This window comes from Leptosomus discolor, chromosome 19, assembly GCF_034619465.1.
Source record: "Leptosomus discolor isolate bLepDis1 chromosome 19, bLepDis1.hap2, whole genome shotgun sequence".
Taxonomy (NCBI): Eukaryota; Metazoa; Chordata; class Aves; order Leptosomiformes; family Leptosomidae; genus Leptosomus; species Leptosomus discolor.
In genome coordinates, this window is record NC_141409.1 from 12,587,158 (window position 1) to 12,647,575 (window position 60,418).

The 60,418-nt window shown below is 43.4% G+C and overlaps 1 protein-coding gene across 5 annotated transcripts; it reads right to left on the bottom strand.

Moving 5' to 3' along the window:
* Nucleotides 1–1,914: 1,914 nt before the first annotated feature.
* On the bottom strand, nt 1,915–38,956 carry STRBP (spermatid perinuclear RNA binding protein). Of its 5 annotated transcripts, none has more exons than XM_086475541.1 (17): nt 38,803–38,956; nt 35,250–35,467; nt 30,853–31,018; nt 28,070–28,214; nt 22,444–22,538; nt 21,933–22,028; nt 21,098–21,209; nt 20,441–20,538; nt 19,871–19,982; nt 19,067–19,159; nt 18,026–18,225; nt 15,615–15,773; nt 13,605–13,739; nt 12,548–12,688; nt 10,738–10,861; nt 8,577–8,621; nt 1,915–1,938 (listed from the first exon to the last, which is right to left on the bottom strand). In XM_086475541.1, exons 1-17 carry the CDS (start codon nt 38,803–38,805, stop codon nt 1,934–1,936), a joined length of 1,947 nt encoding a protein of 648 aa, XP_086331667.1. In that variant the 5' UTR covers nt 38,806–38,956; the 3' UTR covers nt 1,915–1,933. The 5 variants fall into 5 exon arrangements, with proteins under 5 accessions (XP_086331667.1, XP_009944212.2, XP_086331666.1 ...); XM_009945910.2 differs by lacking the exon at nt 1,915–1,938 and adding an exon at nt 5,554–5,999 and having other exon boundaries at nt 22,444–22,535; XM_086475540.1 differs by lacking the exon at nt 1,915–1,938 and adding an exon at nt 5,554–5,999.
* Nucleotides 38,957–60,418: the final 21,462 nt, after the last annotated feature.

The window sequence follows — 60,418 nt, forward strand, 5'->3', positions numbered from 1 at the left end:
AGGTTTACATATTTGGCTGTTGGGCATATTCAGAAATACAAAACTCAGTAGCCGCAAAACAGACCTCTAATCTCACAGAAAAGGCACTTCAGACCACGCTCCTGTGAGGAGGCTTTTAAAAGGAAACCTACAAGTAGCACGCAAAAGAAAGTTCTGCCATAGCAAAACAGTGCTTGTTATGACATTGATCAAGCAGATATTACCCAAATTACTTATCAGATAATAGCCAGGTGTTTCAGCTTAGGTTAAAACCTACTGTTAGAATTTAACTGCTCTCTCAGATGCCAGTGTATTAGGCACTTAAGGAGCCTACATCCGTGACACGTCACTGTCAGTGAGACAGGTTCCGAGGCAATCTTGCACCTTAGGATCTTACTGCTGATTCCAAGTGGCTGCAAACCCCAGGATTTAGGAGTCCTAGGTAGTAGTACACTGTATTTTGCACGCCAGGAGCTGGTGCAGCAAAGGCAAGGGGACAAATTTTGGCTATAAGTACTTGCATTATGACCAAAAATGTATTAGAGAAATTTAGTATCCTTTCAGTGAAAAAGAGATGATCCAATAGAGTGAGAATGTAAAAAAAAAAAAAAAAAAAAAGCAGAGAAGTGGAATGCTTAGGATTGTAAGAGTTAAAAGGGTAATGAGAGAAAAATATGGAAATTCACAGTCTGATGGAAACCAATACAAATGGATTAAGCTGCCAAGCACAGGCCACAAACAAAGAGATCAAAGAAGAGTCAGCGAGACATTTTATTAATCAGTCCTTGAACTGGACAGTGCTTGTCAGACTGACATCAGTTAAGCTTAGGGAAGGAATACTCAGGAGAAGTTCATTATAATGCGCCTGAACATTGCCCTGACACATACAAAACAGGGGCTCCGAAGGCAGCAGAGCAGCCTGCTGCTCCGCCAGCCCGGCAGAACCAACGGAACTTTGAGGGAGCTTCAGACCAAGCCCCGAGTTTGCACCTTGACGGTCACAGCAGATTCTGTCCAGACTTGCCCTGAGTTATGGATGACCTACATGCAGTTATTTAGTGAACTGGGTGTTTCAATATTGAAATGAAATAGAGTTTATTTTTGCTGTTGTATTTTGATGCAAAACAACAAGCTTTGGGCCTGATACACTACTATATATCCTGTACCAAGTGTTTTCCTGTTTTAAATCAGTACAAGCTGTGATCAGTCAGGGGATTTTTATGCTTTCATCTCTGAATTGAGACCCTAAAATGCTAATTCAACATCAACTCCCTCCCTTTTGCTTTTTTTTTTTTTACTACTTTTATATAAAAAGAGTTGTTTCCAGCAACTTCAAGTACTGCAGGTACTGCAGTTGTGCAGTACTGTTCTATGCCACTTTGCATAACACGAGGTTATATAAAGACATATTAAAAAAAAAACCCACTCTAGTATTTTAAAACTACACATATCATGTGCACCATATAGGTCATAATCCAAACCCATTTTAATCCAAGTAACATATTTGTTAAAACATTTACTACAGAACTGAAAAGAATTATTTATGGATGGCTGTATCCTAATTTCTAGCTTTAGAAAACCACAGCTAAGCAAATTACTCATGCAGGGTTCAATCACTGCCTGCTGCCTTCCTCCCCTCCCACCAGAGGAAAGCAAACCCGCCGTGAATTCATTTGGCCTGACGTCATTAGATCTCTGCTGATTTTAACTGCAATATCGTCAAAGTGTTTCATTCTTCATTGAGAGTTTTGCTTTAATAGTTTAGGGAAATAATTTCTCTCTGTATCAGTTAGACAATATCACACATCCCACTTCTCACTTTTATTCCACGTACCTATAACCACAGTACGGCTTTCAGTGCAGGCCCCGGCCTTGGCTCTGGTACCTACCCCATGGCTTCCACAGGTGTGCAAGGAATGCAGAGCCTGACACCCAGCAGTATCAATACAGCTTTTTATGCTACACGAGAGAAAAATATTTGAAGGAGAACAGTCTGTTGATAAAACCAAACAATTTCTTAAAAGTGTTAAGTAAGTTTTTCCTTTTTAACCGAAACTGGAATATTTGAAGTGGCCTTGAGAAATACAAAGTTGGCATTCAGACCTTTGTATTACCTGTTTAAACATTGAGTTAAACAAGACATAATAAAAACGCGCCATATACAAGATTGTCACAGGTATATGAGATTTTTAGAAAAAAAGCAATAAAAAATATTCTTTAAGCTAAAAATAAAATCTCTTACCTTTTATATCACGATCTCAGCTTACAGTCACTACATTTCTGCTTATTTTATACAAGTGCATATGGCTATGAAGGTCCGGAGAGAATGAGAATAAAGTGGTATTAACCTGCTGAAAACTGCTCAAAAGTCTTAAGCTGCAACATACAGATGTTCCAATACCATTTAAAAAAACATTCACCTTTCAGTTATTGCTAATTGCTGATTCACAATCTCAAAATATCAACATACTAATGTTTAACAGGAAAAAAAAAACTCTGTAAATTTAGAGCAGCAAAGTTTTTTGAGCTGGATGTTTACCAAATACTACATTTCCTATCGTTTGGTGAGGATTTCAAGAGACACAAAAGCAATCCATTTGGAAGTCAAGTTCAGGCCTGCCCTTTTTGTGCCTCATATTAATGATGTGGGGAAGAGAGAGAGAGAATATATCATTTAGTTAGATTTTGGAAAAAATATATGTTCTATTTTTTTCTTCTGCCTTTTTGCTACATTTCACGTCTGCTGACTTGCACAGTGGTACAAAGCACTGCTGCTTCAGGAGTGACCGATGCAAGTCTTTGTAGCAATTTTTACAGGAAACATGCAAATAATAGTATTAAAATTCTGAATTCCTCAAAGGGTGAAAGTAAACCCGGGATTCTCTGCTTAAAGCAGGCACTGTGCTACGTTTTGTTTCTTGGTTTGGTGTTTGGTTTTCCCCCCCTTTCCCTCCCCCAGCCATTCCCTTCAGTGTAAAGAAATAACCAGAAGTATATACACATCTATTGCTATGTACCCAAAGAAAGGACTGTGGCTTGGAGTAAGTATTGCTTTTCATCAAATGGAACAAAGTTCAAGAAGTGAGAAAAACACTTTAAAAAAAAGGAAAAAAGCTCAGATTCCATGTCTGAAGTTGAGAAACCTCAAAACGAGCCACGTTTGTTCTTGCTTTTAAGACATGTACAAAATGCCATTTGGAGCCACACAACCTGATGGTTCTAGAAGTCAGAGAAGAAATCTTGAGGGCCCAAGTGAATAATAAAAGGTGCGATGCTGAGAGGCTGGCAATAGGGACTGTCAATGAAAAAACCACCTACAGTGGGAAAAGAGCAGAGAAGCAAAAACTTCACGTTAATTTCAGAGAGACTGGCTGAAGCTAAAGCTCCATTTAAATTTCTCTGCTCTTTCAGCTGCAAGTGGAATTTTCATTGTAACGGGCACTTTTAAGTCTTTGAAGGTATTGAAACATCTACCACTTCCAAGGTTACCACTTTCTAAACAAAGAACTGACAGCTCATTCATATTTTCAGTAAAGCAGAGAAATGTAAAATATGCAGCAAGGGGGCAAGTTTACAATGTGGTTAGTAACTCCCAACAAATGACAAAAAAATAAAAAAAATGACTTCTATAAATCATCTGAAATGACTGCCATCATGTTGGAAAAGAGCATAGCGCCCTCCGGGTTCTTGAAATAAGAACAAGTTATTTGGCTTACGAACGTTCGTCGTATAGAATTGGTTCAGAGAATATTTTGTTTGAAATTTTACAAAGCTGGGGATTGGAAAAAAGAAAAAAAAAATAAAAGAAAAGAAACTACGAACAGTTGCCAATCAGGGGAACTCCAAAAGGGGGGGGGGGGGGGGGGGGAAATGTGCGCAGAGGAAAGATTCCTTTAACGAGTATTTGATTAACAAAAACGGGCTCTTATCAGCCATGCTTTTTCTGCTCCGTGATGGCTTCCTTTCATCCATAGGCCAGCAAAGTATATCAGTGATTGACGAGCACCTCTCAATTTGACTCCCTCCCACAGCCCCTGCTCTGTCTTTCAGCCCTCGGGCGTGGATGACAACAGCAGGCTCGCCGCTGCTCCTCAGTCGAGCTACGTTTTTTATTAAAGTACCACCAGCACCAAACGGAAGCGAGAGCTACGGCAGAAAAAAAACCCCTTCAGGTATAAACCCATTCCTAAGCACAGATACTTCGCTTAAGAATAACAGCTGCAGTTCACTCCAGGACAAGCAGCTGCTTGTATGAGCCACCCCTCATTGAGCTTTTCTAGTATTTCTTTCCCTAGAACGGGAGGCGTCGGGGAGGAGGAACTTTGCATTGCTTGAAGCACCGTTCTTACACCCTCTTCGTAGGTACAGCTCCCCCTGCCTCAGCAGCAGGGCCAGTAGCCACAGGCGGGAAAGGCCGTCGTTCAAAGGGCACCAACCAGGCAAACACCTACTGACAGGCAACGGGGGAGGTCTGAGAAGTGCAGCCAACGACGCTGCTTATTTTGCGGGGTGATACCTTAATAAAGACCACTCCAATCCCTCGGTAGAGCCCCCGGCAGTTTTTATGCAGAAGTCTACAAAACGGGGAGGCAGCGTGGAGCGGGGGGCCTGTCCCGGAATTTCGGACAGGTGCGCACGCTCCTCCTCGGCAAGAGGATTCTTTGGGTTTGAGCACCGACTCTGAGGAAAGTACTGGCCTATGGCTGAAGTGTGTCACTTTTCACAGCAGCACTCAACAAGAACTGGGACAATTAAATAGCAAGTTTTCATGGGGACCTTGTTGCTGCTTTAGATTCTTATAAATGTAAGGGGGAAAGAAGAACCTTTTGTTTGAATATAAGATCGACAACTAAAATGCTTTCTGTAGAAATGGTGGATGGAAAAAATCACAGGTGGGCAGACAATCTTAAAAGTGAAGAAGGCCACAAGAACAAGTGCAATTTATGGTTTTTTTTTTTTTTTTTTCTTTTTTTCTTTTTTTTTTTTTTTTGTAAAAACAGAAAAGAAAGGAAAACAAGCAGCTTTTGAGCTCTAAAGAACCTGATTGTAACATTATCGTCGTCCTTTCTCTGGGCAATACGGACTGAACTGTGTATCCCTGTAACTGCGTAACGAGAGCGCTTCTGTGGGAACTGCCTACTTCACAGAATGCAGCCTGATACTGAGAGACAGTCTGAGGTTAATTTCCTTTGTTTCGTTTGTTTTTCAGTATTTTGTGTACAAGTGAAAAGCCTTCTTGGATAATGAAGACTGTGTCTAAAATCACAGTTACAGTATGCTGATCTTAAAGATTATAAGGAAACTCAGGTACTGATGCTTAACTATAAAAAATAAGATAAAACAGTATTTTAACCCATATTTTACTAAGTTTATTACACACCATAATATTTACAAAGTTAAATGTTAACTGTAAAGTTTCTATTGTGTGGGTTCGTTGGTTTTGTTGTTTGTCTTTTTTTTTTTAATTTTTAATTTCTGTTTTTTAAAGAACTACGCCCTGCATTTAATAACCCTACACCAAGTACAGGTCATTAACTGAATCTGTGTGACTGCATTAGGAAACAGGCAGTACTCTTGTGTTACAACAAAACAGTTTATTTGTGATCAGTGTTTTATATTCTATACATCCTTCACAAATTTAATTTTACATAATCGGATACTTCATTTAAAACGTAAGATTTAAGCTTCTAGTTCTTCCCTATAACAGAAGGCTGGTATAAGTTATTTGAAAATGAGGTAACATTTCACAGAACATTTTTTTCAAGTTTTAGAGAACTAATTTTGCATTTTGTTAAAATCAAAAAGTAGGAAAAAGATGTTTCTTTACAAATGACTTTGCTCAAGTATGTGTTCAAATAAAACAGGATAAAAAGGCTTTTTTTCTTCTAACATTCTGTACTGTACTGTGTTGTTCAATCAATAGGAATTAGCTTCTGCCATTTGCTAAAAGAATGAGTAGTGGGGAACAGGATAAGTTGGGAATTTCATAACTGGTAACAGAACCATTCTCTTGGGTAAACCTACAGAGAGAAGAAAGGGAGAGGACTCCAAATAAGTTCAGTGATGCAAGAAAGTCAGATAAGAGCTTACAGTAGTGTTCTCATTAACCTTTTCCAGATCAGTCAGTCAATGGGATGGTAGGGTGCAGAGTCCCATCCACATAACACTTCACCACTTTGCGCTGTTTCAGACAGATGGCTCGCTTAAAGCTTGCTTTTATTTTTGTCCTGGTGTTCGGTAAAATTAAAGTAAGCGATATTCTCAAAAGCACAGGGTGTATTTGGACTTGAAGCTCTACTTCATAATCTTTATGATAATTCATCTCTACTATCTCGTTTGGAGTTAATTTCACAGGCCAGTTACAATTGCATATATGCTAGACAGGCACTGCTGTGCGTAAGAGAACTCACAGGGAAACTGTTCAGCAGTTTTGATAAGCATCCAGGTAGGTCAGCCAAAAATCAAGCACCTACAGCATATTCTGCATCTGCTTCATTATTCTGCATTTCCTCTCCTGTATTGAAGTGGCAAATCTGGAAAGATTAATATCTGCCTGATTTCATGATTATTATAGAGTTCTTGTGGCCTCGCAAACTTCTGCACAATTAAATGTTTGTTTGTTTTTTTAATCTTGCCTATTTAAATTCTAGTATTTAACCTATGTATCCATTTAGAAATCACAAAGCAGCAACAGCAGGTATTCCAGAGCACCAGATGATCAAAGTGAAGTTTCCCAACATGCAACAGCTTACAAAGGCAAAGAGACATGTTTACCTTACAGCCAAAAAGCATTATCCCAATACTCCGCATCACAATCATAAGACATTAAAAACAGAAACTCTTTATGTGAAAAATGGGGGCATTCAATTCCACAATGCTTTGAAGTCAGTGATATGTCACGTATACACAGCTAAGTGAGTAAAATCCAGCTCCCAAAATAGGCATCATGAGAAAAACCATAAAACGGAAGGAATGAATGAAAAGAGCCAGAGAAGCTGCAAGGCAAGTTGGTGACAATCGGGTTCTTTTCTTCGGCAGGGGAAGGATTCCTCTCTGTCACTGGGTGTCACTGCTTGTGAAAATACACACGTGCAGATACCCCTCGTCTTAGTTACAGCCTGACTTGCTTGGGAAGAACCAAAGGGATTTTAAAAAAAAAGAAATCTGTAACATGCAGTAACCCCTAAACTACATTTCCTTTTGTTTTTCCTTGAGAAAACAGGCAGCTGTCCTGGTGCAGTGCCCCACAACAGACAGCACCACACGGCACACGCAGCGGGACAGCCCTGCTGGCAGCTGCCCTCCTGTCAAAGCACTGGGCCAGTCAATAGGGCAGGAGTTCTACAACTAGAGAGGTTTGCTTCGGGTTTGAAGGGAGAATTCCACCCTGAGCGCAGCCCACAGGCCCATTCTCCTTCCCCTTTCCACTGCCCCAGCAGAGACTAGGACCAGCTGGTCTTGGTCAAGCAAAGCAAACATTTTCAATAACGCAGCAGCATTCTTCCACTGTTTATAGCTCGTACCGCCAAAGAACGTTTCAAAATATTTTTAACTTTTATAATGCTATCAGGGGAGTTGGTATTGCCCAAGCAATACAAATTTGAGAGGAGCAAGTACTACAAACGCTACAAAAGCTAGAAAATTAATAGCAAATTGCAGGCTTGGTTCCTCTATGAGAAACTGCAGGCCTCGGAACGTACTCAACTTGCCATTTGAGCAGCAGCCTTCAGGCAGTCCCTGGGACCGGACAGGCCGGTGGGACTGGTTCTGGCGGGCTCGCTCGGTGTGTGCCAGGACATCTCACTGACTCCAAACCGCTTTGCTCCCATTGCCACATAAACCTCATTCAAAGTAACCAAAAGGGCCGGTTAGAGGTGTGCATTGTTAGTCCAGCATAAAAAAAGCCAGTGGGTAGGGAGAAGCTGAGTTAAGACAAACCCTTCCATCATAGCTGTCTGGTTATTAGTTTATTTTGCAATCTTCACGAAACCAGTGCTTTGCCAGCCTAATACCACCACGTTGCTTCATAAAAAGCATTGTGGCAGATCACCACGTCCTAGCTTCCTTGCAGTCTGATTGCTAACGGTGTCGGCTACCCAAAACCCATTCTGCTGGTCCCGAGCAGCAGTGGTTTAGCCTGCGGGGGTGGGGGGGTGTATATGCACATCGACGTCATAGAGTCGACAGCATTAGGGGAGCTTTGTCCACAAGCCACGTACACTTGGGGACAAACGTTTTGCCAATGTTACTGTAACGCCATTTAGACAAACGGGTCAGAGATGCTGAGATAGGCCCTTCGGTAGTCTTTGAATGGAGCACAGACTGGCTGTAAAAAGTAGGAAAACTACTTCAGTTCAGTTTCAGAATGAAAGGGAACAGGCAATTAGAACAAGCAGTCCTTCCACAAATCAGGCAAAGCATAGGCAAAAAAGCTACTCCAACCAAAAAAGAACCACAAGGTTATGGCATAAAAGTGTTGTTGTTGTCATGGTTTAAGAGCTTTAATCTCTTTGAATTTCTCCTTGGACTGCCACATTTGGACTGCCACAACAGTTTCTGTATCATTTCTAATTTGTTAATTACTGGGCTGTACATACCGTAAGCTGGCGCAGCTGTACTGTACCCGTAGGGTGCTCCATAGCCTGCAACATAAACAGGTAAGAGATGGGGTCATTTCCTGCAGTACCTGAAGACAATCAGTGTTTGCCCACCAGCACACAGGGAGGGACCCTTTCTGGTACACGAAGCAGGACAACAGAAAAAACAAACCCAAACTAATACATGTATAGCAGCATTGCTGAAAACACCAAAACCCTTCTACGTGGTGGCTTGAAGAAGCAGCCACCCAATGACTGGCTTCAGCCTCAGCATCGGAGGCGAATTCCATGTTTCACGGCCTCAGCACTTTCTTCCAGCTCAAGCCCTCAAGTCTGTAACTGTCAGAGCATGGAGTTGGCATGATCCAGACATCCCGTATTTGCTTATGTTCTTCCTAAAATACCAACACAGTCTAATGCAGAGCACAGGCACGTTCCTCAGCTGGTGTTCTGAAGGGGGGAACGCTGCATGCCCGTGGCAGATCACTATCAGTAAAGTTCCTGTGAATTCTGCTTCCTCTGCCATTTCCAACAGACAAAAGGGAGTTTCACAAAGGGCATCTGAACACCCAGAGGCAAGCAGAGAACAGTAACTTTTTTCCCCAAAGAGCTAAGTATGACTGTGGGGTGACACAAAAAGCACCAGTGGCAACACCCGTCTTAGTTACCACATCTCGGTAGTTTATGAAGGCTTTACAGCTTTTTTTCCTGGTGGGATCACTTGTGTCCATCACAAAAAGCAAGAGATTTCTGAGAAGAATAGGGGATGAGGAGAAACAATCTGTGAAGGCCAAGGCCAATAAAAGCTTAACAACTACAGCGACTGGGGAATTAAACTTATTTCTGGAGTAATTCCACACTGGCAATAAGCATGCCCCTGGCAGGTTGAAGTCTCATAAATGACTCCTCAGGCAGACAGTCAGTTCCAAAAATAATGTTAACAGCCATTAAAAATGAATTACTGTTTTTTAATACTTATAATTACATGAACATACAGGGACAATGAAGACAACATGCTGTCGGCTGTGCCAGGAAGCAAGTCTACCAAACACCAGGGCTATGCTATTAGCACGTGTGAACCGCTGAAGGGTATAATTTAGAGCTCATGCTGTAACCTGAAAACCTGAGCATGAGGAATATAAGTTTTTATTTTTTGGAAGATACTGAATTTGCTTTGACTAAGGAATCTCCAGCATCGCATTCTTACAAAGTTGTGGTTCTTACTCCAAGTAAAACCAATGGTTATATTCCCTTTGCATGTCACCTGCAAGGCTCAGACATGTACAGTCACAAAGAACAACGCAATTTGAAAAATCAGGGGAATGAGAAAGTGAACATTTCATTAAATTTTTCTTGTGCTTACATTTTAACACCTTACACTCCATGTGCCTGTCATTTTAAAAACAAACCACCACAACAGAAAAGCCTGCGCTATTTTGTACCAGCCAGCGGTAGCCGAGCACTTCAGCTCTTCAAGCTGGAACAGTTTTTCTTCTGATGGTTGCAAATCTGCCCCAAGGAATCAGCCATGAGATATCCTGACCAGTAACTCACCTGCTCTGCACCAAGGATAAATGGGAACCAGAGGGCCCTTGGATTTCCAAAGATGCTTCTGCTAACCAGAACAATGCAGCAGGGATGATGAATTAACGTCAGCCAGAGTACGAACGGAAATCCTTTTCTTTTTGTGTTTGTTCGCCACCACAGAAGTTACTAACGGCTGCTGTGCTCCCCTGTGAAATTCATGTAGAAAGTTTCTGGGAGCACAGTGACTCCCATGCCTGCCAACTTAAATCTCCACAAGGGTTTCTTGGGAAAGCCACTCCTGATGCTAAAGGGCACATGATCTAGGAGGTTCTTAGCTAGGAAGAGAGTTTTGGGAATTGTGCTGTGGCAGTGAACTATGAAGAAACATAATAATAAAGCCAGGAAAGCCACTGTGCCTCTGTGCACGCCGAGCTTCAAGCTGTACACTCACAAAGGACAGGTACTGCCGGTTTTTCAGCTCTTTGATTTATTTAAAGCCCCACGAATTCTCCCTTCTGCTTCATCTCAGATGATTAAAGCTGAAGGAATCACTTGCAGAGGTGACGGACAGACATGGAAAAGAACACCCCAGCAGACAAAATCTGAAGTGTGAGCTGTCAGTGTCGTGCCTTACCTGGTGTTATGTATCCAGTGGCAGCAGCTGCCCCAACAAACGCCCCTCGTGTCAAAGCACCTCGTCCTCTGCCTCGAACAGCCTGGACTGCTGCAGAAACAGCTGTATTGACAACGCCTTTAGTCTGCCCAGAGCGATAAAAAAACAGCAATTCAGAAAGTGACGGTGTCGCTGGAAATACAAGGCCATTGCATTAAATCACCACCTTTGAAAAATCTCTTTAACCGTGGTTGATGCACCAGCCTTGTCAAAGGCGGACACAGACCGGAGGAGTACCGCCCTCGAGAGTCCGACCGACAGGAACCACGCGCGTCCCTTGCCAAGGGCCCGGCTGCAGAGGACAGCAGTGTGACCAGCGGCCGGCGCTTGCACTGCTCTCAGGCCTGGCAGCCGGCGTGCTCAGGCTGGGCGTTACCTACCTCAGGGTTGGGTGCGCCAGCCTGAACGAACGCGGGGGGCTTCTGACCCTTCCTCTGCTCTGCCTCACTGCTGTCCTTCCCACCCACTTACAAGCTCCCTCTCCTCGATCTACAACGTTGTCTTTGCTTCTCTCCTACTCTTCTAAACCCACATAACTTCAGTAGGGCCAGGATTTCACCCTGAAGACAAATAACCACCTCCTGACGACGCTGGACTGCTCTACCCTGGCTTTATTGGAACTCTGCCCGCCTTTTCCCATTGTCACCGACCACAAGCGAAAGAACAGCAAGGGGTTACAGAAGCTGGTGTTGCTCAGGGCATCAGATGCCCCGACTGCCCCTTGAACACAAAATCATGCAAACCCAAGTATTTCAAAGACAAGTTTGGTGGTTATTGCCATCACTGACCTACTGAAAAAAGAACACATGGACAACAACAAAAAAAGAAAAATCAGAATTTAGGAAGTGCCTGAATCAGAGGTCATTTTCACATCTAACTGCATGTGGAACATTATCCTGGGAGGTAGGGTTTTTCTCATTTAGAGTGAAGCTAGACTTCCCGCACAGTAAGGGAAACTGAAATACTCCTAAGCAAAGGTCTTAGTGAAATGGAGAGGACTTACTAGTTACAGAACAAAAAAACAGACCCAAACTTGACTGTTGCCTTTTGTAAGTGTATTTTATGATACATTCTGCTCCAGCATGAAATGACAAGAAAACCCTAATTCTAATGTATTTAAAGCACAAGAGAGACACAAATTGTAATCCTCAGGACTTAGTTCAGACTGTAGTGCTCTGGAGGAAGAACACTGCTGATTAGTTTCTGCTCTGTTCAGCCTTAATTTTAATAGGTTTGTGAGGTCATTGTGGCTGTTAAAACCCAATACACTAGACCAAGATTGTATTAAAGGAGCCTTCCTCACCAAACAAAATGGCTCATCTGAAAAGCTGAAAAGGTGCAAAAAAGGTGCAAAAATCTCACGTTTACACCAGAATCTAGAGTTAAGGCCTTTACCTGCCTATAAATTAATTACCCCCTAAGTCTACACATCTTACACGACGAGGGAGCACACTTATGACTCTGGCCTGAAACACAAGAGGCTTCCGCATCATCCCTGGTTGAACCACTGACCGTATTGTATCTCCTCCCGCTAACCAGCGCCTGCCTCTCTGTGCCTCCTTCTCTATGATATTTCCCACAACATGGTCCCAACTATCAGGTTATATTGTTATACTACAATAATTATTACAGAAGAATAACAATAGAAACCTTACATGTGTGCATAAAACAAGAGACTGAAATCACTTGCTCCCTGTAGAAGTTCCTTTATCATAAAACAACGCAAAGCTGTGATCACAGAGCAGGCCGAAAAGCAAGTGACAGTTCTTACCTGAGGAAGAATCTTCTTTTTCTTGTTGTTTGCTGCATTAGGCCCAGAAAACAGTTTTTCAAGTGCTGCTAACGCAGCACTTGCTTTTGCTACTTTCTTGTTTGGGCCTGCACCTCTGAACTTCTGCCCATCTACTTCTACCTGAAAATTGAGACACGAGTTTATGCCTAGTATCCATCCTTGGGAGTATCATGCTGCACCCACTGCCAGATGTGCCATCCATAAAGAACTTCAGTAGTTAAAAATAAAAATCCTTAGCGCTTTATGTGACAAATTGCTGCTGCTTCTAGATTATGAAGCTGATAAAAGACTACCTGAGTGATCCCGTGAAGCATTAGATCACAGGTATTAGGAATCTGGAAACTACAAGTGTAATTCAAAGAGGACCAGTATCTGTTTGATACTGAATTTAGCGAATAAGCTTGAGCTTCTCAACTCATGAATGATCCTGCTGGGAAACAGGGGCTTTAGTGATCCTTTGAGGCTCCCTTCATCTTTATTAGGGCCTTATATACCAACATCTCTGCCTACACTATACATACATTGTTCAACTGGGATGCTCTCTCACACCACTTCAGAGCCCAGTGCTACTTCAGAGAGAGCACAAGTAGATGAAGAAATCAGGTTAGGTTACCCTCTTGTACAGTCATTCCAAATACCCCTGGTAAGTTGGCAACAGGAAAGTCAAATCAGGTCACTGACATGCAGTTACACCAAGTATGTTTGCAAAATTTGCAAATCGCGTATTTTTGTCAAGCTGTGGATCTTCTAACTTCACTCCTCCTCCTCCTCACATCAAGACATGGTGTAGTTTGGGGCTGTCAGAATCCAGTTTTATATCTCACTGTGTTTTCCTAAAGCACAGAAGATATTCCTTCCCCAAGTCTAATCATGACAGCAGCAATAAGAGATACAAAACCCTGAAAACATCACCACCCTAGATGGGCACTGCAAAAAGCAAAATGCATAAAATCTGAACTGTAGCAGCAAGCAACCCCAAAGACTGCAGCACTGTTCATAAAACCACCTACCAACTCTGTAACTCTGCTTCACTCACCTCCATCACAAAGCGCTTGTCGTGGCTTCCACCCGTCTCGGAGATGAGCTCATACTTCAGACCTCGTCTTTTTTCATTGAGCTCCATCACCGGGTTTTTGCCACTTGCTGTGAGAATGGGACCCTGAGTTCTTACCTAGAGAGACAGGCACGGTGTTGATTTAGACCCTTTACCTCTCCAAAAGGCACATGAACACCTACAGCATTGCGGCTCAGCGCCAGCCGCTGAGAGGACGCAGCGTTATCGCCGGGTCAAGCCTCTGCAATAGCTCGTTCTTCCCACCACACAGGCCTCGGCAGGCTGCCCAGGACAGACCCGGATGAAGGTAACCCTGCCTCGGCCTCAGCGTAGCGTGCTGCGCTCGGACCGCAGGTGGAGTGTCTCTTCTCTGAAGAGCACCGTAGGAGAAGTCACACCCTCTTTATTTCTGTGGGTGAGAACTACTGTCCTCGTGGCCTGGTCTGGTGCCTGCACAAACCGCACACTACACCAGCCGCGCTTGGAATGTCAGCCCTGAGCGCATCCAAACCTGAAGCGGAGGCCACGGTGTCAAGTTCCTTGAAATGGAAGGCTTTATCACTGGAAGGAGAGATTAGCCTCCCCAACCTTGCACTCATCTCTGCTGCTCGATCTAATTACGTCCTGGCACTACTGAGCTCGGACTGAAGAGGACTCATAGCCCGGGTCGCATGTTTCAGCAGAAAGATCTGTAACTGTTTGGGAAGCGCGGAAGGTAAAGCTGCGATCTCAGAGCACCTGCATTAGAGTGCACCCAGCTACAGATACAAACGATTACTCACTAATGAAGATTAAAGGATCAAAACAATATTTTCTTATTTTGGATAAAGATCAGGAGTCCTAGTACCAGGACCTCCCCTTTGAAAGTAAAGTGTCTCAAAAGTGTAAACATGGAAACGCAAAGTCTTGTTTTAACATCTTGACAAGTATTTGAAGAACAGAACAATAAAGTACATTTACAGCACAAACCTCCTGTAAAAAAAAAAAAAAGCATTCTAACAAAAAAGCGAGCAGGGATCTAGAATGGTTTATCAGTACAGCCCCCCGAGAGCTTGTGCAGAGCTGCCAGGCAGACAGACAAATACACAAACTAAAGCTGTTAGTCTATGCACAGGATGCTTCTCTAAAGTCCCCGGTAGTGATTACGAACACTGGCCGAGGAGATCCGGAAGGGTGAAAGGGATGGCATCTACGCACGAGTTTGAAACCTCCTGGTTTCTCAATGGCCAGAAGAAACAAATGGCAGAAATACTTTAAGAAAATACCCAGTTAATGTACTACACAGCGATCACAGCTTGATTCCTGAGGACATTCAGCCAAAGTTACTAAAGTTACTGGAATTTTGTCCTTTGAGGAATACTCTATTTCCCACTACTTCAGTGAGCAAACAAGCACAGCACGGTCCTTACAGCACCTGACTTCAGCTACGAGTGCCAAAGTTAAAGTGTATTCTATTGAAACTGGAGCATTTTCAATGCAGCATTTTCTAGTCCGTTCAGTGTGCACAGAAGGTTTTACATTTCTTAACATCTCCTCATGAATTTTTATATTTTCATTGGTCTTCACATGTATCATTTTAAATTACTATGCAAGTATACCTTTTTGACAAACCCACTATTACAAAACAGAAACGGTGAAACTTGCATTACTGGAGCCCAAAGGCACCAAACAAGACGGAGCTGTCCCAGCCTAAGACCGTTCATCAGCTAACGAGAAGAGACACCCCTGTCCCAAAGAGTTTATGGTCTTACGAGGACAAGATGGCCGCCCCACCTTAACTTAAGGAAAGGAGGAGGCACAAAGATCAATGATTTATCCACAGTGACACAAAGCCTGTGGCAGATCTGAGACTGGAAACTACCTCTCAATTCCTTGTCCACCACCCTAACTAAAACGCCATCCTCTTCTGGGAGGAGGGAAAAAAACGGCTGAAAACTAAAAAACCAAACCCCACACCTCCCCATCACTTGTACGTTTTACCGCAGTACTCGCCTCTAGGGTAGCGGAGGTGTCAGCTGTGGAATTTCCAGTATTATTGCTTGAGATTGAAGATGTTGTTTCATTTTTACCTTCGGTATCTGATTTTTCATCAGAACTCATACACTCCACATCTGCATCAAAACCAGTTGGATAGCCCATCGCTTGTAAAACCTACAGCAAAGCCACAGGAAATGAACTGTAAAACAGGTGCCAGTAGAGAAACAAAGCTGGTCACAACAGAGAAGAATGTCCACCACACACTTAATACAGGCAGATTGCTTAGAAATGCGTTTTCTCCAGTGTTGAAATGGAGAACCACCCCATAGCAATGGGTAAAGTAGCATTTTAGTCTCAAAGACGGCAAGTACTCATGAGCATCATTCATCATCTCAACAATTCCTTGTACAATAATCGATTAAAATTCAGAATTGCATCCACCGCATGACGCCGCTTAACAGCGTGGCAAGAAGATTGTTTTGCAAACCATTTTCTCCCCCTCTCTGCGTGTATGGACAGATCAAGAGATTGACTGTAGGGCAAACAAGACAGTCTTAGGAGAATTACAGCATTGTGCTTCTGCAAGATGGTACTTCTGGAGTTCCCTAGGAAACCACCGGCAACAGCTGGTGGGTACCCGAGCAGGATACAAAACACGTCCCTGAAGCTGGAGAACTGCTACCACCTCCCTTGCTCGCATCTCTCAGGGATGCCAGCGGGTAGATGCTCCCAGAGGAGCTGCACAGGGAGCAGATTCCTGAGCCGAGATGTGAGGTGAGGGAACGCCCAGCTACCAGAGGAACAGGCTGGCTGGCCTCCCTCTTAGTGAGCCGCGCCACGACCTCCACGCTTTCTCCACGCTGCTGACAACCAGCAGCTGTGCAGTGAATGACACTTTACTGATCAAGGCACTACTCATCAGTGCCTTCAAAAATATCCTCCGCTAGCCAGGCCGGCTCCTCCTTTAACCAGCCACCTGACCTGGTTGTACAGAGGTACCACACACAGGCCCAAGAGCATCCGGAAAGAACCTGGAATGCCGCTGAAAATTTAGTCCCAAGAACAGAGTCTGCAAAAACCGCTGTGTTCCAACAGCTGCGTGGGTAACTCCAGGCTCAGCTCCCACACAGTCGTGGTACATTTGGCTGCATTTTAGGGCTTCTAAGCTTCAAAAAGGTCAGATCTAGAAAGTGAAATGGTCACGTTATTCCCCTTTTGTAAGTCTGGGAAAGCAGGGCCCAGATCTGCTAGGAAAGAAGCAAAAAAACCACCAGTCGCTACCGCACCACCCATCTCCTCTTTGCTTGAATCATGGATGGTTTGAAGCGTAGCCCAGGATTTGTAGATGTGTAAATTTAGAGACAACAGAGCTGGGAAGGTACGAGCACAGATCTGGCTGATGCAGAGAGGTTCAAGGGCAGAGGAGTCACAGCTTTTCAGGGCAAGTTTTCTTTTTTTTTTTTTTAAAAAAAAACCAACTGCAGGGAGGGAGGCAAAATAAAAAGAATGAGGCAGAAGGTCTGGGAGGACACACATGCAGAGAGCTACTTTTCCTGGAGGAACAACACATTCCCTCAGATACTTCTCGACACTTTGAACTTGAAAGCACATGGGACAATGGGATTTTCAAAACGGAAATCAAAGGAAAGCAGAAAGTTGCCAGATGAAGCTCCTAAAAAGGAAATTCTTGTTCAAAACAAAACGAAGCACAGAATGACAGATGGGCTCGATCCTATCATCAGTGCAGTTCTGTTGAAAGAGGTTCTCTTTCACATTTGTTGTCTGTAGGAAGCTTGTTTCTTCCCAGAAACCCTGCAGGCTCGGGCTGCTTTAGCAGCCTGAACTGTCCCCGTGCAGTACAAGGGTGTTCATGTTGGGTGCTGAGCCTGTCGCTGCTCCACCGGCCTAAGCTCCGTCACGCAGAGCGCCGAGGAGCAGCAACAGCAGGTGACGAGCACCTGAGTGACACTTGCCTCTTACTGACACACTGACTGGAGACCAATCGCGTACGTACGCTGTTTGTCCCCGGGTGCAAAGGTACCGAAGGCAGGGAACAACTCCACGTTTCCAGGGGCTCACAACCCAGGAATGGACACAGAGAAGGAAGGGGAGAAAGGGGGAGCCACCAGCATGAAGGAGCAGAACAGAACAAACCCGAACCCCTCCAGTCCACAACTCAAGCACCACCTTCGGTCCAATCTCACGTGAGCTGACCCGCAGAGCCCTGGGAAGTTCTCCCTCCCCTCCGCTGGTGAAGACCAGCGACGCTCTTCGACCCGGGCCCAGCTGTGTCTGGAGCACCTGGGCAGCCGCTCAGCTTCATCCAATTTTTTTCCATTTTGAGATTGCCTATTACTCGTTCGAACCACCTTTCATGCTCTGTGTCCCAGGATCTGGGGTCAGCAGATCACCGCAGGCGGCCTTACCTTCACCGCCACGTGGAGCTTGGCTGTTTTCTTAGAAGGTCCCGATGCTTCATACGTCGTACCATCGACATCGACAGACATGGTGAAGACGGGGGCGTGGACCGGACCAGACTGCGACAGCAGCTTATACTGAAGCCCCGGCCTGATTTGGTTCAGCCTCATCAGAGCGTTCATGAGATCTATTGCTTTACTGTCTAGTACTGGGACAAGAGGGTGGAATGGGGGGCGGGGGGAAGGGAAAACGAACAAAACAAGATGAACAGAAAAATGAAACAGTTTGTATTTCACTGCCTTCCGTCCCCACAAAGGAACAAAACAACCCCGCAGCCTCTCTGAGGTCGAGGACAGCCGTAACGCTGTTAAGCCTTTAATAAGCCATTCTACTTGTTAACAACTATAACGACCCAGTTTTTTATACTGTAAACACAGTTGTTTCGCAGCAAGCTGTATGCTTCCTGGCTGCTACAAAAGGAGTAACAAGTTTTATAGGTAGTGAGGAACCAGGTCTGGAACTGGCACAAAGCAGCACAGTGACAACAGCCCCCAGAACGGACCGGCACCCAGCAATGCTGAGAGACTTTAGTCTGCACATACACGCTATGTCAGTGTTCTGCAGATTAAGCATTTTATTTTTCTTGGGGGAGGTCTTGGGACCAACAACTAGCTCAAGAAGGGGAAAGATGCAAAAAGGCAAATTTCACACAGCCAAGTCACTGCAGTATTTGGAAAAAAAAAGAATTACAGTACAGGGACATGATCAATAAAATACCTCAGCTGCTTGGGCACCTTCCATTTTACTGTAACTTGACAGGTAATTCCGCTTAAAAACGTAAATTATTCAGTTAGTTAGACGTGTCAAGGGAAATCCAGATGCACAGTAAGGGATGTGTTTGACTTTCCAAATGCGGGGTGATAGAGACAACATTTTTTGATCCAAAGACTTTTTCACATGCTATTCCCCACCAACACGGAGAAGCTTTTAAACCAGCTCCCACTGTACAACAGATCTTTGACAACAGAATGGAGAAGTGTGGCACTTACTTTTCCTCAGATTACGCTTCATCTTTTTATTTGGATCTTTATCATCCCCAACACTATCTTCAAACGGTCTCTTAAGAGCGGAGGAGCCTGTACCTAGGGTATAAATTTCCTTGTAATATGGATATGCTATTAGAAAAACAAAATTCCACAGCAGGAGTCCGATTAGTCCCGTACTGTTCCTCGCATGTTTATAATGAAAAAGAACTCAACCAGCAGTCAGAGCTTTTCTTCCCGCTACACGTGAGCCAGCATCAGCTTACCGCTGGCTGCACCACGCCACCCAAGAGGTCTGTGCCCAGTATCATGCGTGACACAAGCAGTGTCAGTCTGCAGTGTTCTTTTTACATTTAGGCTAAGGCAAGACCCCCAACACTATTGTTTTTTAAAAAATATACATAGAAATTTATTTTCATTAGATGCATATTGTTTTCTAGGAGGAATTCTTGCGTAATTCTTGCTATGGACACTCGTTATATGCTTTTAGATCAGTCTACAGTCTCTCCTTCCCCAGCACAAGAATCATAAACACTACTTTTACTCTTCAGACCCCAAAGGAACTTGTGCTTAAAGAAAATCACCAGCTACGTTCTAGCTGAACTGCCGCTCCTCTGTTGGTACTTCCAGAGAACAAAACTTCAGATTTTCTCCTAACAATGACTTTTTTTTTTAAAAAAAAACCCATGTTTAACACAACGAAAAGCCTTTACCTTGCATTCACAGCATATAACTCAGGAATTGCACCCATTCTAAAATAACCCCTATTTTACTGCCCAATTAGTGATTTTTGGAGCAAACAATACCTACCTTCTTTGTCAGTTACTGACCAGGAATATTTCTGAAATGACTTATTTGATGGGAGGGGATCCATTTCCAAAACCTTATAGATCTGACCAAAGGCTGATAATCTGAGGGCATGCTATAAGGTGACAGCAGAAACGCAAGTTACATCGCAGCACTGATTTACCTCAGTTGTCTTAAGTTTCTAAATAAGTTTGTAGACACAAAACCACTTCTATGAGAAGACAGCTTCTACAGCTACCTTCTACAATAGCTAGAGAAAATGCTGATGTGTGAGGATTTAGAAGTCACTAGTCTCTGTAATTCAGGGCGCAGGGAGCCTACGGAGGGCTCTGTGCCATAAGCACCTGCGGTGCAAGGGGTGCACAGACGCTGAGTGCCTTTTGTAAGGATTAGATTTCACAGACATTTAACTCTTGCACTCGTGAACCTCCACTTAATCTTTCCAGGGCAGTGCACCGGAAGAACTGTCAGGACCCATTAAAACAAGCTATCCCGGCAGAGAATAAATTGTATTAATGAGCTGAAACCTTCACTCTCACAGTATCGAGCTCCTCAGACGTACGAGTTTGCTACCTGAGCGCTGTGCGTAATGGCTTCTTTTTGCTGCACTGTCATATACGACAAAGCATCTGTTGGCTCCCGTTCACAGGGGTCATGCAGACCAGGGCCTCCTAGGAGGGAAAGAGGCAAAGCAGATTACTGAGAGCAAACGAGAAGCCACAACGAGCCTCAGCCTTCGGCAGAGTGGGAAGCACACCTTCGCCAGCAAGGGACTCCCACGCCGCACAAAGCCAACCCCAACTTGCGGCAACGGCCGCAGACCTTGCAGGGTTAATGCTGCACGCGTGTAACGGCATGAACTAAAAGCAGCAGGCTTAAAAAACCCCAAATAATTTGGATAGATATGTAGATTTCGATGAATCTATAGAACACAGCTGGTCATTAAGTCTATTTATTTGTTTGCAACCCCTTAACGAGATCGGGGTTAAGTTATAAACAAACCTGTGTTCCCCATTAACCTCTACTGCCTTGGAGGTTCTCATTCAAACAGCCACCACCAGGCAACTGCCTTTTTTTTTTCCCCTTTTAATGGCAAATGAGAAGCCATTCATTCAACCCCGCGGCAGGTCAGGAGCTCAAGGCAGGCGTTTGTCACCTCATCATACAGCAACAGCAAAGCGCGAAGGCTGATCAACCTTTTGCGTTCCTGAGGTTAATCCGGCCCCTTACCAGGAAGCAGAATTCCAGATGCCAAACACTCCATCACTCGCCGCAATGCTTCCCCAGCGCCCAAAGGTCTATTACAAGTACCTATAGATTTTTCACATATAAGCTCGAGTGGCTAGAAGACATTAAATTACAATTAGTATGGACACAAGGGCAAACGTAATGCAGTTAAACATGGAGGGGCAGAGGGGAAGAACATTCACACCAATTTACTTCATTTTTAATCTACTGCGGGTCTGGCCGACCGAGACGGCCATCCCGGAGGACAGTCCACGGCACGTGTGTTTGTTCCCTGCTCTGAGTCACCTTTTGAGGAAACCAGCTCTTGGCGCAGGAAGCCTACAAGGAGCCTTCTGCAGCCAAGTCACACGAACGCTCTCCTCCTCTCAAAGGTTACCGGTTCTGTGCGAGAGAAAACTGCCTCCGCTGACCTCCAGAGCGCTCCCTGGACACACAGGGCAGCCGGCCCTCCCCAGACCTGCTAACGTGACACGGTATCTCTGGTAGGAGCAGCCCTGTCGTGGCAGCAGGCTGTTTCTGACAAGCTAAACTGGGACACAAGTGGGATTCTGCTGCAAACCCTCGAGGATGTGCAAGGCCCACAACGTTACGTCTCCTTCCACGGTACCTGTCCATCTCACAGGCTGGACAAATACGCGCGTTCTCTTTCCTTCCGACAAGCACTTGCCTACACGGGTAGGAGTTACTGGGGAGTAAAAGGAAGGGGGTGTAAGGAGGAGCTTCATACAATGCACTGTTTTCTCCAGTCCAGACACTGCTACAAGTCTCAGGAGATAAGAGGCCTGAGCTTGTGGCCTTTGACTCTTTCTGTACTTACCCATCCTTTCAGTGGTGCCCATGTGGGGACTCTGTTGCACAAATCCCGCAGAATACGAAGGACAATTACACATGATTTTAGTCCATTTGCCCTGGCCTAAAACAAACAGAATGATTCCAATACACCTGCAAAAACCTGGCCTTCAATTTTGCTTTTCTTTTTAAATGGACAGAGTCCTGGGATAGATTTTTTAATTATTATTACTTAATGCTTAATCAGCTTCATGCAAAATAAAAACAGTTATATAAAAAGTAAAATACTTCAGTTTAGAGAGACATATAAAAAAGGAAGCAAAACGTCAAGATTGCTCTTGTAGCCTCATGACAACTCTAGACCAGCTGGCTGACTACCTGCCACGTTCGCCCTTGCACAGTACAGCACTGAATTCGGAATTCTAGGCCTTTGCTCTATGAGGGACTAGTCAGCAATTAAAGAGGCATTAAAATTAAAACTGTCTCAAATTAAACCTCGTAAGGCTACAATAACAACAAGGTAAGAACAAATAGCCAACCTGAAACCATTTGGCGTGCCGCAGAGACGCCAAGGCCTCCAGGCATTTCTGCCTGTCCAATAAGTCCGGAGGATCTTTCATCGCAACATTATCTACTGGTAAAAATGGGATAAAAAGAGACAGATACAATTTGACCAAGGGGTTTCTGTCACAATACAAAAAGAGCGGCAGCATCTCAATGAGATAATAAGACTCCCAGAATTTAAGTGCACTGTGTTATTTAATTTAAACAAGCCATTAAAGGTAGTAAATGTGCCCGTGTGCAACAGAAGCAAAGGCATTCACTCCTTGTAAAATAATAGTAATAATAAAGATGGCCACTGCTACAGACAATCTGGGATCTTATTAAAAATGTAGAACACATTTCAGGGCAGAAAATAGCTATATAGCACTTTTCTTTCCTTTTTTTTTTTTTTTTGTTGGTTGTATTTGGCTTTTTTTCCTCTTTCCCTTCTTTGTGACTTTTGTTCCACAAAGGTGGCACAGAACTTCAAAGAGACAAGCTTCTTTTGACAAGAGGAAGATATTCTTGGGAGAGTATAAAAAACATCGTAATAGATAGAAAGTGAAGTTATGTCCGTGCAATTGTTGAGAATTCAAAAGGAAAACATTGAATGTATTTGAAATATTATTGCATGAACAGTACCAGCCAATGCAGTGCAGTCATGGAAATATTCAAGAAATGCCAGTAAGAAATCTCACAGTTTGATTAGTCTTTCATATAACCAGAACATATGAAAGAAGTCGGTAAGTTTGGTAACTTCCAGATTATTAATGTGTTACAGAGGTTGCCCCCTCTTGTAAAAACTTCTCTTCCCAACAGCAACGGAAAACAGAGGAAATTCAGAGAAGGATTTGAGACAAGACACTGGTATCTTCTGTGCAGTTTTACACCTTTTTTCCTCCTCCTCCCCCCCTTTTTTTTTTATCCAGCATGCAACAAACTGCTTTTAGCAGTCACATCCGATTATACATTGAGGGACTTTATGCTTCAGTCCCTCCTTCCCTCATTTTTTTTTTTCTTTTATTTCTTTTTATCATAAGGAGTTACCAGCATCCAGATTCTCTGGAAACTCTGTGCAAAGGACAGATTTTACATATCTATGGAATCAGGTTAAAAAGATTTTAGGTTTTAGCTGACATGAGAAGAATATATTGGAAGGACTAAATGAACCCATGGCTCAACTAAAACCTTGAATATGTTAATTTCCTGTGGATACCCAATTATTCCTTATTTCAAAATAAATAATTTGGAAATACGGTCTTTTCATTATTCGTAGCTGTCAATTCTCCAGGCCGTGAGAGCCCTACGGAGGCCTGGATGAAATACCGAACTGAAGGCTGTGCTCAATAAGCAAAATCCAGCAAGACATTAAAGTATGAGGACAAGTTCGGAGAAAAAAGTACCAGCAGTTTGTAGTACAACGTATTAGTCACATCTCCAAGTACATTTTCGGAGGTCCCTTTGGATAGCACTGGTCGCACGTGCGACTGCATCTTTCACGGTGAAGCTGCTTCACCTCCTGGGCCGTTCAACGGGAAGGTCACTCTGGTAAAAGCACATTATGTTATGATGGATAAAAGTGCCCAAAGCCAAAAAAAAAAACCACCAAGCCCAGTGTAAAACTGAACAGAACCAGGTGTCTTGTCTGACAGTTCCTAGTTGCGGTTCGCGCCCGCTGGCTCTGGGCAGCAGGAGATGAAGTGCTATAAGCTGCTTTTCTAACCCCAGTGAACTTCGCAGCAGATATTTGCATTGTTCATTGCCCTCCTCAACAGCGTTACAGTATTGGGATTAATCACTCCTCTTGCCTGTTTTCCAAATAAAAGCTGCAAAGTCTCAAAGCGTTGGATTTCTGCGAGCACAAAAGGTCACTTGGGAACCCAAGATTTGCTTTTAAATTTCCTTTGCAGTTTGGTTATTTTCAGGAGTAACGTACGTTCAGTGACTGTGTGCCCCGAAACATCTGTGCAGTTCTGCAAGGAACTTTACTGCGGACAATATAAACATCTGCTTAAAGCTCATGTATCATATAAAACAACTACTGTCAATGAGTGATCAGAATCTTATTTTAAAACGTTAGAAATGGCAAAGGTGACTGATTACAAAATCATTAATTTTTAGCAACGAACTGGATCTTTAAATGCGTAGTGTTTTTATGACTTTTTACGTAGTATTGTACAAGGCTTTGCTCAAGTGTGTTGCAGCCATTGACAAAGTAAATTAATTTCTCCTTTAAACTACAAAACATGAAGAGAATACACGTCGTCTGTCATTCAGGTGAATGAAAAACCTTGTAAGATTTAATTTGTTTCAACAAGTTAGAATCATACTTTTCCCCTGCAGGATTAAGGCTATTTCCAAAGGTCTAAATCACAAGTATCTTGGAGAATTTTGCCAATTGCCAGTTCAGCGTCCCGAGCCCCTTTCGCAGATGTTGCAGTCAGCCAACTTTTGGGTGCAAGATTCTATTAAACAGGAAGATGAAGAGAACAGGCAGTGAGGAGGGCGAGCGGCTTGCAGCAGGCTCCCTTTCCACGCCCTCAGGAGAACGGCATGTTTCTTCATGCTCTGCCAGTCAGGAAAGTGAGACCCAATCAAAATTTTCAAATGCGATTGCAAAGCTTTCCTTTTTTTTTTTTCTTTTTTCCTTGTGGTTTTAAGGGCATGATACAAGGAGTTTAACGAACGGTTAATAATAAAGCCCTGACAGTAGCTCACACTACGCAAGACAGAACCAGTCCTTCAGCAGTTCTCTCCCCACGCCGCGTGTCTGCTCTTCAGGCGGCAGCTGCCAACTTCACCCGTGGGTCAGCCAGCCCCACGAGGAGCGCGCTCTTCTCCGCAGAGGCAAGCTCAATCTGGGGCTCGTTGCCCCTTCGAAGGCGCTTGGGCACCTCTGGAGCACCGCGGGCTGCTTGCCGGCCCAGCAGCCGCAGCGACAGGCTGTTTATGCAGGCGGTGCCCGAGGAGCGAGGGGATTTCGGCCCCGCTTTGGTCAATGAACTTGTTCGTTACACAAGCTCGTTGCTACTGTACCATTTGCAAGCTACAAGGTTCTGGTCTGGAAAGCCCAATTTATACTGGATGCTATGACTAAAACGTCAGTTTCTTAAGAAGTTTAAATTTTAAACTGATGCAAAACGCAGTTGTTTTAGGTGCTTGACTTCTCAAGTCGACATGAGAAAGCAGAGCTTTATGGATAGCCATTTGTGAGAAACACTGAGATGCACACACACGGGTCCACTATTTATTTTTGCTAACAAGCAGCAAAAACAAATAGGGCAAACACCACATCTTAAACATGAACACTTTTCCAAAGAGGTGGGGACTGAAGAGAAATCCAGGAATGTTTTTCGATACATTCTGACATCAGGGCATGAAGGCACACACAGCATTCCTACAGAACAAATGGGAGCACTGATAACGAGGTCCGTTGCGCCTAACCTTGCCGGTTTGGTTAGAGGACAGATTAGTGCTAATCACACCGAACGTGGAAACCTTGGTCAGTTTTGCGCAGGCTCTGCTCCCTGCCAGCGGCTCCTGGGCAAACCAGCGGCAGCGCCCGGAACCCAACGGCCTATCTTACATGTGAGATGAAAGGCAAGTTGACAAGCGTTTTGAGCTCCTTCTTTCAAAAGGATATACAGAATAAACTCAAAACAGGTTTTAAAACTGCAGAGAAAGTTATATTTACATTTGGTGCCATCATTCAGGGGTATCGAAGACAGACGGCAGTACGTACTTCGGAGATCAAGGTGTTTTCACCAGTTCGTTTCTCTGAGTGTCTTCCCTCGATATTAGATACTAAACTCTTTTGGTCTGAATCTAAGTGAAAGTGACCTAAATACGGTTGCAAATATTACAAAAAGTATCCCCACCCCCCATTTAATTTACTTAGTGACACCTGCACAACGTTTCACATACCTTTGAAAAGGAATATGGTAAAAGTCTCTGTTCCCTTGTGATGAATCAATGTCAAAGAACCTGGGCTTTAAACAAGATCCATTACCTATTAACTGTCCTTGTCAGCTGTACAGAAACGATAGCGTAACACCACTCTAAGAGAGCTGGTAAAACCATTTTAAGGTTTAAAGAAAAATTAGTACAGAATTTTGAAAAATACTTTTAAGATACTGAAAACAGAATAGATTAACACCTACATTTTAAATATAAAAAAGGCACAAAAATTCAAATCCTCATTCAGTTTGAAATGAATCCAGGAGCCTCTAGAGTTTATCGCTACAACGGCCTCGCTTTTTGCAAGAAAATACTCGGACGGAAGCCTTTGTGCAAACTGCACCCCCTTGTGAGAACCCTACAGGTCCTCTGCGAGCAGAATTTGTTCTGCACTTTGTGCTTGCGCTCACACACGTGGATCAGCTGCAACAACTACCGGGCTGATCTCAGCACCTTATGGGAAGCTGAAGAACAGCCGCAGCAATATGCAATTTATTTTTAATGGCTTTGCAAGAGAGCGTGGTTACTAATTTGAGAACAGACAGACATTGCAATTAGGGGATCTTTGCCATTCATCTGTTTTGTAAGATATTTCTGCATCCAACTGCTGCCAAAGAGCTGCATTTCATTTGAAATGGGATCCTTCCTGCCGTTGCCTCACAGGAACGTGACGAGACACTGACCAACGTTTCTCATTGTATCGGTATTTCATGTGGGAGAAGGGAGGAAGCGAAGGACTTGTGGCAAGTCTAGAAATGGGAAGAGAGCGACAGGGAGTTCCCTAGCCCACACGGGCCCAGCTGCCTCAGTTGTCATGACAGAGAGTGGCCAGTTGGTCAAAGGTCTGACATCATCCAGTGGCAAAGTTTCTAGGGATAGGTTTGGGAAGTGGAAGCAGAAATTACTGTCAAGATTTTAAAAATAAAACAAATATGGCTACATTTGCTCTTCTCTATTTCTCTTGGTTTGTTTCCAACCTCATTGACACCACCGGTCAACACTGCTTTAACAAGGGGCGCGTAATGATCGGAGGTCACGCAGTTAAGGAGAAGGACAGAAAGAAGCTAAGTTACAGTTTTCTAGATCTATTTTGCGCTAAGGACATGAGGTACAATGTTCGATTCAGAAGCAAGAGTGCCACAGTACAGCACTGTAACTTCAGTTGTATCCCAGGCAGGAAATTCTTAAAGCTAGAAACATCTGTGACTAGTAAAACTTGAGGGCCAGGACGACACACTTGCGAGCTTTGCAGGAGAGGTCTTTTGTTTGTTTGTTTTTAAATGTAAAAAGAGAAACAATTTAATGAGTTTTTCAAGGTACTACGAACCAATCCCACTTGACTGACTTAATTTGAAAACAAGACTGTGCAGCGCTGGGGTGCTCCAGAATTAACTAGCAAGTCTGAAAGACAGGAGAACTTGGATCCAATTGTACGTCAGTTAACGCTGTAGGAATACTCTTGCAAATGAAAACCACGCATATTTGCATGAAAATTAAGTGACTGTTGTCTTTTTAAGGCACAAATAATGTCACCTATAGTGGCAATTGCCAATCTAGTTAGTATATGAGGCACAATTAAAAACCAGCTTCCCAATTAACCCTGTGCTGCACAGTCGGGCATTTAGATAGAACAGTCTTAAAAACAAGTTAAAACGCTCCGTGTACCTCCTTCCTTCTTCTCTGCTTCATCTCGAATGAGAGGGGATGTAAGGATCACCTTCAAAGTTAGCTTGGGCTCCTTTGTGTTACGAATAATAATAGCTGCCTCATTTACATGCTCCTCCACGAGATACTTCTCTTCTGTAAGTTTCTGAAAGTCACCAAGAAAGGTTTCAAGAATCTCCCAATCAACTCAAGAACTGCAGAATCTCTGTACGGGCACAGGCCTCAACTCATGAGAAGCCTACGAGACATTGCAGTAACAAATAAGGCCTTGCCTCCCTCGTTAAATCACCCCAGTAACATGCTTAAGAAGAAAGGTCTGCAGTGAGTTTAACGAGAATACCAAGTAGTTCCACTACATTATCACTTTTTCTTTTATTCTTTTCTTTGTCCTTTTTCAAGGCAGAAGCCACTTTCACAGCTGACAATATGCAAAACCCCACCAGGAACATTTGTTCTCCCCGAGAACAAATTCTCTTCCTCTAAAGGCAAGAGCTCCCATACGCAGTAGGGCCGCCAGAACCGTAACCGTCAGCAAAACGGGTGACAGGCTCCAGCGCAGGAGCCACGCCAGCTCGCCTGGTCCATGTACCTGCCATGGAGGATGACCAAATTACCTCGGCCATCTCTCACCAACCCCGAGATACTCGTCAGAGGCCCTTAGCCACAGAGGTTCCACCACCTCTCCAAACAGCCTATTCTGATTCTTAGCTGCACATATAATTCAGACGACCTATTTTGCAACAACGAAGCCCCTTGCTGCAGTTCCAACGACCTCTCGTCCTACCTTTGGTGGTCACGTGAGATACTGAACCACTGTCCTTTTATAAGTAACCATTAATGTCTTAAAACTTACGCCTGCATTTGGTCTTGTCTTTTTCCAAACCAGATAATTTTAATGATGTGGTTTTCTAGGTGCTCATTCTCACTTGTCTGATTTTCTCCAATTTGTCCGTCCATCTCTCTCACTCCCTTTCCACACAGCACTTGAAGCTGGATGCAAGACAACACTGTCACCCACTTCACGCATTAAACCAGCCCCAGGAGATCCCTAACAGTGCCTGGAAAACGTGACGTTCCGCTGTTGACAGCACACCAATAAACTGCATGGTTTTCAAATCGTTTTCAATAAAACTTTTTATTTCTTGCTCAGATTTCCTTTGTAAACTGCCTTATAATTTGTTCCGTTAATGTGCATCAGTGTCACCTCAAAGGACCCGTACCTGCAGGTCTTTCGGCAGTCCTTTGGGACCGCTCTCAACCTCCACAAGTGCAAAGGCATCACAGATGGTTCACAGCCCTAAAGCTTGTGCTTGTGAGCTTGTTTCGGCATGACCACAGGGTCAGAACGTACCTGCAGACATCCTGACTTCTCTCCCTGTTGCAGTCTGCACTCCTCCAGCTCCTTCATGGCTGGGATGAAAGCGTTTAAGCATTTGCTCCCTACCAGCCTTCAGAGCAGCAAAGCAGAACTAACATCTCTGGACCTCGCCTGCTCTTCTGTCCACCGATGGGCCCACACCTTCCTTCTCCCTCCGGTGCCCCAGGCGCCTGCAGAACCTCTCGTTGTCTTTTACGCCCGTGATAGCTGTGGCTTGTTTCATGAGTCAGATTCCTCTTGCCTCATCTTTTCTGTAATCCCTTCCCTCACAACGCTTCCCCGCAGGAGCTTACCTACTTGTCCCCTGAATTTATTGCAGTCTTTACATCTTTTCTTTTCATCCATTCTGCCGTTCTCACTTTTTTTTGAAAGCATATGCTAACTTTTCTTGTGATTCCAACCCTTCTCATCTCATGCCTCACTACAAACAAGGAAAATTTACTCTTTACTACTCGATACCTCCCTATTATTTTCAAACAAGTAAAATTTACTTTTCACTACTCAATGGATCCTTCGCATTTCCAGCTATGGATAGAGCCACATCCGCAGCCACAACATTCCCTCATTAAAACAAGCCCTTTACGTGAACAAACGACCAGTGAGAACAAACAGCTGTCGAGACTGGTAAAACACGCGCTGTCTGTGTGGGAAGAGACACAAGGCAGAAAAGCGGATCAGGAGAAAAGCAGATCAAGTCTGGGCACGGTCTGGAGACAGGCACTTGCAGAGTAACGCTTTAGGGCACAGCTTCTCGGCAACAGTGCGTGTCAGTCTGGAAGAACTCAGTCAAAAAGGTGTCATCCCCGGCTGCTTTAAGGAGACCGGTATTAGCCCCAAGTGCTGCCTACTGGATGCCAACATCAGAATTAAATAGCCATAAATCAAAAGAATTATCAGCTCATGATTAACACAAGCTAAAATGAGTGACCATCTAAAGTGACTTGTTCTCACTTCACACGTACAGAGACGTTTATCTTGAAGCAAAGCAGCTGCGCGGCAGAACTTCAGGTTCAGGCAGGGGCCAGGGGACAACACCGCAGACCGGTTCCCAGGCTCGAGCAGGGAAGATTCCTGGGACTGCCATTTAGCTCACGTCAGGGGTTGGGGCAGGGAGCAAAAGTCAGCTGGGTCAGTTACCAGACAGAAAGGTTAGCTGCCATCACAGGAAAACGGACGTCACAGACAGGGAGTGGGCAACAACAGGAATAAGGTGTTAAATTTTGTGAGTAACTGCCTCATGTCACCACATTAAACGTGTCACAGACCCCAGAGGTTGCCCTAGATTCGACGTATGTCTCTAACCTGTATCACTCGTCTGTCTTCCGGGAACAAATTCTAGCCCTTACCCGAATACACCCTGCAGTGCTATCAGGCACTGTTAGAGGACTACTCTACGTGAACTCACCTGAATTTGAGCTGGGAGGTTGTCTTTAACTATACATAACAAGGTCTTTGTGGGCTTTTCTTTGCACATGAGAACCAGCTCCAGATCCATATCATCTTTTATCAGCAAGCCCTTTGCAACCAAGCCAATTCTCATAACACCACACAACGTCCGACCGCCTTGATCCCTGGAAATGAAACAATTTGGAATAATTAAAATGGTATTTTCACACATTCAAACTAATTGTATTAGCCTATCACAGCGAAGAGATAAACAGATGGGCCCGATGACTGTGCTAGAGTGGCATATCACCGAGCAGAAAATGAAAAGCAGAGACTCCTTTTATGCAAGGAACTCCTGTGAAAACACCAACTGAAGCGCTGATTTGCAGTTCGCACAAAGGCAGGGGTTGCCTAGCTCGAGCCACAACGCGCAAAGCAGCCCAGACACACTATCTGCAGACCTACCAAAAGGGAAGAATAATTAATCTAGAGGAGCGCTCCGACAGAAATCCTGTTTTCAGAGATGATCTGGGTTCTCTTTCAGTGACACTCCAACTTGAAACACAGCCACACACCTTTTCAATGTTTCTTTAAAATTATACAGCTAACTTCTGAAGTTTTAGCCCGTACCACAAACTGACATGTCACGGAAGTTTCTAATTTCTGACAGTCTTTCAGGCACAATTCCTTCAACAAATCTTACCACTGAATCCTACAGGGATGGAGGTCTGACTGCCAGCTCTTACCCTCCAGCTAAAGCTTAGGGGAACAGTTAAGAGTCACAGTAAATAACTTTGAAAGCAACGTAAGAACACTTTAGTTTTGAGCACCGAGGGAAAGACTGCAGCAACCCAGGTTAGCAGGCTGGGATTGCGCACAAACGTCAAGAAAAAGGCAAGTGGTGCATCTTTGACAGTTCGACACCAGCTATTGCCACGTGATGCGTCCAACACCCTGTGGCACCAACTACCAGCCCATCGCTGTTATAAAACCCACAGAGAGGACACCACCAGCAGAGGTGGTAAACCACCTCGGCCAGAGAGGCAGCACCCCCGTTCACATCATTCTCCCTGTCCAGAGGGGTGGGCTGGATATAAACCAAAAAAACCCGAACAAGCCCCAGAGCAGACACAGTGATCGAGGGTTATCACATCGATCCTAAGCTTCACTCAGAAGTATCTTCATCGAATAACTCCGCTGTCTTTACCCGTGTATTTGAAACGGAAAGGCAGGAACTGGTGCCTGAACAACACACAGGAGAAAAGGGGGAATGACACAGAAAACGAAGTGCCCATCCCAGCCTAGTTACCATCCTTGGAACAGCCAGATGCAGAGTAACAAAAACTGTTACGAAACTAAAGGACATCTCGACTTCCACCTCAGAGCTATGCTACTTTAACAGTAGCTGGAGAGAGGTGTGAGAAAACGCTGAACTCCTTTAGATATGGTTTGTAACGAGCATAAAGGTATTTCAAGTTATAAGTTTTACTACGTCAGCCCCTTTTAGCGTGTAAAGTGATTAGTAAAATAATTTGTCCCAAAGAAACGCATAAATACACAAACTGTTTTGCATGTATAAATAATACACGGATCTTACAAAAACTGTCCTCTAAATCTCTAAATTTCTAACAGACCACAAGCATGAAAAATCCTGCGCACACGCGTGTGAAAGCAAGGCTAGCCAACTGTCTCAAAAGCATTGTAGGCTTGGAATTTTTTAAGGAAATATAAATTTTTTAAGAATCCATTCTGTGCCTACTTTACCCACAACAGGAGACACCTAAAAAAGTCACCAGCAATGCCAGGAAGTCAACAACAAAACATGCAGCACACCGCGGGTCACGACTGTTCTGCACCAAAACCCTGAGCTGAAATACCTTCCTCGCAATGACGACCAAACTTAATTGTCCATCTGGGGAGAAGCAGCCTATCAATCCACTATAATTATTCTCTGGCATCAATACAATTATGCTAATCTCAACCCTATTTATACATTATTTTATGCAGAAATATTCATGATTTTAAGTGTTTTGCTATTTCTATTTGAACACGTTTCATACCAAAAACGTCACGTATCGCAGCTCGGCCTTACACAAAAATGCCCGTGATCAGACTTGGGTCCCTTACACACTTCTTAGGGGACACAAAGCCACAGGCACCAAAATGCGGGAGCATTTGTATGTTTACTTTCCCAAGGCTGCCACACTATGGCCTTCGTGCTGCTGAACACGCCCGGTGTGGATCGGTGTATTCCGAGGGGGCGGTGCTGCGTTTAAACTTCACGCGGAGCAGGCGGTATCTTTCAATAGCTCCCAAGCCCACAAGCTCATCCAAGAGATAACCAGAGACAAGGCTAAATGTTACGGAAGAAACCTGCGGAGAAACGCTACTAATATGTGAGGAATTTTCTGTAGAATCCACAACACTGCAGGGAACCAGACCAAGTCGTGAATGCTTTCTGCTCCTCCCACCCATACAAATTTCCTCAGTTATTAACACATTTCTTGTTTATAAACAGAAGAACATCCAGATATGAGGTATGGCAGGGCTTTGTACCTTAATTCCTGAAGGCTACTCTAAAAATTTACCAGAGACTTGGAAATAATTAAGAACCACATTCTTATGATGAAACCAGGAAGCAGTATTTCACTTTTGAATTTACACCATTATGCACTTAGGAACAACTGATAAATACAATTGTAATCACCGTCTCTTTCATATTAAGCCAGTAAACTATATTTTCAGTTTAAAAACTGATACAGTCTTCCTGATTCAGAGTTAGATCTTCCTCCATTACCTGAGTTGAATTGTATCTTACTCCAGGGTCTGGATTTCCATCTATTACTCCCAGAGTAGGCTATACTTCCCCCATTCCAAAATGTAAACAACTTAACATATATGTTGTTTACCAGGACACCAAAAATTAGAAAAGCCCTCACAATAAACCTTCCACTGCCATAAAAGATACCGGAAAACATGACAATTATGTATGAAAAAGAATACCCCTTCTTCATCAGTTTTAAGAGCAGAACTTACTGGGCAAAGCCCATGTAGCAGCAGACTTTCTTATATCCCATGCATCAGCAGAAAGGAAACAGAAAGAGTCCTTTGACTACCTCTCTAGCACAGGTTATGCCACAGATGTCACCAGATTAAGTCCCAAGAAGTTCAGCGCAGAAGTTTCACATCACAGGATGAGCAGAGGACTGGACGTCAGGTTTTTCAAGTCATGATAAATGGGCTGTTGGGCTCCTGGTGCTTCACCTCCTAATCTGTAACCTGGGTGGATACTTACCTGAGTTGGGCAGCACGTGAAAACGGATTCTCCAGAAAGCACTGAAGAGCCAGAAGGGCCCAAGTTTAAAAGTTCTTCAAGAAACTTACCCCAAGAAAAGCAACAACAACAACAAGAGCCAGTTGTTCTACTACACCAGAACAACAAAACCTGGCACCACGTCAGGGAGCAGACTGCTGGGACACAGAGCAAACAGACGTTTCACTTGGCAGAGAACTTACACCATCGTACTGGGTTTTGGCTGGTACAGAGTTAAATTCCTGCCCAGCAGCCAGTGTGGGGCTGTGGTTGGGATTTGTGCTGGACGCAGCGCTGGTAACACAGAGACGGTTCAGCTGTGGCTGAGCAGCGCTCACGCAGCGCCAAGGCCTTTGCTGCTGCCCACCCCACTCCACCAGCGAGTGAGCTGGGGGTGTCCACAGGGGACAGAAGCTGGGAGGGGGGACAGCCGGGACAGCTGACCAGAGGGACCGTTACGCGTGACGGAGCCCTGCATCCCTGGAGACGGCTGCACACCCGCCCGCCGATGGGATGTAGTGGATTAATTCCTCGGTTTCGCTTTGCCTGCGCACACACCTTTTGCTTTACCTATTAAACTTTATCTCAACCAACAAGTTTTCTCACTTTTCCGCCTCTAATTCTCTCCCCCATCCCACCAGGGGGAATAAGCAAGCAGCTGGGTGGGGCTGAGCTGCCCACAGGGGGTAAATCATGACAATAGTGGAAGGTTTAAGGATCCTTAGAAAAGTTAGTTCGCTGGATAAACAATAAAGTTATAAAAATCATTTTTTATGTATTAAACTGAAGGAGCCCCTAAGCTACATGGCTGAGGATTTGCATTTGTGTGTTGCAGGGACGTGTATTTACTTATAATCGCTGAAATGCAACTTCACAACACCACAGTAAAATAATGAAACAGAGCAACTGCTGCCCACGTCAGTCTTATTACTATTCCCTGCACTCACCCTACACGCTGCCACCTCAAAAAGTCCAAATATATCCACTTACTTGTACGAACATCCAAAGGCCACAGAATGAAGTAACACCACGACTCTTATTTAGAGGGAAAGGAACCCATTCAGAGCAGCACAGTGACACATTATGAGGCTCAGTTCACTCACTTGGCATTGCTCTCCGCAGCTTCCTCCTTTGCGTCCACATCACCCTCACATTTTGTAGACTTGTTCTTTTCATCCATCCAGTCAGAGACATGTTTAAGGGCACATTCTACTGTTGATACCATGTTCTGGACAGCTTCGAGTTCCTCTGGAGATGGATAAATGGTTGAATGTTTCACCATGACATGGCGGTCATCATTAGCAAAAGATCGGATAGATCTCTGTTATGAAGTGGGAAACAGGGCAGGGAAAAAAAAAGAACAAAGTTACTGGATTATTGATAGAAGGACAATGCCCTGAATGGGAATCCTCCCTGACAGATGTGGGAAAGTGTTTTATGACAACCATTGCTTATAATCATGCAGGAGTGATTTCTTACCTTTAAATAACTTTTTTTTAAAAAAGAAAGCAACCAAATACCAGTGCAAAAATCAGCAGTAAGCTGGTAAAACATGTAAGACCTCGGGTGGGTTATACGGCAGCTAATATCTGATACCTAAATTCAACTATTCCAGAATCCTTTTATTGGCTCCTAAGAGGAAGGGGGACACTTGGAGTGCAGTTCATGTTTCTGCCTACCAGGCACATCTGGAGCAGGGTTTGTGTCTACTTTAGGACAAGATAAATTGCACTTTAGACGTACATTGTCCCCCCGCACACACACACGTGACTACAGAAGTCTGGACTATTATATCAGATTAGCTGCTACAGACAGCTGGAAGTTAAGGAAGCTGAATTCCATCTTTTGTTTGGTACGTCCAGCGTAAGTGGAAGTTGTGACGCTGTGTGTGCCAGTCACAAACCAGAAAAAGGGAGAACTTTGGTCTAGGACTAGACAAAACTCCGTACACCCGCATGCAGCTGTGGTGCCCCCAAAATAGGGTCAAGTCCTGCAGTACGCGTTACTCTGTTTGCAATGGCTAGAAATGGACTTTCTACATCTTGTCCTTTCACGACTCCCCCCCCCCCCCCCCCAAGTCTTTTTCTCATTTTCATTGTTTTTCTCACTTCTCCCTGCCCTCCCCCCCTAAGCTGCTCTTTGAGAAGCAGGCATGGTCTGGCTGGCTAAGTGTGAGGTCAGAGTGCTGAAGCAGGGGACCAAAAAAACCCTGAGTTTCATTCCCAGTTTCATTCAGTGGCTCTGACTTCCCTCATCCTTTGACTTGCTTGTTTATTTAGATTAAGCTTTCAAAGTCAGTGAGAAATCACTTAGGCCCTGACCTTGCCTGAAGGACCTACATCTCATGGAGATACGAGCTGCGAGCGAAAGAGGGGCTTCCCTGCCCTGGAATACTTGCAGGAATTGGGGAGTTCCTGAATTGCAGCGACCTTTGTTGGCCTGTGTCACCCTTCAGCAGCTGGATAGCTCAGAGCAAAGCCAGGGTCCTTACCCCAAAAGGTAACCTCATTTCAAGGTAGGGAAATTCAGAACACCAGTATCCCAGGTGAGAGCAGACTGGGTAAAGCGCGTGGGAAGGAGGGCAGACAAGGAGAACATGGAGAATTCCCATTTTGTAAAAGGCACCGATATTCTCCGAATACTTCGCACGCTCTGGAAGCGCCAAGCGCAGCCATCTCTCCTCCACCTGCGCTAGAGACAAGGGCCACACACCATAGCACAGGGCAATAAAGAGGCGTTCCCTTGCGGGTTTGGTACTGCTGCACACGAAGTCACAGGTAACACAAACTGCTGCAAGAGGCTCAGCGAACTGCAGAACTGCCATTTACAAAGGCATGAATGAAGATGAGGCTAGAGACAAACTGGTAAGGAAAGACTGAAATTATTTCTTTAAAATAAAAAAAAAATAAAGACTAGGAAGCGATTAGAGAGCTAATTAGAAGAGTCTGCAGTGAAGCTCAGAGTCCTGAGTGATATTGTTGAGGAAGGTAAACTTAAGCAGTTGAGTAACCTGTGCTAGGAAGGTTATGGTTTGCCACACGCTATCCAGGTGAGACTTTTTTGATCTAAACAGTGTCCCAGACCAGCTGCGATGACAGCACAGTCCTCTGGCAAGAGCAGCGCTAAATCTCGTTCTCTACAGACACGTCAGTCACTGCTGAAAGCCTCCCAGAACTTGGACTCGTCGACCAAAAACCTCTGTTCTCCTACACACTAAATACCTTAATTAGGTTTCGTTTTCATCCCTGCTTCACGGGTTTGTGACAGTACGCACTCAGCGACAAAAAGGGCCTTTGAAGGACCTCAAGGGCCTCTGGGCTGAATCCTTGTTAAGGAACTGGTCACGATTTCCCGGCCGGTGGCAGTCACTAGGTCCCTTCTGTTGAAGGTCGACATGACATCATTCCTTTCCTAACTTCTGCGCTCCTACCCATGTGGACAATTCAGGTAGTAAAAAAACCTCATGAGTCGGGGTCTGGTATTATCCCCAGTGCTTTCACAGCTTGGGAAACGCCTCCAGGAGGTCCCTCTTGTGGCTTATCCACAGATACAGAAAGAAGCTGCAGTTCAACAGTGAAAACTGGATTTATTAACTCACCCTCACCATCTCCTACCTCTTGAAATATCAGTTAGGAAAAACAGTAAAACAGGAACAAATTAGTAACTCCTAAATTAGAAGACATTTGTTTTCTTTTCTAACGAAGAGGGACTGACGAGATCAATTCTTCATTACAATTTAGGCCAAAAATAAAAGCAAGATGGGACACTATTCAAAATACAACATATTGACAGCTCTACTTTGTCAAGTGTTCTTTCTGCCTTTGTACTCTGTAAGAGGTAAAAGTCTCGTCTTAGGCCTTTTTTTTTTTAATATATAAACACATAGTCTATCAGCAGCAATCAACTACACAAATGTTAGAGAACTGTATTTAAAATTTATTGCATTTATTCTCATTTCCATTATCTCAATAATAACCTTAGAGGACTTAAAAACACATAAATATGCTTAAACTGCTCTCCACAGCTATTTTTCAGGAACTGGGTAGGTTTATGGCCTTTTCATGAACACATCTTCAGAATCTTACCATCACAATGCTTCACACTGGTGCAGCTTTACGAACTCAACATCTCAGGCATTCCCAATTTGCAACCAGTATCAGGCAGACCAGAAATGACTCCTCACTTCAACACTATGCACCAAGTATATTTGACGACACACACTCCATCTAGGCTGCTCACAAAGTGTGCATAAATCCACATCCAAGCACACAGGCACAAACATGAATCATCAACACTTGCTTTTGTGAGGAAGAGGTGGAAAGGGAATATCTGCATTTGGTTACACAAGCTGCAAGTTCAAGGTCACTCATGCTGTTTGCTACAGCTTGCTAATGCCGGTTTTATTAGAAAACCTTATGAGCATCCCCTTCGTTCATATTTAATAATTCATGTAATGCAGGCTCACAAGACAACTCTCTGGTTTTAGGAGGCTGACAATGTATCAAACCTCATTTGCTTTGCTCAGAGCACGCAGCACCATCTCTAATTGAGCGCAAGGTCAGAAAATCCCCTTCCTCTGGTTTTATCGGGCCCCATGCAAGACTGTCAGCGGAGAATGTGTTTAATGCAGGCCTGCGAAAGATGACAAACACCTACCATGGTTTGTTAGTGTTTCAGCTCTCTCTCCCTCCCTTTCTCCTTTTCCCTCCTCCTTGGTGTCTTTGCTAAGCACGGTTTTGCCTGACAGAACCTCTTCATAAGCCTCTCAGTCCCTTGACAGCTCCAGAGTTCATACAGCCAAGACGCTCTGGGAGTCACTTTCTGTAATTCACCTGCAAAAAGAGAGAAACAACTTGAAACCAGAAGAAACGGCATATTCATTCCAATAAGTGTTCAATGCAGCACATTAAATCAAGCCACTGATTGAAACGAGCCGGCTTCAAGACGGGGAGGCAGTCACTGATCCACTTATTCCTGAACAAGCAGATGTCACTGTGGAAAGCAACTTCTTGTAATGTGCCCACACGTATGTAACTACTTTCCCATGCCAGTTAGAGCTTATCTCAGGGTGGTCTGGCAGCCACCTGGCACTCTAAGTTTCTGACACGAGGAAGACAGGAAATCCAACATCTCAAATGCGCTCTGTATGAAACCAGCTCAGGAAGTCTCTATTTTTATGTTGCGCACACACCACGAGTCAAAACACACTACATTTAGTTATCAAAACGTAATTATCAGTTGAAATCCCCAGCGCAGCCCTTGATCCTGAGCGTGTCAGATGCTGTACAACAACCAAGGCTTCAGGTGGCAGAAAGCCTAAGTTGTTATCTGAAGAGACAAGCGCACTCTAACAAACCGAAGACATCAGACTTGTGAGAACGTTCCGCTGAAACCATCCACACCGCCTTTTCTGCCCTTGCACTGCTTTTCACAGCGCACAACATGTAAAAGATCCTGCAAGAGCAGCCCTCGTACTAAACTCGGAACAAACACCAGCCCTGGCAGCATAAAGAACTGCAGATAAACACTCTGTAAGACAAGAGGGGAGCAGAATAACCGAGCAGGTAATGTGAGAAAGAGGAAAGCATAAGCTCATTGCATAGCAAGACATTCTAGTCCTTGCAGAAAATTCCTGTTTTCCTTTCACTGCACATATTGTTGCATCAGCTTCTCAGCAACGTTTTGAAGCAATGTGAAACCCAGTCAGTAAATTTCTGCAGACTGACACACACACTCAAATGTTTTCCTTTTCTCCTGTATGTCGATCCTCCTTCTCTAGCAATATGTTACATATTGTCTGTCAGAGAATCCTGACATTGTTAGAGATTAAAAGCATGTTTGGCAACAGAGGGGTAGGCGAGATGACTTGAAAGCCGAGTAAGATGCTTAAACCTCAGGGGTGTGACAGGGAATAATTAAAATGTTGCATCCCATAGGGATTTGAACATGCCAGGGGAAAGGCAGTAACAAACCCTGCTTCATCATTTTCCTACTGACAAGGAATGAAGCAGGTTTACAGACCAATAGCTTTGGCAGCAAGTCCCTAATAGTTGTTTGTTTGTATCTCACACTACTGAATTTAGGATGTAGAACTGGGTAAAACAAAAAGCAGCCAGACAGGAAGACTGTGCAGGGACCTGTCTGCTCCAGCAGCTAAAGATTACCAACGCAGAAATCCCAGGAGAGATCGATGCAGTCATACCAGAAATACCTGGGAAAAGCAAGCTAACGAAAGCCCCGGAAGACCTCACTTATCACAAAGGCTATACCCCACCAAGGTATATTAACACTCTACCAAATTGCTTCCCAGAAGCAATCAAGGAAGGGGATGTTCTTTCACAGAACCGGATTCTTCTCCTAAGAGATCCTGAAAGCCAAGCAGGGGCAGCTGGGAAGAAAAATAAGCAAAGATTACTGCTTTGGTACCATTTATTCTACAAGCTAGTCATAAGCCATTCCACACTTAATAGCCTTTCACCATCTCCAGAAGCAAACAGACTCTTTACGAGTTCTTTTTGTTTTGCTTTTCTATAATAATAATAATAGTCTTTTGAGTCAGCAGATGGCAAGCTAGAAAGACTTCGACGAGACGTATTTCTGTATCATCTATCTATTTCAAATTAGTTCTCTCTTCAAATGAAATTCCAGCTATCTTCACATACTCTTCTTCCCTGCGACTCCTACATTTCACATTTCCAGTTTGCCATCTTCTCTGGTAACCGTAGCTTGCCAATTCCAGGCAGAGAAGGGCACTGGAACGTGTTGCTGACTTCAGCATATGCCCAGTACCACATCTCTAGACTCAAGCAACCCTCCAGCCTGGCCTCCCTCCGAAGGCTGCTGCAAGCTGTTGCTTATCGGCTTGTGCAGTGCACGGAAAGCAGATGGACACAGAGAGCTGGCTGAGCAAATTCTGGTGCTTCAGTAAACTGCTGAGCAGACTGTTGTCTAGAGGGCAAGTCTGCAAACTACCTCACAAGCTCTGGCAACAGACACACCTCTGCGGGCAATTCTGGATGTGCCGAGCGCTTTTCGGTGTTCTCTGAAAATCTGAAACAGGCCGAAAAGAAATGTGTCACAGCTATGACGGGGGTTAATCTTCCACTGGACAGATGAAGTAGAAACACCAAGACCTCTCAATACTCCGCCTTAGGCGGGCAGTAACCATCTTGTTTTCAAGACAAGTTCAAGTCTCAGAGACAAATAAAAGTTGATGGATGAAGGTATTTACGAGTTTGATCCTACCTGCCCTTTTTCTCAGCAGTGAACAGCTGAGGTCAGGGCTATACAGCTGAATTAGGACAGGATCTTTATTATAAAACTCATAAAGCTGGAAAAAGTAATCCTGAAAGTTGCACTGAAGCTGATATATGATGTCTTTCAAGTCATTAGCATCCTCAGAATATTTCACAGAAATGTGCACAGGGGTGAAAACCTAATATAGTTCAGACTTCGAGAGAAAATTTTCAACAAAAGCACTAAACAGAAGGGAGTTTACTATAAAAGTACAGACACAATATACAGAACAAAGTACATTTGACAGCATGCAGAATTAAATTAAGGAAAACTAAAATCAAATCTGCTCCAACCATATGGACTAGAGGCAGTAGAACATAGCTCAGCACCAAACACATCAGAAAGCATTATGTGAAGTGAGCAGCAATTCCATAAATCCAACAGTCTCATTTTACTACCAGGCTATAGCAGGGTATCTGTCCCTGCATCCTCAGGGAAGTAACAGCTGATGCCCAGACTAAGAAGCACAATATTAAAACGTGTGGTTGTCTTACCCAGGGGGCCACCACCCACACTTGGAAGACAATTTCTAGGAAGAGCTCCCAGCTCTACCAAGACCTTGGTGACCTGAAGAAAGTCACTTTACCTCTGCATCACGTGGCCCTAAAGTGTAAAACAAGAGTAAATACTTGCTGTCTCCAAACCAGGTCACAGAGGAGCTGAGTAGAGTCTGCAGCGTGGTTTAAAGTCACTGGGGATTTGACACGTTAGAAATGTTATTAAAACACCACGACAGTCTAACAATGTTTCCATTAAACATCCCATCCTTCACAGAAGTTTATGCTTTGGCACAAGACAAACAACGAAAAGAATTTCAGAGGAGGCCTTTGTAGTCGCCTGTATTGCTGCATCTGGCAGTTGCGTTCCCCAGGGACAGGCATTTAAACAGCCAGAAGTTACAAATATGCTCAGCTTCCTCTGAGAACAGAGAAGTGAAAAAGCTGGAGAAACAGGTACTTGCACCCCACAGGGACTGAAATGCACCACCAGAATCGGGGAGCTATAAGCTTCCCGAGAGGAGACACGAACAACGTTCGGCATCCCGAAACCCCTCGCAGCTCGGGGCAGTGCCTGGCACAGAAGTGCTCCTGCTGCAGTAGAGAAGAGGAACCAGGGTCATGGGACTCCGGTCCTCCAAACCCTCACTTCTGTGAGCTGCTGTTCAGGCACCTGGCCAGGCCAAGTAGAATACCATGGAAATTGGTTTTAAATGCGACATCAAGGCGGCACTTGCCAACAATGTTCAGCTGAAGCATTAAAAACACCCTCCGCCCTCCTAATCTACCCTGATACCCGTATCTGCCCATAACAACTACCGTTTACAGCGTGCACCACCCTAAGATCACTCAGGTTTACGTTAACAGAGCAGCAAAGGACAACTGGGGTTGCTAATAACAAACCAGCAAGTATCTAACGCAGCCCAAGGTGTATCAGACAGTAAAGAACTGCAATTTATATCCTTTTTTGTTCCCTTTAAAAGTCAGAATAAGAGGCTTGCGACTTTAAATTGGAAGTTTATTTTAACTTCTGCTTTGCATTCAGGAGACAGGTAATTTTTCGTCACGCCACACAAAGCACTGCTGAAAATATGTTGTGTTTTTCTGCAGTATAATTTTACCGCTGGCCTTCTGCCAGGAGCCTTTCTGGCAGCATCTCCCACAGTTGGAAACTGTGTATCTGGGTCAGAAAAGACAAGCCGCTTTTCAGAACAGCTCAATACATTTGGCAGAAATGCTGATATTGTAATTGAACTCTTTCAGCAACTCTTTTTATGATGTACCCAGACACCAAACAAAACACGATCTGCAATGTTGATTAATGTCAAAATAACTGACAGAAAAATATCAAAATAGTTTTCCCTCATGTTAAAAGTACCAACAAACAGAAGGGAAGAGATAAGAAATACAATTCGTGAGGACTGAGCGAGGGCAGAGGAATCTGCAAAGTATGACTGACCTTCTACTTGTGCAGGTCTACTAGTACCTTAAACCAGAACTCCCCGTACAGAACTGGCTGCTTCTTTCTTCACCACCATATGAAGATAAATCCTTGCCACTGACAACCCTACCAGCGTTCTGTAAAGAAGTGCGATTATAACACTGGGATACACATTTAACACAACTCAGACTGCTTCCAACAACATGCTCAGCGTTCAATTTCACGTGGAGACTGTATATTCATAGGAGTTTTATTATTTTCCAAGTAACACGATTCCTGGCAAAGCTGCACCTGGGTCAGCCTTTAGAAGACTGGAATTTTCCAGCCAAACGAATAATTACAAAGCAATACGACAGTCAAAAGCTGGAAAGGTACTTCCTCTGGCAAATTCTTACACTTCACACAACAAATACTGGAGTCCAGCATAACTCCTGCCTGTTCAGTTCTCCCAGCATCTCAAGAAAAGGCTCCTGTGTTCAGAAATCTCTTAGGAGCAGCCTCTGTCGGGGAGCCCCAACGCCCAGGGCTGAAGACAGGGTAGGCACCGACTCAGTGCACGCATCTGGAACGACGGCACCTGCGATCACCAGAACAGAGGCAGCAAAGTTGTCCTCCAGGGTCTGGAGCTCTGACAGCGCTCACAGTGCTCACAGTGCAAGGACAGCAGCTGCCCGCTTGTCAGCGTGGAGGAAGCTGCTGACAGAGCTCCCAGAGAGAATTCAGCTGCGCCAAGGACCGGCCTGGACAGAGGACTTGGGGACCCTTGGCTCAAAGATGCAACGAGGTACGTGCAACTGAAAATGGGTGAACACGTGGGTTCTCCTCCAGACTGTAGAGCAAGGAATGAAAAAACAGCCAAAAAAAAAGAAAATCACGCTGGTAAAGTAATTAGAGGTTGAAGAAATAAAGCCAAACAATCAGTTAATTGAGATTAATGCATTAAGGTAAAAGGAAACAGGGATGTGCAGAGCATGGCTCATATTTTTAGCTCCTGGAAAGGGTGTGAAGAAAAGATGGTCTAAGGTAAAATCATCACTAGCTTAACAGGAAGGTTAAAAAATGGAACACAAGGCACAGTGTGAGCATATATACAATCATTTGAAGAAGAAAATGCTGTATTTTATATAAAACCACACCATCCAATCTCAGAAAGAAACAGAGATTAGTAGAAATAACTGCAGATACCAAATTCTAATGTATAACGAAGAAAAATAGTTTTGGAAGGAACATAAATCCTTCTTCTTTAGGATTTAAGCTACTATTCACTACTGAGGACAGGAAGATACACCACCATCTCACTAAATGGTCTTCAGAGCAGCATACCAGTTGCAGCCTTCAAGGTATTCTTTACATACACGTGTCTCCAGATTTTTCTGTGGCCTCATGTTCCCTGGCACCTGCACAATACCCAGCACACCAGTCACAGCAAGTGCTACAAAGGTCTCTAATGAAATAGTTTTGAAAGCGCCTTCATCTCTTGGTAGGGGTGTCAAGATGCAAGACTGAAGAGAGCCAAACCAAGTGAAAAAAAAAAAAAATTAAAAACTGGCTGTTGGCACTTAAATAACAAATTGACACTTGAACATAAATAATTAATAGCAAAGTATTCATTTGAGACAAGGCAGAAACCACCACTGGATTCTCAATGTCTGTGAAATGTTAAACTCATTTCTGACTTCTAACATCCTAACATCGGCATTCCTGCTCTTCTGGCTAAACCGGACAACGGAGACGTGATGCTACTTTGCGGCACACACCCGTTCGTGAAGCAGTCATAATTCAGCATCCACACTCAAAATCATCTGAAATGCGTAACACAGACTACATTCACTTACAGTTGAAGAATTAACTAAATTAATAAAAAAAGACTACATTACACTGAAATGACACTCACAATCTGCCTGCAATGTTATTTTTCAAGACAGAGCTGGTTTAAGCAAAATTCTGGATCTATGCCTGAAGTTACACCACATTCTCCAAAGGAAAAAAAAATCACAGCTCTACCTCCTCAACCACACAGTGCAGTTTAGTGCCATGCTGGGCTTCTCACCACCCAAGCTCTATCCTGCACTTGCATCCCAGCACTAAAGCTTTCTAGACCTTCAAACTCCCAGATGCTTCCTGTGTCCGTAGCATTTGCATCCACTTCCTCACCTGCAAGGCCTTCCTTGCTCCAGAACCATAGTGGGAAGCAGCCACAATGTTTGAGATGAAGAACAGGGACATTCCCTCCCTAGCACCCTTCAGCTTAACTGAAATAGCTGCAGTGCCCCAGTTTCTTTCCTGCTATGATTCATATCCCATAGACTGCAAGTTGACCCAAGCTGCAGCCTACCAGCTAACTACATTTGACACACACAACCAGGATGGGGAAAAGACCAGCAAGATGTCAGATGTCACTCTTCCACCAGGAAGAATGGGTCTTCTACAGAACTGGGAGGCCAAAGGCAGACACATGGAAAATGCTGGAAAACGTGGCATTCCCTCCCTATGTTGGTAATAAATAAAATAAAAGTTTTTTCAAAAGACAGAGAGAGAGAGAGTGGAGAACAAACTGTCCTACAGTAAAACTAGATCTGCTTGTATTGGTGGTTTGCACTTTTCATTGGTTCCATGAAAACCCATCTGATCTACTAGCTGTTCCCTGTTCTGCATCTCCAGCTAACGCATATCTTGGTAACTAGTTAAGACAAAAGAGAAAAGCAACATGGACCCTAAACCTCTGTGTCGTAAATAAAACAAATTCAGTAATTCTTTCTAACAAGTAATACAATGTAAATACTATATTTGAGATTCACGTTTTTCTAATATTTACATAAAGATTCAATTTCAAAGTATTAAGAAGTTCTTAAGAATAAATGCTAGCCTTCTGACTAAAATTTCAGCAATCCTTAACGGCAAAATTTAAGCAGCAGTTCCTCCCCCAGAATTTCTTCCCTGATGTCAGTATGTGAAGAAGCTGGCATTTTCAATATTGCAAATCCACCCTGGCTACTGTGCACATTTGCCTTTCAGCCAGTTTAAACATTCATGACTCTCCACTTAAATGCATTTTCTAGTATGTTGGTCTTGCTGCTTCAGTGACTTTTTTTTTGTTAAATTAAAGAGAGAATATTTCAAAGGATTTGGAAGAGAAGACCACTAGACTCTGCAAGTATTGTGCAAAGAGCTCTTGTGCTCTCAGCCAATACACATCCTCCATCAGACTTTTACCACGGTTTAGTTCCACTATGACAACAGAACAAGTTCAGGTTAATTTTTTACTTCCTGTCTAATTGACTATTTTGTCAAAGAACATCTTGTCAAAGGTTCTAGGTTACTAAAAGCTTCTTTAAGGGCTTTTTCCGTGCCATCTCTCATCCATTCGACCCTGTTGTTTTCAGTTTGTTTCCTCATTCTCCTGTGGTTTAGATCTTTAAGCTTCAGACTTCCCTGGAAATAATGTCACGACACGCAATGCCACAGAGGTGTCTGAAACAAAATCTTCAACTACGATCTTGGGCCATTTTGGAAACAAAAGCCTCTTCTTTTGAAACGCTCTTCCTTCACAACGCTGCAGGTGTGACCCCTAAAGTCTCACCAGCCCAGAGGAGCAGAATCCGGACCGTTGGCTGCTGCATCTCCCAGGTCTTCAGTCCGACCTGCAAGGGCTCACTGCAGCCCTCAGCAGGCACAGCACCCCCCGCTACAGCAAAACCGACCCTGCGCTCAATTAATGAATTTCTTCCACATGACTGACTTGAACAGAGCAAGAAGAACGACAGAAATACTACCTGCCAGGCAGAAGCTACCAAATTTGATTCAGAATATAGTGCAAGAACCCCTACAACAGAAAGCAATGGCGATCTCTCTCTAGGGAAGAGCACTCTGGCTGCCACCAACTTTCAGCCTCAGAACACAATTATTTACTTCAGATGCACGACAACCCTACCAAAAGACTCGAATCAGTTTATTTAGGCATGAAAGCCAGCAACAGCATCCACAATGGAAGTAAAACACACCACCACACCAATGCATTTGACAGTTCTTTGTCTACCATCCATCCAAGATTAGTGACTTAAGTCCATTATTTAGGTCTTGAACATGATTTTGTAGTAGGAGGTCCTAGTCTGGCTAAGAGGAAGAAAAAAGACACAATCATATTTAGAGATTTACAAAACTAATAAAAAAAAAAATCCTATTTCCCCAGAAAACCATAAGAGTCTAAAAATATTTTAAATTGGCTTAATCCAGCATCTTCTTGCCTCAGCAGATCTACGTTGCATGCATGTGCTGTCAGATCTGCCAACTGCAGTTGCAAAACTCATCTATTATTCTTCTCTCCTGTTAGCACAGCACAGTACAGCTACATAAAGGGAAAAAAAAAAGATAACTTTAGCAGGGACCATCAGCAGTGGCTCAGTTTGAAGACCACAAGCTAGGCTGCAAAATTAATTTCTCGGAGTAAGTTTTATCAGTCAGTCTCATCCTTAGGACCTTCCCAAGATGAGTAATGAATTCCACAGCCTTTTTCTTTGCTTATTTTTAATATGGTATTGAAATGAAAAAAGTATAGTAGCAAAATTATGTTAGGTTAGGTGTCTGTAGCACTGGATTCTCCAATGTCTTTGGAGAACAAACTGTGTAAGTAACTGACTTGAACTTGAGAAGCTACATTCAATTTTTTTTTTTTTTTTTTTTTTTAAATCTTTTGAATTTCAAATAAATTCCAGGGGAAAAAAGAAGCTATCAGTATAAATCAGCTGATCCCACCTGGATATAATTTTTAAGGATATAGACACAACTTTGCTGGTTTGGTCTCTTTCTTTAAATTTCATATAAGGCTATGAATTAATTTAATCTCTCTTCATAGATAATGATGTCATCTCCAGCATGCCACTTCACTCGCAACAGCACGAAGGACACTTTTAGCTCATTTGTTAATAGGAGGCTTCCTCAGTTTTTGCCTTTTGGCACCTTTTTCTTTAAATCAAGTAACCAACATCATACCTTGTTCTCCCTGTCAACATTAAGCACCACATCTCGGAACAGCAAAACACAAGGCTATGATCAACATCAGGGTCTTGGAGGCAACGTGCTTGCCACAAGCCACGGGAACCCGCTTTTACTGAGTTTGTGGAGGTTAATAACACGGCATGCAGGTTAGGAAAGAGCAGTGTGTGGCAGCAAGCTGCCGCCACTCCAGCGTAGAAGAGGGTGCAGCCCCGATTTTCTCTGAGGAAAGCAAACGGACGGCGCAATCAATAGCAGCGTTCAAAATGCTCTCCGCTTTGCAGGGAGATCGATTTACAGCAACAAAACTCTCACTTTCTTCCCAAAGCTCCCTTCATACACTATAGTTGCTAAAAGTAACACTTTACTAACACAATTACTATCAGGGGAAAGACTAGAGAAAACCAATGTAAGTTAGTTTATTTTGGGCCATTAACTGCATTTTGCGTCTAGCCACTTCAATTCCCCGGTAACAGGAAACCTCCTGTTCCTAAAAGCAACCTTGAGGGGATTTAGTTTATTTTATTTTTCAAAAGAAGGTGCACTTGGAAAGCCCATGGCCTGTCAGGGAAGGAGAGCGCACAGTTCAAGACACAGAGGGCAGGATCAAAACCAGCATTAAAAAAGCAGCTACTGCACAAATTGATGGTACTCTCCCAAGCTGAGCAATAGGCTATAAAACCTTCCATCCCTCCCTGAGAAGTTATGAGGAAGGTAGATTAGAGTCTTAACATCTTCACTGCCTGCTTAGCCACCTATGTAGATCTGTGTCCGTGTCGCCCCACCAGCGTTATCACAGGATACCACGGCAAGGAGAACGAGAACCAAAGGGACGTGGACACTGAACTGTGCTCGTCAGCACAAAAAACTTCCTTGGTTTTCACAGTCTAATACTCTACTTTTAGTGGGAAAAGGATATCAGATTATAACGCCACCAATATAGCTTATTCCACAGTTCAAGCAAAATTCAACTTTAACACCTGAAACTTTTGTGTTAGTGAGAAAAATCCTGGGTTTTTTTTTTAAAAAAGTATATAGATGTGTTGCTTTGTGCACTCAAAGAGCACTGGCCTCTGCTGTTTTAAGAGTTCTTCTGTTCACTTTGCATGGCTCCTCTAGTGTGGAAACAGAAGTCTCTGTATTAGGCCTGCCCAGTGATACCTGGAAACTCCTACACTTACTGCAACAGAGCGTCCAGAGGCCAGCAAGAACTACTTCTAAAAGTCAGTTCATCATTAATTAACTGCAGAAATACATTAAAGAAAACAATAGCAAGGTAAAAGAATATTCTTCTAAAGGCTTTTTGCTTGTTTTGAGAGAAACAAAAAGGGAGTAATTAAACCTACTAACACCTTTTCACTTAGCATTTTGCTCTAAAGCATTTAGAACTCATCCACCGCAGAACCAGGAAAAGAATGCCAGAACCACCAGTGCAGAACTCTCAACACAAAAAAAGGTTGGCCCTGAAAATTCAGCGGACAAGTACCACGAGACAGTTTCATGCTCTACTGAGACAAAATCCCCAAGTTAAATTTAGAATGATGATTTCTACAGGCACTCAGATGTTTCTAAATTTTCTAGAAATTGCAAATTAGAACTTGGCAGACTTTAAACTGACCCAGCATGCGTCTTCTGTAATCCAAATCATGTTCTGTCCTATTACTCTGCAAAACTGTTGGGAAAAAAAAAAAATCATGCCTTTCAACACATGGTTTCAGACAAGTGACAGAGGCATTCCATTTATCTCTGTGCTAAGAACAAATCTTAAGTAGTGTTTTTTCCTCTTGGAATATCGCCACAAAAATTAAAAGCTAATAAAGGAATCAAAGTTATCTCCACCGGAGAATAAGCATAGTTTGCTGAATAACACTACGTTCGTAACTCTATTAATCTAAAGTTGTCGTGGTAATTTTTTTCCACTTAGCATGGGGAGAATATGTTGCATTTCTAGACTCTCTGATCTCATTCTTAAACACTGCAGCTAGATACTCCCCAAAGTATTCAGGTGTCACCAAGCTGCTTTGTGGAAGCAACTGGCAATCCCTGCAAGTTCACTAACATTGTCTCTGCAGCCACTCAAGAGATAAGGGGTTTTTTGCAATACCATGAACAATAAATTGAATTAAACAGCTCAGAGGTTACAAACCAAAGAAATCTGGGAAACTACTTCTCCACCTACTGGTAAACAGACAGTATTACCCAATGTTCCATTGCTAACCCCTGGGAGATTGCAATCTTCAGGCTGGAGTGAACAGCAGAGACTAAAAAAACATTACTCAAGTCTCTTCCATTTTGATTGCAGTATCAAGCATCAATGTGCTTTTCTTAGGGAAAAAAAAAAAAATCAGACCTTCGCTACACACACAAGAATTTCACAACACTTCATAAACATTACTTCTCCAATTGCTGTAATAGGTGTAAATGTTACGCTGTTTGCATTTATAAGAGACCTCATTGCCCAACGCCATAGTAGATCAGTGGTAGGACGAGGAACAGTAGTCGTCAGCTTTTCATTTACTACACCCACCAAGCATGGAGCATGCTCTCCCCCCACCCCCCTTCTAGCTTTCCACCCTTTACTTAGGCTTCTTTAACTTGAACAGATGCTGCATTGCTGCCTGCTTTTGCTATTCAATCTCTCCCTCATAGGACCACAGCCACCCTTCACAGGTCAGCTTGGCAAACTGCCACAGTAAATGCTTGACAACAATTACCTGTAGATTCGTGAGATTCAAATTAGCAATTCAATATCTGAATATGGTGTGATTAAACCCAGGAATCTAATTCAGAATGTGTCCTATTTTCAGGCATCAAATTTTTTGAGCACTCCACTCTTTTGAAAGTCAAAAGGAACCTTATGGACTCAGGAACCTTATGTCTCTTTTTCAAGAGAGGACAATGGAGTCCCTCTTTGTTAGGCAGCAGGACACACACAGTCGGTTCTCAGGAAGAACAGAAGCCAGAAAAATAAGAACATCTCAGGACACTGGTGAGAGACCCGAGCCATTCTGCATGACAAGGGGAAGCTTGCAGCCCCACACTATAAAGCAGCCTGCTCCTCAGCATCGAGCAGCTCACTCTGGTCACCAAATTCTAGCATCTTGTTTAGTTTTGAAGAAAAAAAAACAAAGGCAGGTGTCTTTGCCACTTGGCTTTTCTAAAGCTTTACATGGCATAGGAGCATGTGGAGGATAAGGGAGTTCATTCTTCTCTCTGTTAAAACACAAACAACAACAACAACAAAAATATCAGCCAAACAAAAAATCCCCAGCCTTCACACTAGCTATTAAGCAGCCATCTAAAACACCCAAAACCAAATGAAAAGGCTGGTCTGACAGCATCTCTCTCACATATCAGAAAAGAAACTGGCAACTCCTGGATGACCAGGAGTGCATGTGTCATCGCTTCCCCTCCCTGAACCCAAATCACACGCCTCAAAAAGTATCACTTCAATCTTCTCTGCACTAAGCTCCAGCCATCTAATAGCAGTTTACAATTTCTGTGAGTTCATTCTGGATGGCTACTTTGATCCCAGATCTGTTGACAAGGAGACAACAGAGTGTGTATTTCAGTACAACGATCCCCGCAACAAGCCCAACTCTGCCAAAAGGCCACTTTTCATCCTTATTGATGCTACTTTTTCCTCCTAATCTCATCTTCTCTTAGGCTGCCGAGACAAAAGAAAAGCAAACACACACATGTAAGAGACATCTGCTGCTTCCCTTGGGCTTCATGCATTCTGGATATTTGGCTCTCTGGGTAAGCAATTTTGTCTCCTGTACAGCAAACACAGGGAGGTCTAAAAGCTACCGGCTCTTCTCCTTCCCCCCATACTAGTCTTAACAGCTACCCTGTTTAATCGCTTCTGTGCTGGAATATCTGCAAGCTGTTCTTGTGCTGCAGCGCTCAACTGCTACACAGAGACTGGCAAGAGGAAACCCAGTTTTGCGCTACTGCAGCCTGTAAGAACCGCAATGTGGAAGAACAGCACAGAAGGCCCCATCAGCCAACCCTGCATGTGTTTTGCCTGCTCTCCCCCTTCCCTCCAACCTCCTCGTTCCTTACGTATCAGGAAAAGAACAGCAAGTTTTTGCAACCTCACGACAAACTTAGAAGGTATTTTTCTTTCTCAACAAGAGCAGCCAAAAACATTTTTCAATCTTTTCCAGGCTAACGACCTTCTCTCTACACACTTCTAAGAATGAACACTACAGAGTCCTTTTACAGTATCCAGACTGTCAAGTTTTCTGATCTTTTCCAACACTCTGAAATACGAGGAAAACTTAGGACTGTATTCCGTACATGCACATTACTGAACTACTAATCCAATCTATCAACACAAATGCTACACGTGCACACAAAAAGTCTTTTCAGGAGATATTCCAAACTTTATCAGAATAGAATATTTTCAGTTGGAATGGACCTACAACGATCATCTAGTCCAACTGCAACACAAAAGGAGCATAAATAATGGAAACGGAGCAAGGAAAAGGAAAAAAGAGGGGAAGTACAGCAAATCCTTGTACTCCTCAGCTCTCAGCCAAAATTCAATCTTCTATGCACTGTGCATGAGACTTGCTACTGTACTGTCTGACGAGGGTAAAGAGAACTCATTGAGACAAGGTGCACCTGCTAAAACTGGCAGTAAAACCAGTCGACTACTGCACATTAGTAGTGCCCAGCGCAAACAGAAAGCAAGTCTTTGTTCTTCTGGCACAAGAGAACTCCTTTACTGAGAGTACCACACACAGATCAAACATTTACAAGCAAAAGAAAAGAAGCTATCCAAGGGATTTATATCAAAATAAAATTACAGTCACAGTGTGAAAGAAAACAACGAACGTACCACTGAGTCCCATGCCCAGACAAGCCGTTCTTCCTCTGAAGGAGAACTGCAAGGAGACAGCCTGAGCCAACAGTTTCTACAGCAACTGCAGAAGCACCAGTTCAATGATACTCAAACCCTGCAGTAACCGCAGAAGCATCAGTAAATGGATACTCCAAATACTGAAGGAACATCTAACAGTTTCACCTGGGCTCATTGCGCAATTAATTGATCCCAGTCAGCTCAGCTCAATTCTGTATTTGCCGTTTTGCTGCAAACTCTCCTGAATTCCCTTCACCGTTAATACTCTTTCGGCACACTCGTTCCCCTCCAAAACGTCATGGAACTTGACACAGCCATCAGAGACAGTTCTGTAGCCATGGTGCTGGAAGGATGACCGACATCATCCTGTAAGGGAGAGACCAAATGCATCTTTGTATGGTGCTGCTGCAACTTCTCACTGAGGGTGGAATGCTGTTATGACAATGACACTGTGCTTATGTTGCATTACTAAAAGTCCACTTGAAAGCATCTCAACGGGAACAAAACAGAGGTGCGTTACTACCCAACGACAAAAAAGCAGATCCATTCGTACTGTGCTTATTTTAACACTAATGCAAAATCCGCATTAAGGAACACAAAACTTCGCCCCTATGCACTTGGTAAGCTTTTCAACTAAGAACCGCAATTTACTGAAGAATGTTTAACGCTGGCTGTAGCTCATTTCCCTTTTAAGAATCTGCTTTAACAAGTCACAGTACCTCAACAGCTGCAGTTTTATCAGTAGTTCCATGTAAGCACTCTTTGCAAGAGTTTTTTCTTAACTCTGCAGACTTACTTTTGTTTCACACTGAAACTTGGCACGAAGCTCAGGCTCCTGACCCACAGCAAGAAGTTAAACAACATTGCTCATTTGTTTTTAAGAGGGTCAGGAAGTCTCTAGTTTCAGGTTCTTCAGTGTTCGGGGTGGAGGGGAGCAGTATATACAGTGACAATTCAGGAACATACAGCGTTCAACCCCTGTCTGCAAAGAACAGGAGTTAATCGGAGAACTGTCAAAGATGTACTTTGTAAACTGCTCATATTATCGTTTTTTTACATGAGGCCACATCCACAAAACCAGATTTTTGGTCAACAGTTCACTACTTACATAATGCTGACTCCCAGCTACCTGCTTCAAACAATATCCTTTATCTCATGGAGGAACAAAAAGAAAATGACTGAATTCCCCCAAAAGATAAAGCAGACTGTATGGAAATCATCAACCTACCAAAGACAATCTTACTCCCAGACTAATGTTAGTAGAGAAGAAACATAAGCACAAAAATAATTTGTTTTCATTTTTGTGCCTTTTATCATGATTGATTCAAACAGTACCATCACTATTTAGACATTGACAGTTGTTCTTTCTAAAATATGAAGTACTACGAAATCTAAAGTGGAAAAGTACCTTATAAGTTGTTGAAGCCTAAGTATGCAAAGATGACTTCTAGATCAAATTTATCCTTTAGCAGGCTAGTTTTGAAGGAATAAAGAGTACAGCTCCAGCCAACCATCTTTTGATACAAAGTAACATTAAAAAAAGTATTAATTTAGCAACTATGAACAGTGTCAGGTATCACATAATTTGCTAAGACCAAAAATTCAACCAAATTTTTTAAATTGCTGAAATCACCCCAGTTACAGGAGGTTCTTGTTCGCCTCCAAGGTGGGAGTCATGATTCTTTTCTCTTACACAAATTTAGACAACTGTGTTCTCTCTTCAGCCTCCTGGCCATCTGTAGAGATGAGGAGGTGTGTACAGATGTGGGCTCAGAGCAGAACGAGCTACTTCTGAGCTCATATTTCTGGCAGTCGCCAATTTCACCCTCACCCACCAGAACCAAAGCAGTTACAAGCTTTGTCTCCCCCCCACCTTCCCAGTATTTGCCTTTCTTCCTGGCTTTTCTAGAAGACTTGTCACCGTATTTACCAGAGTACATTTATTGCCAGTTTTAAAATAACAGTTTTTGTAACAGAGGGGAATATTTCAGGTCTTTATAGGGGAATTTCAGCCACAAAGAAATGCAATTGTGTGGTAAATCAGTGGCAGAACCTGAAAAGGGACCAAACGCTCCCCTAATCAATACTTGCAGTTTAATCACCAGACGTTCTTCACTGGATCACAATGTTGCTCTGTGCCTGGTACTGAAGACTTTACGCACTGGGCTTTTTACCAGCTCCCAGTTTTAGAAGGAATGCTCACAATTATTCCGGGCTTGACCGTAATGCACGCAACATAACATCCCCAGTTACCGTGCATAAGACGCACTATGCTTGTAGCCCAGTAATACACTCTTTTAAGGTCATCCAAATGGCAGAGCTGATTACTTTAAAGAAACAAATTAAGTCTCTATATGATTAAAGACTTGGACAGCATGACCGGGTAACCAAAGAAGCCCTAATCTATTTGTTAAGTCCAATTATCTAGACATCAAATCAAGAGATCATGAAGCATTACGACATTGAATAGCTGCTTACCAAACACTTTTAGCTCTCTGAAAAGATGACAATCACTAAGAATCTATGACACGGAAACAGCGCTCTTCAAAGCAGAGGAGGGGACAGATCAGTTCTTGGGCATTTATGTTTTCCTCTCGTCTTCTGTTGAGCTAAACAAGCTATCAGAGTAAAGGGAAAAAGATTAGGACTGGAAGTGGAAGAGGAGTAGAAATCTGAATGTTCTAAGTCTCTGTACTATAGGCATTTACAAAGTAATTCCAGATATCTCAGATCTCGTTTCTCAGTCTAGCAATGTCAAAAGTCTTCGTGAGGTAAATCAGATCAGCCCAAGCAGCTTCACTTTAGTGCTTCACTTTAGTCCAGCCACCAGCTCCAGTAAGTTCTCTGCCAGGATGTCAGCCTAGTTTACTTAGAGGGGGGGAATATCTCCAGTTCTCACTGCACTTACTGTTCAGAAAAGCAACAGCAGAAGCCAAGAACTGAGGCCATATAAATTTTTCTTTCTCTGTTTCAGGGTGAGGAGTTACACAACTGACATTCATCTAAAGTACTGCTCGTTAACAGAAGACCCCACCTAGGCACACTTTTCATGTCTGTATATAAAAAGAAAAAGAAAAAAAATTAGCCAGTCCATAGTAAGGTACAATTCATCCTGAAATTTCTCTTACTAACCTACCCTAAAGTCAGTCCAGGCTTGGCTCTGGGGTGCACAACTACCACAATATGCTATTATGTGGCTAAACACTTCCCAGATTTTTACGGGTACCTTCAAATCCTCAATTTTCTCTACAAGCCCTTTATAGTCTTCCCTATCACCCTTTATGGATTCTTTGCAACCCCTTCCTTTGAACTATCTGACTTGGAGCTCCATGTTCCCTACTCGGCCCATCATACCACGGCCCCCAGCTTTCCCATGGCTGTGGGTATTCTCTGGTACTTCACTCCCTGAAGACACACACTGCACACCTACAGCTCCCCCGTCTATGCCAGAGTCTTTTCCATTGAAGCAAATATTCAAAAACTGTCCTATTATACATAGGACAAACCAAGCAAAGTAGGTAAGGAAAGTAGAAAAGTACTAAGTGCATAAAGGGTCAGAGAGTAAACTGCAACACCCCATAACCAGAGAAAAAGAGCAAATATGCAAAGAGCTGCCCCTTCATCACAGAAGTATCAAAAATAGGAATAAAGTACTAACTTTTCTGGCCTTCATACTGGAAAACTGATGTCTTCACCCAGATTCAGCATCAGTTGCACACCTACCAGAACATCACACAGCTTCCTCGCAGCACAGCTGGAAAAACCAGCCATGCAGGTTGTGCAGACTGCTACCACTCCCCACCGGCTCAGAGCTGCAGAAGAACTATGGCCAGGCTTAGAACCGGATAATTAACACCACATAAATAGCTGTTATTTAAATTCAACTCCAAAATTGATTAAATGTTAACACACATTAGTCAGCACTTTCAGATCCACTGATAACGTGTTATCTGTTTCTATGGTTAACAAAAACATCCACAACTCAATCCCATCCATCTTATCTACCTACGGTTACAGGTTACAGTTGGACCCTTTATGACCATGCCACGCGCTGTAACAGACACAGCACCAGCCTCACTCTTGACAGCTGAGTCACATAGGACAGAGAACTCAAATGCCTTTTTTTTTCCCTCCTTTTTTTAATACAAGCTGTAATTTGTTTTTAAATGGACTGATTTGTACTCTTAACTGTAGGCTTTCACCCAGTCTCCAGGTGACATGTTTAGTACAACCACTCAATGTCTTGCTAAGCAGGCTGTAAAAAGCCCATTTAAGTTAAATACCTTCTTTATTCAGGTATATACCAGCTAGCAATTTTAAGACAGTCACCTATTTCAACAATGGCAACTAAATTCAGTGGGGTGCAGTACCCTGGCTTGTTTCCTTGCTGAATTTGGCACACGCTTTTTAAAGAGCAAATACGAGGACATTCAAGAGAGGTATCATGTTTATGGAAAGGATTAAATAGGCTCTTGGTAACAACGCTTTGGCTGCTACACCATAACATAGAAACAAACCCTCCCAATGCCCTGCAACAACTAACAACATTTTTTGTGCCTCCTCCAAGATTAACCATGACTTATCACAATCCACTGTTACAGGACCCACTCTCCCCCCCCTTTAAAATACGGAATAAAAAGGGTGTATCAGTTTCACAGTATCATTGGCACTAGCATAAACCACTTGTGGCCATGTCTCACTGGAGGAAATCAGCAGATCGCCCAAGACCACCCTGCTCCCAGGCCTCAACTCTCCTCTACAGTGACTGTTATGTCAAAGCTCACTTCAGAAACACGCAGCACTTGTTTCCAAACAACTTCAAAGAGGTCGTGCTTCTGGGCCTCACACACCCCTGCAGCCTGGTTAGGCTTGTCCAGGAAGGCGGGAATTGCCAGCTGAGAACTAGGATTAGGGGAAGATTTCCTTTAGGGTCATAATGAACCCAACCCAACAGCTTGGGAGAAAGATTCCCACATGTCACACCATACCCGTGTCTCAGAGAATATTATAGATGCTTTAGGGCCCGATCCTTAAAACACTATGCTAATGCTCAAATTTGCTGTATCACAAGTCAAACAAGAAGTGTGTTTACTGAATGTGTCTCCCCTCCCACGAATCAGAGGAAATAAAATCAGCTTGCCCTCTTCTGCTCCTACTACAGGGCAATTTGTAAGAGGCAACATCAGTTTCTCGCCACTGACTTCATTTACTGCCAAGCCAAATGCCAAGTTCTGCTTCAGCCACTGTTTCTTTCACTTCTGCAGCACTAACTACATAAAAGTTTATGGTCTATAATCTTAATAAACCCTATTTTCTAAGATTTCCTCAAGTTCTGTGACATCTCATGATTACCTACTAGTAGGAGCGTTCTTGCCAACTAGATATTCAAACATTTAATTTTTCAATAAAGCCAATTTAAAGTAAATGCGCAAAAAGAACAAAAAGCAGCAAAATTTAATTTACTGTGATAGCCAGACACACCTCAATTTTATTTTGTTTTTCAAGCATACAATTAAGAGTAATTTAATTCCCCTATGTAGACATTACATGAAAGAGAAACATTACTGTAAGAAGAGCTTAGTACTATTGGTACACAAACCTTACGACAGATAAATTAGAGCCTAGTAAAACAGCATATAATTTACATTTTGTTATGTCAATCACAAGTAGCATCTTGAGGCTCTTAAACAGTATGCCAAACCACAACCTAAGAGAATTAATTTAAATCAACCCATGTGGCAGGATCACTTCATTTTCCACAATCCAAAAGATCTCCTAAGATGAGTTCGCAACCGGATTTCACAAGATTATTCCTCTTCAACATCCATTTATGCCTTTAATTTACCAGCATGTTATGAAAATATTTTCCTACAAAAGTTACGAAAGTTTGCATAGTTACAGAAAAATCAATGAAGTGAAACAAAAAGGGCATGGGTTTTAATAATCCTTGGCCTTTACTTAAGAAGCCAATCAGCAAATGTGCCGGTGGCCCGGTAATACAACGGCCCCACTCAGCTGCAGGGAAAATCCACACGTTGGATTAGTCTCAGAGTTCTTGGGTTTAGCCAGCAGAGGAGGAGGGACAGAGCAGCGCAGTACCATGCTTTACATACCTTTCAGTAACAGCCGAACAAATGACATAGCCTGAATTTTTTCTTTCGTTTCTCCTATAACCAGCACCTTGTCCACATTCCGATACCACGTAGGAAATGATCACAAAGGTCAGCACATACATTGCAAAGCAAAGTATGAATACAAGGCCACAGACCAACACGGAGCGGAGTCCAAGAATTCTCTCACTTCTCTTCCATTCCACAACGTTTAGAGCGAGAGGACCAGAAACATAAGGTAATTTGGCTACAAAATAAAGTCCAAAAACCCGAAGTGCAAGCAGTTTATGTTACCCTCCTCTCATCATTCGTAAGAATTCCAACACATGCTTTTTCTTAAAGGGACATGAATCAAGGTTTTCAAAAAAGTTAAACAGAAACTGTCTCTCTGTGAGTTGACACAGTGGATGTCCCGCTATCTATGTTTCCTGCCATCATTGCCCAGTGAAAGACTTGCACATAAGAAGGAAAAACTACACAAGTGCCAAGAAACACAGAAGTACAATGGAAAAAGGACTGTCTCTAGTCTTGTAGCTTGTATCAATTACTGCTTTTAATAAAAAATACAGGCAAATATTTTCAGGAAGGGCAGCCAGGCTTCTATTTCCTTAAATACGAAGTACAAAGTTCCGATTTGTCAAATCACACTGCAAGTACCACAAATGTACTCAAACTGTGATTTCTACAGAAATGTTTGAGACTTGCATTTTTCTGCTATTCAAATCTGCAACTGCTTTCCGTGTGGCTTTAAACAGGAATTTTCCTTTTGATTTCATCACTGCAGCATATACAGCAGTAAAACAATCTTTACTTGCCAATACTGCTCGGTTTATAGCAAATCCAGGACACTGCATCAGCCAAGCGCGCCTCATGCGTGTGTTGTTAGAACAGAAAAGCCCTCCCTCCCCCAGCCTCCATGCAAAGCTACAGACCAAATGCTGTGCTGAATGAAGTCCTCTCTTGGCATGGCTAGACTACCCAAAAATCCTAACTCACCAGGAGCTGAAAGTTAGCTTGGTGAGATGCAGATTGAACCTTTGCACTCCCACTCGCCCAGCGTCTCCCACAG

Bases quoted from the DNA above. Each gene is read 5' to 3' on its own strand.
- STRBP (XM_086475538.1), bottom strand. The intron at 13,740-15,614 runs GCGAGTACTGCG...CTGTCTCTCTAG, and splicing joins ACACCTCCGCTACCCTAGAG to GTAAGAACTCAGGGTCCCAT. The intron at 8,622-10,737 runs GTAAGGCACGAC...TTTATGTTGCAG, and splicing joins CACTGGATACATAACACCAG to GCTATGGAGCACCCTACGGG.